The 72,089-nt window shown below is 37.6% G+C and overlaps 1 protein-coding gene across 1 annotated transcript; it reads left to right on the top strand.

Annotated features, from left to right (window-relative positions):
* Positions 1-18,774: 18,774 nt before the first annotated feature.
* C2H16orf87 (chromosome 2 C16orf87 homolog) lies at positions 18,775-51,474 on the top strand. Its single transcript, XM_065920472.1, has 4 exons — positions 18,775-19,113; positions 24,006-24,102; positions 44,079-44,261; positions 50,833-51,474. The coding sequence occupies exons 1-4, from the start codon at positions 19,048-19,050 to the stop codon at positions 50,949-50,951; spliced, it is 465 nt and encodes a 154-aa protein (XP_065776544.1). The 5' UTR covers positions 18,775-19,047; the 3' UTR covers positions 50,952-51,474.
* Positions 51,475-72,089: the final 20,615 nt, after the last annotated feature.

Below are 72,089 nucleotides of genomic sequence, written 5' to 3'. Positions count from 1 at the left end.
AAGCTATGACTAAATGAGCAGTGTATTAAAAAGCAAAGACATTACTTTGCTGACAAAGCTCCTTATAGTCAGAGTTATGGTTTTTCCAGTAGTCATGTACGGATGTGAGAGTTGGACTATAAAGAAGGCTGAGCACTGAAGAATTGATGCTTTCAAACTGTGGTGCTGGAGAGGACTCTTAAGAGTCCCTTGGACAACAAGGAGATCAAACCAGTCAATCCTAAAGGAAAGGAACCCTGAATATTCATTGGAAGGACTGATGCTGAAGCTCCAATATTTGGTCATCTATGAGAAGAGCTGACTGACTGGAAAAGACCCTGATGCTGGGAAAGATTGAAGGTAGGAGGAGAAGGAGACGACAGAGGATGAGATGTTTGTATGGCCTCAGTGGACATGAGTTTGCGCAAACTCCAGGAGATGGTGAAGGTCAGGCAGGCCTGGCGTGCTGCAGTCCATGGGACTGCAATGAGTCGGACATGACCGTGCAACTGAACAACAACAAAAATATTGTATATCCATATAATGAAATATTATTTGACAATAAACGGAGAGGAAGTAATGATATATGCTACAATGTGAATGACTTGAAAATATACCATGTGAAAGAAGTAGTCATGAACGATCACGTACTATAGGATTCCTATCTACATATGCAAATGTATAGACAGAAAATAGATTTACAGCTCAGGACTGGGAAATGGATACAGGGAGAATGTGGAATAACTTTAATGGGTACAGAGTTTTTTTATGGTAGGTGGAACAAAAAAATGTTCTAAAATTAGATTCACAGCACTGTGAATACACTAAAACCCACTGAATTATACTTTATTATAATCTTTGTTCCATTTGTTTTTTCTTAAGGCTTCCCAGTAATTCCATGCGATCTGGCTGATTGTCTTCAGGATTAAATAGTCTTCTTTAAGATAACTGTTAAATCTTGCCCTAAGCAAAGGGCCTCTCAGGTTAATGCAGAGTCTATTAGGATTTATTCTTGTTTGTTTCTTCCATTTTTATTAGATGTAATTGATATACAGCATAAGTTTAACATGTGCAGCAGAAGTATTTGACTCACATACATCATGAAATGACTACCAGAATAAATTTGGTGAATATCCATCATTTCATATAGATACTAAATAAAAGAAAGAAAATTTTTTTTCTTCTGATGAGAATTTTTAGCATTTACTCTCTTAACAACTTTCACATATAACATACAGCAGTGTTAATTATATTTACCATGTTGTACATTACAGGTGGCACTAGTGGTAAAGAACCAGCTTGCCAGTGCAAGAGAAAAAAGAGATGCAGATTTGATCCCTGGATAGGGAAGATCTCCAGGAGGATGGCATGGTGTGGCAACCCACTCCAGTATTTTCGCTTGGAAAATCCCATGGACAGAGGAGCCTGGTGGGCTACAGGCCGTAGAGTCAACGACTCAACACGACTGAAGCAACTAAGGAAGCACATGTGTGCACATTACATCCCTAGTACTTATTTATCTTATAATTGGAAATGCGTACTTTTTGTGTATTTCATCCAATTCCCCCACCCCTCTCTATAAGACTCTGGTAAACACAAATATGGTCTCTTAGTCTTTGAGTTTATTTTTGACATGTAATTGGCCTACAACACAATGTTAGTTCCTGGTATACAACATAGTGATTCAGCACTTGTGTACATTACAAAATGATCACCACAATAAGTCTATTACCATCTGGCACCATACAGCCATATACGTTATTATTGACTGTATTCCCCACACTGTACATTTAATACCTTTGTTTGTTTGTTCAGTCACTCAGTTGTGTCCGACTCTTTGTGACCCCATGGACTGCAGCATGCCAGGCTTCCCTGTTCTTCACCATCTCCTGGAGTTTACTCAAACTCATGTCCATTGAGTCAGTGATGCCATCCAACCACCTCATCCTCTGACGTCCCCTTCTCCTCCTGCCTTCAATCTTTCCCAGCACCAGGGTCTTTTCTAATGAGTCAACTTTTTGCATCAGGTAGCCAAAGTATTGGAGCTTCAGCTTCAGTATCAGTCCTTTCAATGAATATTCAGAGTTGATTTCCTTTAAAATTGACTGGTTTGATCTCCTTGCAGTCCAAGGAACTCTCAAGAGTCTTCTCCAACACCACAGTTTAAAAGCATCAATTCTTTGGTGCTCAGCCTTCTTTATGGTCCAACTCTCACATCGATATTTGACTACTGGAAAAACCATACCTTTGACTATACAGACCTTTATTGGCAACATAATGTCTCTTCTTTTTAATATGCTGTCTAGGCTTGTTATAGCTTTTCTTCTAAGGAGCATCTTTTAATTTCATGGCTGCAGTCACCGTCCACAGTGATTTTGGAGTCCAGGAAAATAACATCTGTCATTGTTTCCATTTTTTCCCCATCTATTTGCCACGAAGTGATGGGACCAGATGCCATGATCTTTGTTTTTTGAATGTTGAGTTTTGGGAAATTCCCTATATTCTGAATATTAATTTCTTGTCAGATACATGATTTGTAAACATTTCACCCCATTTTGTAAGTTGTCTTTTCATTTTCTTTTTTATTTATTTGACTGTGTCGGGTCTTAGTTGCGACAGATGGGATCTTTGTTATATCATGCAGATCTTTTGTTACAGCTCATGGACTCTTAGTTGTGGCTAGAGCAGGTTTAGTTGTTCCAAGGCATGTAGGATCTTAGTTCTCAGACCAGAGATCGAACCCATGTCCCCTGCATTGCAAGGTGCATTCTTAACCACCGGACCACTGGGGAAGTACTTTTCCCTTGTTTATAGTGTCTTTTGATACATAAAATTCTTAAATTTTATGAAGTCCAATTTATCTACTTTTTGTTAATTTGTATTAATTGTGGTAAGGTGTTTCAGATGGTAAAGAATCTGCCTGCAATGCAGGAGACCAGAGTTTGATCCCTGGGTTGGGAAGATCCACTGGAGAAGGGAATGGCTACCCACTCCAGTATTCTTTGCTGGAGAATTCCAAGGACAGAAGAGCCTAATGGGCTACAGTCCATGGAGTCTCAAAGGGTCAGACACAACTGAGCCACTTTCACTGCAATACAAAATATAAGGTTTACCATCTAAACCATTTAAAAATATATAGTTTAGAAGCAGTAAGTATATATACATCTTTGTGCCACTGATCGGTGGAACTAGCTTATCTACCAAATCTGAAACTCTATACCCATTAGTTAACAACTTTCTGTTTTTCCCTCCCCTCAGCCTCTGGTAACCTACCTCTATTTTACTTTCTGTCTCTGTGAATATGATTACTCTATGTACCTCATATAAGGGGAATCATACAGTATTTGTGTTTTTGTGACAGGTTTATTTCACTTAGTACAATGTATTCAGGGTTCATCCATTTTGTAGCATGTGACTTAGTTTATTTCCTTTTTTAGGCTGAATAATGTTGCACTTTGTATTTACCATATTTTGTTTATCCATTCATTGTTTGAATGACATTTGGGTTGCCTTTACTTTTTGACTGTTGTGAATAACGCCACCGTGAATTTAGGTGTACAAATATCTGAGACACTGCTTTCAATTCTTTTCAGTTCCCAGAAGTGGAATTACTGGATCATATGGTAATTCTATTTTTAATTTTTTAAGGAACCAATATACTGTTTTCCATAGTGGCTGCACCATTTTCCTCCCAGCAGTATCCAAGGGCTCCAATTTCTCTGTATCTTTGCCAACTCTTGTTATTTTCCACTATTTTGTTGTTGTTGCTGTTAGCAGCTTTCCTGATGGGTGTGAGGTGATATCTTATTGTGGTTTTGATTTGCATTTCCCTAATGATTAGTAATGTTGAGCATTTTTTCATATGCTTGTTGGCCATGTGTCTATGTTTGTTGGACAAATATTTATTCAGGTCCTTTGCCCATTTTTTTAATCAGGGAATTTTTTTTAATTATAAGAGTTCTTTACATATTCTGAATATTTAACCATTTATTAGATATATGATTTGTAATTATTTCTTCCATTCTATAGGTTGCCTTTTCACTCTATTGATTGTGTCCTTAGCAGTGACATTTTAAATTTTGATGTAGTTCAGTTTATCTATTTTTACTTTTGTTGTCCTTGTAATATTATTTAAAAATTCACTTCAATTCACTGCTAACATAAACTAGCTCCTATATAATCTTGGTGTAGAAAATAAGGCTAACTGTGACTTAAAATCCAGAAGCTTTAAAAGATTTATAAATTTCACTAAATTCAATTCCTGCACGACAAAAATCCCATAAACAAAGCTTGTGGGAAAAATATTCACAATCTATGCCATAAAAATGATAACTTTTTAGATGAGAATACTTCTACAATTTTTTATTAATTTTTATTGGAGTATAGTTGATTTACAATATTGTTTCTGCCATATAACATAGTACATATATATATATATATTTTAGGTTCTTTTTCTATATAGGTCATTACATACTATTGGGTAGAGTTTCCTGTACTTTATAGTCAGTCCTTACTAATTTTTTAATCTATAAATAGGTCTTAAAAATTGAGAGCCAAAATTCTAACAACTGGATATAAAAATGGTAATTAGACACTTTGTTGGTGAAACTGTGGGGGAAATAGGCACTGTCATACATTGCTTGTGAGAATACAAATTGTGCTGACACTTCTGAAGGGAGATTTGGCAATACCTAAAAAAAAAATGCTACGAACAAAGCTAGTGGATGTGATGGAATTCCAGTTGAGCTATTTCAAATCCTGAAAGAGGATACTGTGAAAGTGCTGCACTCAATATGCCAGCAAATTTGGAAAACTCAGCAGTGGCCACAGGACTGGAAAATGTCCGTTTTCATTCCAATCCCAAAGAAAGGCAATCCCAAAGAATGTTCAAACTACTGCACAATTGCACTCATCTCGCACTCTAGTAAGCAATGCTCAAAATTCTCCAAGCCAGGCTTCAGCAAGACATGAACCAAGAACTTCCAGATGTTCAAGCTGGTTGTACAAAAGGCAGAGGAACCAGAGATCAAATTGCCAATATCCGTTGGATCATCGAAAAAGCAAGAGAGTTCCAGAAAAGCATCTCTTCTGCTTTATTGACTATGCCAAAGCCTTTGACTGTGTGGATCACAATAAACCGTGGAAAATTCTGAAAGAGATGGGAATACCAGACCACCTGACCTGCCTCTTGAGAAATCTGTATGCAGGTCCAGAAGCAACAGTTAGAACTGGACATGGACCAACAGACTGGTTCCAAATAGGAAAAGGAGTATGTCAAGGCTGTATATTGTCACCCTGCTTATTTAACTTATTTGCAGAGTACATCATGAGAAACACTGGGCTGGAGAAGCACAAGCTGGAATCAAGATTGCTGGGGGAAATATCAATAACCTCAGATATCCAGATGACACCACCCTTATGGCAGAAAGTGAAGAGGAACTAAAAAGCCTCTTGATGAAAGTGAAAGAGGAGAGTGAAAAAGTTGGCTTACAACTTAACATTCAGAAAACTAAGATCATGGCATCTGCCAGGCTTTCCTGTCCTTCACCAACTCCCAGAGCTTGCTCAAACTCATGTCCATCGAGTCGGTAATGCCATCCAACCATCTCATCCTGTCAACCCCTTCTCTTCCTGCCTTCAACCTTTCCCAGTAGTAAGGTCTTTTCCAATGAGTCAGTTCTTGGCAGTTCTTTCCAGAATACACAGTTAAGTAAAAAAAATCAAGCATAATAGTATTTATAGTATACTACCTTTTATGTAAGAAAGGAGACATAAGACAATACATATATGTAGTTGTTCATTTGTCCAAAATCCATGCCAGTGGGGTCAAACCAGAAAATGCAGTGACTGGTAATCTATAGGGGTGTAAGGAAATAGAGAGACGGGAACTGGGTAGTAGGAATGAGGAAGGAGTGACACTAAATAGGATGGGGAAGAAAAGAACCCAAATAATTATGGAAAATACTATCTTGAGTAGATACAGTAATGTTAAAGACATAAAAGAACCATGGATTAATGCTGTTATCTAGTCAGTAAATGCATTTATCACCTGGATAAGATTAACAATTCTGTGCTTTATGTGTGTACTCAAACCGAACAAATAGGTAAATATGTTTTAGATAAGAACTGGGTTTTTCATAAGGAGAGGAAGAGGCTAAAATGAACTCTTTTGGGTTGGACTGAAATCTGAGCTATCACTATATATGTGTCAGTTAGTATGCATACATATTTTTCCTAAGTGTTCAGTGTGAGGAACTAGAAGTAATGACACCTCAGCAGGAGTGAAGAAACTTAGCATTCAATTTTTAAGTATGAGTCTTCAATGAAAGAAACCAGGGATCTTTAGAGAACAGGTCAATTACAGGACTGAGATGGGATGAAGGTAGCTGGAAAATCTTTAGGTGCGCCAGATAATACAAAAATGTTTTGCCTTTTTTTTTTAAAAGAAAGAAATGGGAGAATATTGCTGAAAGGACACAGGAGCCAAACTAAACGAGTTCCTAATGGCCAAAGCTGGAACAGTTTGAGCAAAAGAAATAATGTTATCATTGAATTAATAAAGTAAATATCCATGAGCCCTACTGATATAAATTTTTAAGTGAGGGGAAAGGGACAGTTCTTCCTTCATAGTAGAACTTCAGTTTAATAACTGTGGAAGAACTGCAGGAAATAGAAAACCAGCATAGCTAAACAGTAATTTTTGTTGCAGACAAGATGAACTGATAGGCAGTAAAATCAGTGAGTGAAAATTTGAGGAAAATAAGTTTTGTAATAGAATCTAAGTATACAATTTTGTATATGTTCACTTTTCTTTGATGATTTTTTATTGTTTATTTTCTCTACAGATGTGAACAATACCACCTCTTTGAAAGTTACAAATACTTTTTAAAATATAAATTTAAACTAGGACATAGTGAAGTCATGGCAAGTAGAAATATCAATTCTGTCTTTGGGGAAGGCTCTGTTAGTGAAAGGCTCTGTTAGTGTTGAATGTTAGTTTGAAAAATTTTGTTCTGGGGATCTGAGTCTGAAAAATGAGCCTTCGGGGAAACCCGAATCTGTTTTAGATGAAGATCAGTTGAGAGTTATGGTAGAAGCTAACCCCCAAACAGCAATTCGAAGTCTTGCAGCAGACCTAGGAGTTTCTGCTACAATAGTTTCTCGACACCTGGCTGCAATAGGAAAGGTAAAAAAAAAATGGACAAGTGGGTAGGTACCACACCAGTTAATGGATGATCATAAACTCAGATGGTTAGAGATATTCTCATCTCTTAAGACTTGAAAGAACAGAGACGTATTTTGGAGAGGATCATAAGCTTTGACAGAAAATGACATTGAAGGTGATCTGGATGATGGATGGATGTTGATGAAGTTTCCGAACATGTGTTCAAACCATCACTGTAATCAAAAAAGGTTCTGGTAATGGTATGGTGGTCTACGAAGACTGTTTCATTACTGCTTTTTAAGCCAGGTATATCTAATGGTAGCATCTTATTGCCAAAAAGTCGAAATTATATATCAAAAGCTTATCTAAGAGTACCCTGTATTGGTTAGCAGACATGAACCTATATTTTTCCATGACATCTGACCACAGAAATCATAAACCACCATAGAGAAGTTAATTGAGCTAAGAAATTTTACCACATTCATCATATTTACCTGACTTTTTCTCAACCGATTACTACCTTTTTGGAACCGATTACTGTCATTTGGAACTCTAAGAAACAAAACTTTCTCCAACTGAGAAGCAGTAATTGGAGGATTTGAATAAATATTAATAATGCTGAATTTTATAAATATAGTATATACCATTTAATATTTGAGCAAACTTACCAGTTGGGGAAAGCAGTTAATGTTAACAGTGCATATTTTGGTTGAGTATAGCATTTTTTTCTCCAAAATATTTAACATTTTCATTTAGCCCATAAAAAGGCAATTATCATGTGGTTCAACTTTATACCTTCCCAGACCCTAGCAGAACATGAATATGGAAAGGAACCTAAGGTGCTGGAAAACTACAAGCTGCCCCTGAGTTTTGGGCTTCTTCACTGGAGGAATGTGGAGCCCAGAGTGTATGTGTATGTGAAAGATGCTTAGGAGTCAGTCATGCAAAGGTCCGAGTAAAGTGGGTTCCAGAGAGATGAGCTGCCTCATCAGAGGCTCTCCGAAAATATTTTTTCACTAAAGAAATGAAAGCATGTTTCTAATACTAAATGCCATGCACACTTGGCTCAGTGATGCTTTTGGATGATAATACTCATTCTGTCACACAGAGCCAGTCCTTTCATTCATACATTTTCCATTCTGATTTTATATGTTTTAAAATATAGGTGGCCTGTCAGAGACCATAGCTAATGGCCTTTTTATGATTTTGTAACTAGGTTGCAGTTACTCTTTGTGACATCCAGGGATTAAGTTGTGATAAAGATACTGGGATGGTCCTCTTCCTGCCTCTTTCCCTGCTGACAGCCTGCTATGTCTAATCCATAAAGGAGAGGAGACTTAAGGAATCTTGAAAGGTAAGAGGTGAGAGGACATCCTGGAATGAATCTTAACCTGGAGGGGAAGAGAGACACTGAAAGGGAGGGAAGGAGAGAAATGGACGGAGAGATGGAATGGAAATTCCCTAAAGTAAAATTGACTATGATCCCAAGGATTAAGGACAATGGGATGTATTACTGCAGAAAGGAAAAAACAGTGTTCTTTCCTTGGGGTAGGTGCAATCCTGCACCATGACACAAGGCTTGGTGAGAAGAGCATAGCATACTTCCAGTCTTAATTTACTCCCTTTGCTGAATGCCCTGGTCTGGAGTCACATGCTCATTGTATTACTACATGTATGGGTTTATCAAGGAATCTACAGTTTCTGTGGACTCTTGCTTACTCCCAGGACAGTGAAGCTTCTGATTTAGCTCAGACTGATGGGGTAAGAGGACTAAGACCAGAAGTGTGGGAAGGACTTTATTTCAAAGGCAGCACAGTTCAGTTCAGTTCAGTCACTCAGTTGTGTCCGACTCTTTGCAACCCCATGGATTTGCAGCACGCCAGTCTTCCCTGTCCATCATCAGCTCCCAGAGCTTGCTCAAACTCATGTCTATCGAGTCAATGAGTCATGTCCAACCATCTCATCCTCTGCCATCCCCTTCTCCTGCCTTCAGTCTTTCCCAGGATCAGGGTTAGGGTGAGGCTAAATGGTAACAGGGTAAGAGGCAGTGGCTTGGCCATTGTGAAAGAAAGTGGTGTTGCAAAGTTACTTACTCTGGATGGTAGTTGTTCTGTGGCCCACCCATACTTCCCTCAGTTCTCAGACCCCCTGTCAGATTCCCAGAGCTGGATGCTGAATTTTGGTCTAAACAATCAGTGGATGTCCTTGCCCAGCCCAGATGAGTGATTCTGGTATAAGTAGGAAAACCAAACAGAAGCAGCGAAGTGTAATGAGACAGAAAAAGGAGCAAATATAGGATGGTGAGCTATCTGAGCCATCTTTCCTATCACCTCCAAGAAGGGATATAGACCCAAGAGACAAAAATGGACCCTGTTGTTTGTGTGGGGACATGGATCCTGTTGTGCCGGAAACTGGTACTACTATTCATGTTTTTTGGTTATGTAAGCCAGTACCCCTTTTTGTTTAAGACATTTTGATTTGGGTTTTTTGTTTGGAAAAAAAAAAAAACAACAAAAACCATTCCTGACCGATAATGCTCCCTGAGCTTTACTTTATTTAACCATATCCTTTGCAGGATTTGGGGAGGAAGAGGAACATAATATAAGAATAGGCACAGAGTAGATGCCCAATAAGTAGTATTTAATACTATGAGAGAAAAGGAAAAAGAAGGTGAAGCAAGGCATGGGACACCTCTGGAGGCCCCTCTGTGTCCAGGGCAGGCCAGTGGGCTGAGTTCGGTGCTCAGCGAAGCCTGGTACATGTCTTGAACGGTCCAGAGCTACCCAGCTGTAAAAGAGGGCTGGCCTCTTGAGTTGCTTTGACCCTGTGGCTTTCCTGCAGTGAGTGCTCCTTGATGCAGTGTGTTATTGGCTTCATGGGAAGAAAAGCAAAGCTCTCTTTTGGGAGAAAGATAGCGTCTTCTTTGTCTATTATTTGATATTTCTTTTTTTTTTTTAAGTCATGGACTGTTCCTTTTTGGAAATCCAGAGAATAGTGTTGTGAACAGAATCAACACAAAATGACTACATTTTCATCATTGTGATGATCATCTCTTTATTGCTTTGGAAAAGTAGGAACTACAGCTTTAAACTTTTAACTTGTTAATTTAGGAGCTATATTAGATTTTCAAGAAAAATGAGAAATTTTAAGGAAATCAAGACCTCCCAAGCAGCCTAGTGTTCTCATTCTCCTTTCCCAGAAAAGAAAGAGAAGCTTTAAAGGGCTCCTTGGTAGAAGCTTTGAGTATCAAAATAAAGGAATAGAAATGGAGGCTGTTACACCCCACTTCTTCTTATCACCACCCCTCCCCGCCACCCCACCCCGAAGCTTGGGTATACAAAGGGGTATAAAGAACAGCTTTGAGGGAATTCCCTGTGGTCCAGTGGCTAAGACTGTGCACTTTCACTGCCGAGGCCCTGGGTTTGATCCCTAGTCAGGAAACTAAGATCCCACAAGCTGAGTAAGCTCAGCCAAAAAAAGAGAAAAAAAAACACACCACACATTTAAATGGCCATTTTGGTTTCTCAAGTGCATAATCCCCATATTAAAATATTATAGTTCCTGCCTGATCTAATTGCTTATTATGAGACTAGAGCATCTACAGTCACTTTAACAGCACACATAAAAGATCTCGAACAAAATTAGAAGTAGCACTGAAAGCCAGTGGAAAGTGGATTCTCCAGCACCCATCTTCAATATGTCAGATTCTCTCTTCCTCTTTCTCTTGGTGCTTCAGCAACAATAGCTTCATTTCACTTCCTTTTCTCTCAGTTAATTTGCCCATGCTGCTCTTTCTGGCTGAATATTTGCTATTCCTCTTTACCTCGTTAACTCTACCTATCATGCACATTTCTTCCTTGATTACTCCAGGAAGTCCTCCTTGATTACTCTACCCTACCATAGGTCAGATCTTCTTGTCAATAGCCTTAAAGCCTCAGAATTGTACCTTCATAATTGTGATCACAGTAGTTATATATTTATTTGTATTATAGTATATGTTTGAGTGAGATTCACAACAGCAGGAATTTTATTTAACTCACAAGACTGTACTCCCATCAAGAGCACAAGGTCCAACATATAGCAGGTAACTAGTAGGTATTAAATGAAAAGTGTCAGGGCCAGCATCATCCACTTTGTAGAAAACCCTTATTTTGTTATCAGTGTAAGAAATATGTTTGACAGCATATAGTTGAAAACCTAATGAACAGTGGTTTAAAAACTAGGTCTTCTATCCTATAATTTATGAAAAATTTCAAAAATATTTAACTTTTACAGTGGACCCCAACTGTATGCCAACAGCCTAGATTGTACCATTAACATTTTACTATACTATATTTGCTTTACCACTTATCTACCCATATAGTCATCTTTTTTAAAGGTATTTCAATGTAAGTTGCAGGTAATAGCACATTTCACCCTAAATACTTCAGCATACATATAATTACTTATAGAGTTCAATATTTGCTTAAAGTTTTTTTTGAGGTAAAATTTAAATTCAATGAAATGGTTAAATTTTAAGTGTATTTTGCAGTTCAGTTTGACAAATGCAAATACTTGTGTAACACAAACCCCTATTAAGATACTGACTATTACCATCAGCCCAGGACGTTTACCTCATTTTATCCCCACTCTTATCCCCCAAGAGGGAAACACTGCTTTGATTTTTTTCCTACCATGTAATAGTTTTGCTGTTTTAGAATTGCATATAAATGGAATTACAGGGTATGTTCTTTTGTGAAAGGCCTCTTGTACTGAGCATAATGCTTTTGAGATTCGTCCATTTTGTTGTATGTATCAGTAATTTGCTCCTTTTAAAAGCTGACTCATATGCCATTAAATGAATATACTACAATTTATCTATTTATGTGCTTGATAGACATGTGTGTGTTTTTTCCCTATTTTGGGTCTAATATGAATAAAACTGTTATGAATATTCTTGTACAAGTCTTTTTGTGGATATATATTTTCATTTCTCCTGAATAAATACTTAGGAATGGAAATATGCATCATAGGCTATGCATGTATTTGGTTTTCCTAGACCTTTTTCTAAAGCAATTACAGTATTTTATCACCCCTTTTGGGGCTTCCCTAGTGACTTAGGGGTAAAGAATCTGCCTGCAATGCAGGAAAAGTGGTTTTGATCCCTGGGTCAGGAAGATCCTCTGGAGAAGGAAATGGCAACTCCAGTATTCCTGCCTGGGAAATCCCATGAACAGGGAAGCCTGGCGGGCTACAACCCATGGGGTCACAGAGTCCGACACAACTTATCAACTGAGCATTTATGCACATAACCCTTTTTCTAACATCTGATGTTACTAGTTTTTCAAATTTTATTTATTCTGTTGAATGACTCTTATTTTGAGCTATTTCCCCCCTTTTACATTATAGAGAATCTAGGGAGGCAGGTCACAACTGGGGTGCTACTCAACAATGAGCAACACAGGCACTTTCTAGTTTTCTTTTCATTCTTCTTAGTGGATTGATGATAATTCCATGCATAGCACCTAGGGTGCGTGTGTGCTAAATTGCTTCAGTTGTGTGCGTCTCATTGTGACCCTATGGACTATAGCCCAACAGGCTCTTCTGTCCATGGGATTCTCCAGGCAAGAATACTGGACTGGGTTGTCATGCCCTCAGCCAGGGGATCTTCCTAGCCCAGGGATTGAACCCACATCTCTTACATCTCCTGCATTGGAAGGCAGGATTTTTTTTGTTTTTTTTTTTACCACTAGCACCACCAGTGGGGCACAGCCTCTAAGATGGCTCCCAATGATCTCTGCATTTTTCTGGGCTGGACTTAGTGACTTGCTTCTAATAGAATACAGCAGAAGTGATGTGATGCCACTACTGAGATTAAGTTATAGTCATCCTAGGAGAAGCCAGTTGCCATGTTTCATGGCAGGTATATCAAGAGCCCATGTGATGAGGGACTGGGGCTTGCCAACAATCAAACGAGTGAGCTTAAAAGTGGATCATGTATGGATGTGAGAGTTGGACTATGAAGAAAGCTGAGCACTGAAGAATTGATGCTTTTGAACTGTGGTGTTGGAGAAGACTCTTGACAGTCCCTTGGACTGTAAGGAGATCCAACCAGTCCATCCTGAAGGAGATCAGTCCTGGGTGTTCATTGGAAGGACTGATGTTGAAGCTGAAACTCCAATACTTTGGCCACTTGATGCGAAGAGCTGACTCATTGGAAAAGACTCTGATGCTGGGAAAGATTGAGGGCAGGAGGAGAAGGGAACCACAGAGGATGAGATGGTTGGATGGTATCACCGTCTCAAAGGACATGAGTTTGGGTTAACTCCAGGAATTGGTGATGGACAGGGAGGCCTGGCATGCTGCAGTTCATGGGGTTGCAAAGAGTCGGACACAACTGAATGACTGAACTGACTGAGAAATGGAGCTCCCCATCGTTGAGCATTCAGATGAGATTGCAGAACCACATCTGCATTCCTGACTCACAGAAACAGATATGTTTTAAGCCACTAATTTTGGGGGTAATTTGTTATGTAACAATATAGAACCAATACCTCATTGTCTCATTGTCATAAGATGGCTGCTTTATCTATAAGGCCTCAAGTTCATGCTCCAGAGAGTAAGAAAAGTGTGAAAGGCAAAGGAAAAAGAGGTTTTTTTGGAAAAGAATTGCTTCATTTTTATTAAGAACTCAGAGCCTTTCCAAAAATCCCACTCAGGGGACTTTGGTTTATATCTTATTGGCCAGCAATAACACCACATGACCCATTCCTACTTAGAAGATGGCTAGAGAGAAGGGGGGACGGATGGATAGACTTTTCATCAGTCAACTGTCAGTGTCTGCCATGTTAAACACTTCAAAAACCCCACAGAGATAAAGACCTCCTCCTTACCCACACAAACCAAGTGCCCTTTTGGGGAAAGTGAAAGTGAAAGTGAAGTTGCTCAGAGATGTCTGACTCTTTGCGACCCGATGGATTGTAGCCTACCAGGCTCCTCTGTCCATGGGATTTTCCAGGAAAGAATACTGGAGTGGGTTGCCATTTCCTTCTATAGGGGATCTTCCCAACCCAGGGATTGAAACCGGGTCTCTCGCATTATAGGCAGGTGCTTTGCTGTCTGAGCCAAAAGGACCTCAGTTCAGTTCAGTTCAGTCGCTCAGTCGTGTCCAACTTCTTGCAACCCCGTGAATCGCAGCATGCCAGGCCTCCCTGTCCATCACCAACTCCCGGAGTTTATTGAAACTCATGTCCATCAAGTCAGTGATGCCATTCAGCCATCTCATCCTCTGTCGTCCGCTTCTCCTCCTGCCCCCAATCCCTCCCAGCATCAGGGTTTTTTTCCAATGAGTCAACTCTTCACATCAAGGAGCCAAAGTATTGGAGTTTCAGCTTCAACATCAGTCCTTCCAATGAACACCCAGGACTGATCTCCTTCAGGATGGACTGTTGCATCTCCTTGCAGTCCAAGGAACTGTCAAGAGTCTTCTCCAACACCACAGTTCAAAAGCATAAATTCTTCGGTGCTCAGCTTTCTTTATAGTCCAACTCTCTTACATGACTAATGGAAAAATCATAGCTTTGACTAGACAGATCTTTGTTGGCAAAGTAATGTCTCTGCTTTTTAATATGCTGTCTAGGTTGGTCATAGCTCTTTTTCCAAGGAGCAAGCATCTTTTAATTTCATGACTGCAGTCATCATCTGCAGTGATCTTGGAGCCCAATAAAATAAAGTCTGACACTGTTTCCACTGTTTCCCCCTCTATTTCCCATGAAGTGATGGGACCAGATGCCATGATCTTTGTTTTCTGACTGTTGAGCTTTAAAGCCAACTTTTTCACTCTCCTCTTTCACTTTCATCAAGAGGCTTTTTAGTTCCTCTTCACTTTCTGCCATAAGGGTGGTGTCATCTGCATATATGAGGTTATTGACATTTCTCCTGGCAATCTTGATTCCAGCTTGTGCTTTTTCCAGCCCAGTGTTTCTCATGATGTACTCTGCAAATAAGTTAAATAAGCAGGGTGACAATATACAGCCTTGACGTACTCCTTTTCCTATTTGGAACCAGTCTGTTGTTCCATGTCCAGTTCTACAGGTTTCTCAGGAGACAGGTCAGATGATCTGATATTCCCATCTCTTTCAGAATTTTCCACAGTTTATTGTGATCCACAAGTCAAGGCCTTTCGCATAGTCAATAAAGCAGAAATAGATGTTTTTCTGGAACTCTCTTGCTTTTTTGATGATCCAGCGGATATTGGCAATTTGATCTCTGGTTCTTCTGCCTTTTGTACAACCAGCTTGAACATCTGGAAGTTCTTGGTTCATGTATTGCTGAAGCCTGACTTGGAGAATTTTGAGCATTACTTTACTAGCGTGTGAGGAGTGCAATTGTGCGGTAGTTTGAGCATTCTTTGGGATTGCCTTTCTTTGGCATTGGAATGAAAACTGACCTTTTCCAGTCCTGTGGCCATTGCTGAGTCTTCCAAATTTGTTGGTATATTGAATGCAGCACTTTCACAGTATCATCTTTCAGGATTTGAAATAGCTCAACTGGAATTCTATCACCTCCACTAGCTTTGTTCGTAGTGATGCTTTCTAAGGTCAACCTGACTTCACATTCCAGGATGTCTGGCTCTAGGTGAGTGATCACACCATCATGATTATCTGGGCCGTGAAGATCTTTTTTGTACAATTCTTCTATGTATTCTTGCCACCTCTTCTTAATATCTTCTGCTTCTGTTAGGTCCATATCATTTCTGTCCTTTACCGAACCTATCTTTCTATGAAATGTTCCCTTGGTATCTCTAATTTTAATGAAGCCATCTCTAGTCTTTCCCATTCTGTTGTTTTCCTCTATTTCTTTGCATTGATCTCTGAGGAAGTCTTTCTCCTTGCTATTCTTTGGAACTCTGCATTCAAATAGGAATATCTTTCCTTTTCTCCTTTGCTTTTCACTTCTCTTCTTTTCACAGCTATTTGTAAGGCCTCCTCAGGCAGCCATTTTGCTATTTTTGCATTTCTTTTTCTTGGGGATAATCTTGATCCCTATCTCCTGTACAGTGTCACAAACCTCCATCCACAGTTCATCAGGCACTCTGTCTATCAGATCTAGTCCCTTAAATCTATTTCTCACTTCCACTGTATAATCATAAGGGATTTGACTTAGGTCATACCTGATTGGTCTAGTGGTTTTCCCTACTTTCTTCAATTTAAGTCTGAATTTGGCAATAAGGAGTTCATGATCTGAGCCACAGTCAGCTCTTGTTTTTGCTGACTGTATAGAGCTTCTCCGTCTTTGGCTGCAAAGAATATATTCAATCTGATTTTGGTGTTGACCATCTGGTGATGATGTCCATGTGTAGAGTCTTGTCTTGTGTTGTTGGAAGAGGGTGTTTGCTATGACCAGTACGTTCTCTTGGCAAAACTCTTTTAGCCTTTGCCCTGCTTCATTCCGTACTCCAAGGCCAAATTTGCCTGTTACTCCAGGTGTTTCTTGACTTCCTACTTTTGCATTCCAGTCCCCTATAATGAAAAGGACATCTTTTTCGGGTGTTAGTTCTAAAAGGTCTTGTAGGTCTTCATAGAACCATTCAACTTCGGCTTCTTCAGCGTTACTGGTTGGATTACTGTGATATTGAATGCTTTGCCTTGGAAACGAACAGAGATCCTTCTGTCGTTTTTGAGATTGCATCCAAGTACTGCATTTCGGACTCTTTTGTTGACTATGATGGCTACTCCATTTCTTCTAAACATTTTCATGTTTAGCCCCTTCATCTATTCAGATATTAGCTAAAATATTACTTCCTCAAAATATGCATTCCCTGACCATTCAAGCAAAAGTCATCTTCCAGTCATCCTCTAAAACAGTACCCTATTTTAATTTCCTACCTAGACTTATTACTAGCTGATATTTTTCCTATATATTCCATATATATTCCATATTCCTATATATTCCATGATGACTATTCCATTTCTCCTAAGGCATTCCTGCCTACAGTAGTGGATATAATGGCCATGAAATTTTCAGAAAACTCCTCAAGGCCAGGATTACTTGGTCTCCAAAGACCTGGGTTCCCAATTCATGCCCTACACTTCTCCAAGGAAAACTGAAGTACCATCTTCCTCTGTTACTTCTATTCCTCTTTTTCTTTGCATTATAAGTTTGAGAGTCATCCTGGAAATATTGATGGCCTCTGCTCTCCACCAACAAAATAGCTCCTTAAGTCTTACTAACAGTATGGCCTTCGTATTTTGAAAATTCCTCTCCTCTATTGTCCATCCTCTCCCCATGCCTCAGGTCTTAATACCTGAGGTGTTTCCTGGTCCAATCATTATCAACTTCAAGTATAATCCTGTTAACTCCCCAAACTAAAACCTCTACTGCCCCACTACACTCAGGAAGAAGCCCACACTACTTCCCATGGTAGCAAAGACCCTGTCTGCACAGCTGGATATGACCCACATTGCCAGTCTTAACACTTTGTCTTGCATTTGGTGTACTCAAAACATCAAGCTACCCCTGATTTCCTTAGGGATTCAATATTGGAGATAACTCTACAAGAAAGCCTTCTAGGAACACCAACTCCTTTGACAATGTGTCAGCTGACCTTCTCAGTAGCTGTGTACAGATCCTTTTCTCTTTTGCCGGCGTGGAGGAGTCAGGGGGTGGTGAGGGGTTGTCCTATGTCATATTAAGTTAACCTAGTAGGCAATTCACATTAATACAATACTATATGGAATATGTCTCCCTCCTTTTCCTGCCCTCCACTTCCTTTTCTAGTCTCTTAATGTTAATGTAACCATAAATATATTTTCATATTATTTGACACAATCTTAAACAAGGTGTAGTGTACTTTGCTTTTCCAATTAATACTATTTTGGAGATCATTATATCACTTCATATAGAACTATCATTCTTTTGAAAAACTGCAATGATAATTTCGATGTATGCATACCTAAATTTGATCAGGCAATTTGCTGGTGGACACCTGGTCTGTTTCTGATTAAGCTGTGCTGCGAAGTGCAACATCTTCACACAAATGCATTTGAGCACAGCTGGAGAATATATTTCAAGTTCTTAGGGAGACTCTCTTTTCAAATTCTTAGGGATGGGATTGCAAGATCAAAGGCGAGGTGAATTTTAAATTTTGATATTGTAGTCAACCGAATTACACCTCCCAACAACTCATTTCCCCTGTATTTGAATGTTAGGCCCTCTACACCTCTAGACTACGTGTTTGAGGACAGGCACCTCCCAGTATTCAAACCTGTCTGGCAGATTTGGCCCTCAATACATATTTGACTTAACGAATTTCATACCTCCCGGTGCAGAGCCTAAGGCTGGCATCTAGCAGACTCATCAGCTGTCTATTATAATTTCTCAATGATTAGACTTGCTAACATTTACTGAAGTCTATCAACCGTCGGTATCTGTGCAAAAAGTCTAACCTCCCACCTGCTTTTTGACTCTCACCTTCTTCCTCCGGGGAAGGGGGCGTGCTCAGCAGCACGACCCGCCCCTTCTGTGCTTTCGTTGGTGGAGCCCGACGCCCGTTATCGTCGAATCCCGGCTAAGCCACGCCTTCACGCCGTTCATCCGGCCGAGAGAGGGCGTGTCCATTGTCCCGTCGGAAAATCCAGGCTGTGTCTTCTCGTGAGAATCGGGACCCACTGGAGGACCGGAGCCGTGTGGGTGGAAGCGTGTTCCGCAGTTCCTTGGAGCCGGCGCACGCCGCGCCCCGCCTCCTCGGCCCGCAGGCTCTGCTCGAGTTCGCGGACGCGCGCGCGCGCACCCGTCAGAGCCTCGGTGTGGCCAGCGGGGACCGCGCGGGCAGAGGCTGGGCTGCTGAGGTACGAGGGGCGGAGCCCGAACCGCCGCCGCCGCCGCCACTGCTGCTGCTGCCGCCGCCGCCGCCTGAGAGAAGCATGTCTGCAACTCGAGCTAAGAAAGTGAAGATGGCCACCAAATCATGCCCCGAGTGCGACCAACAGGTGGGCGCCGGGAGCCGGGCACCGAACACGCGGGCCAGCGGCCGTTGCCCGTGGCCGTTGGCTGTGGAGAGGCCGCCTCGCCGGGGTCCCGGCGGCCGAGCGAGTGGGCCAGCCCTCGGGCTCTGTGGCCACCGCGGGAGCCCCGAACCGGCCCGGCCGAGCCGAGGGGTTGCCGGGGAAGCGCCCGGAGCCGCGGCCCGGCCGGTGTCCACCTGGCGGCGGTCAGACGGACGAATGTCTTGCCCTGTGGCTGGGCTGCGTGAGAGGGGGCGTGGGTTTATTCTGAGCCGACGGGGCGACCTGTCCGGAGCCTCCCCGAGTGGCCTGTCCGGCTCCGGTGACAGCGGCAGGAGTGTAGGGCAGCGGCCCAAGTGGACGAGAACGGTCCCTCAGCCCCCTGCTGCCCCGACGGGAGTGCCTGATGTGCAAACTCCCAAGTCAGGGCTCCTGGCTCCCAAATCCCCCTCCTGCCAGTCAGGGTTGCTTTGTTTCCATTTCAGATGTGTACGGTGGACCCCCCAAACTGTCCCCCCGCCACCTGGGCGGATGCTTAAATGTGACAGTAAGGTCCACAGTGTAATAGTTATAAGTTTTGGCGAAATATGGAGTTTTCTTTCCTCTTAAAATATATTATTTTTGCCGTAAATAATCGTGAATCCTTTCTGTACATTGTTTTAAATGGAATATAATTGAATTACGTCCATTGAAGCCCTTGCTTTCTGGTCTATCCTCACGTTCCCCTACCCGCCGCGGTATCCACTGTTAAAAATTTAGGATTTCTGCTTCCAGATCTTCTAAAGAATATGTATGTGGTTTTATGAATTTTAAATGACTGCTTTCCACACAGAATTAATGGTGTCACAGCTGTAATGTTTTAAATCTCATTTACTCTTTTAGTTTAAGAACGCCTCATTTTTCACCCGTTCCTCTAAAACATTATAATCTAATGAGTTAAAACTCTCAGTTAAAGCATTAGTAAGGGCCCTTGTTTCATGCCAACATGCTGATCTGGGTGTGTGTTTTCCTTTTCCACTGGGAGGATTTTTTCAAAATGACTACCTCTCTCCTCCCCCTTTCTTTTTCTTTCTTTCTTTTTAAAATGAGGAGTAATTTGAAATGGCTGAAGATTCTTTTAATAAGCTGATTATAGAGCATTCTTTAAGGAGCAAACTTAAAGATTGAGCAAATCTTTTAACAGAAAATGTTACATGTTTTATTCAGTGTCTTTATGGGTAATGGTAGATGTACTGATTAGAGGAAGACTGTGCAAGGAAAATTATGGTTTATTGATTTTATGAATTTATTGAATATGCATTTTAAAAGCAGTTTAGCCATGTTTTCCAAACCAAAGTTAAATTTCCATTCTTACCATTGAACTAAATTTGTAAAATTCTGAAAAAATTGGACTTCTTTATTTAAGTCTCCTTGTCGAAGATTATTTCAATATTTAAATCATTTCCATTCGTTCCAATTAATTGTGCAGAAATCTAAGGTTTACATGGTATGTATTATGCATTCCAGTGTCTATAGGGCATCAATTAGTGTGAATCATGACCTTGCAGTACCTGGCATAAAGTAACCTTAACCTGTTTTGAATATCCTGGTTGAAGAAAAAGGAAAGGATTGTAAACTTATAGGAGTCTTTGTATCTGTTCATCAAAACGTGATCAGCATTTTATTTGGAAATACCGTATTTCATTTTGTTTGTTAACACACACAACCCCTCTTCCAGCTCCGGTAACAAAATACTGTAGATTGGGTAGTTCAAACAGCAGTAATTTATTTTGTTATAGTTCTGGAGGCTGGAAGCCCCAAGAGCCTGGCAGAAAAGAGAGCTTTCTGATAGCTTTTCAGAGGACACTAATGCCATCATGAGGGCCCCACCCTCATGAACTCATCTAAACCTAATTATCTCATCTCCAAAAACCATTACATTGAGGAGTTGGGGCTTTAACAGATGAATTTATTGCTGGGATGTTTTTGGCGGGGTGGGGACACAATTCATTGCACAGCAAGCTACAACATAATTTAAAATGTTTATGTTGTCTTTTATTCTCATTACTTAAGATAACTAAGATAACTTAACTGATGACTAATTCAAACTTTTGGTAATTCTTAAAAGCTGTTTGTCTTTTACTAACTCAATCGAAGAACATAATAGATTAATTTTAGCTTTCTAATTATTTGAAAGTACAGATTTCTTATAAATGAGAAAAATTATAACCCCGAAAGCCATTTTAAAAAAACTTAAAAAAAAATACTGCTGTTATTCTAAGTTGCCTGGTTAACATTAAATTACAATTTAGATACAGTTTATAAGCATAAATGTAAAATCTTTAAAGTTTGAGGAAGTTGCCTCAGCTGAGTAGATTTACACATGTTCTGTATGTGTAAGTTTAAAAACAGGTACAGAGATCAGTAAACAAGAAAGACCTAGATTTTCAGTTGCTTTATAACATCCCCTTTTACATGCCTCTATTGAAAATATAGTTCTGAAACATCTAAACCACAATACTTTTCATTTTCAACGGGTTTCACATCCACTAATTCAAATTACTGAGCCATTTTGAGTATAGTAGTAGTCAAGATCCTTTTTATTTTTCTGGTGTCTTTGGTGTATGTTTCTGTTTTTGCGTTTTTGTTTTCTTCTTTATTGGATCAGCTTTTCCCCCCTTTCTGGAAAAAAGTTTTAGAAAATTTTATGTGACCTTTAGCAAATATGTCTGCTATAGGTAACTTTCCCCTTAGCAACAAAGAATATAGATGTATTCTCCATAAAGTGGTTATTTTTTGAGCTTTTTTAAATCAGTGAAACAATATAGGGAGGGCCAGGATTTTGTTTTGTGCAGTTTTTTTTAAAGCTTGTCTTACTTGTAAAACATGTGCAGGCAATCCAAATACCTGTTTTTCAAGGAATAAATTGATTCACAAGCCATCAGTAAGCAAAACTTTGAATTTTTTTCTTCCATTTTAAAATCCTGAAAGTATAGCATTAGAACTTTCATTACTGTTGTTTTTGGCATTGCAACTGAAATTTAAAGGAAGTTTAGATTTTTTTAAAAAATCTAAATTATACAATAATTTAAAGAGACTAATATTACTGAAGTTGGCCACCCTGCTTAATAATTCTTTTTACAAGATCTGTATTGTGGTGGTGGTTAGTTGGCTTTTTTCCAGGGTTGGTGTGAGAGAAAGGAACTTTCCATTTTCTAAAGGCCTTTAGGGTGATTTAGCTCAGGCACCTAAATGTTCTTGCACATAAGATGCTTTCATTAAGGGATGTAAATCAGCCTATTGATTGCGTTAGTCATCCGAAAGCCAAATGTTACATTTCTCATCTAACTGTAGCACTCTGTTATTTCTGGATTGGGTTGATGTATTTTTTGTGTATAAGACACAGAATTAAATTTCATTTTGTTGAGTTTCAGTAGCTGAAAGAAAATGGCTGTTGAGTAGCAAAGGATCTTTTGAATAAGAACATCGTGTTCTGTTGTTTTTTGGGTAGCATTAACTTAAAACAATTTATATTACTGCGTATGCCCTTAATGATGTGTTTAAGTGTAAAGGAAATGAGTCAGTACCTTTGAGCTTGGTTTCTATGAAGATGTGAAATTTTAAAATGACAAAACTTATCTATTTTAGGCATATTTTTCACTAATAAGAAATGTAACATTACATTTTCTGCCATTTTTTGAAAGAATCTCATTATATTCTTGATAAAGGAACCTGTTAGACATACTAGAGTTTATTTTTGATTATTTTGATTATTTTTGTAGGATTCATTGTTATTTTTCATGAATACACAACAGAGTTCTTTCTTTAGTATTTTTACTGCAAAGAAAAGGAATTCTCCCCAAATTATGATTTAGCTTATTTAGATCAAATATTTATATTCTAGAATATGAGGCATTCTGTACATAAATGGATGAAAGCTTTATAATCATAATTAAACTTTTACAGCAAATGGAATTTATCTTACAAACTGGAATTGTAATTACTATTTTGTGAGTACTTTTTGTTGAGATTAATTTCTGGTTCTTAGTGAATGTGTCCCCAGTCCAAGGAACATTAAGGTTAATATTAGTGAAGCAATTGTAGAGGAAAATCTAAAACTTTTTTCAGTAATATTTGACTTAAAAAAAACATTTATATGAAATGGAGAAAGGAGCCTCTTGTAAAAATATTTTATAGATTTAGAAACAGAAGCCTGGAGAATTTAAGTGTTTTATCAAACTTCCTTCCTGGACCTGAGATTGTTAAAATCCTAGATCTCAACTCCTGCTTTGTCCTACATTCTTTGTTGTTTATACTGTACTTTTGCCCCTCAAACTGGTTGTTGTAAACTATTTTGTTTTCCTGTCAGTAGTAATTGGCATCTTACCCTCTCATGTTGGACCCTGGGTTGTTTTCATTTCTTTACCCTCTGAAATGTCTTATAGATCTACCTTTTCTCTATTTCTAATCTCCTTACTCCAGTGGGACCCTCAAAATGTTATGCTGGGATTACGTTAATGACTTCCCAACCATGCCCCCCCAGTTTATTCTATTATCAACTGCTGTTAAACTAATATTTTAGGAAATGATACCTTTTTTCCAATATATTTTCCTTGGCTCTAATCGATCCTATTGTGGTTTTCTGTTGTTCACTTACATCAGCACACTTTTATCGTGTATTTGCTGTAGTCTTCATGTTGTAATGCATTAGTAGAATGTGAAGATGTAGAGGACCCAATACCCATCTCATCATTTATTGTAAGGAGGTGGGGTTTAAATAAACCCATGATTCCTACTTCAGGTAACTGATCATTCAGCTCAAGAAGCTAAATAAACACTAAGAAATTTAACAACAGGAAAGTAGTAATAATAAATTGTGCTTTTTTTTTTGTCTGTAGGTTCCTGTTGCATGTAAATCATGTCCCTGTGGTTACATATTTATTAGCAGAAAACTTTTAAATGCAAAACACCCAGAAAAATCACCATCTTCTACAGGTAATTGTGAGAGTTTACCATATTTTTAGCTTTTCAATGTAGAAACTTAAAATTAGTTTTTGTGAATTTGCTATTCAATTTTTGTTGAATTTAAATAAAATCTATTGAAGTATGTGTTTGGTTTTTATTAGCTATTGAACATAGGTTTTATGACATTAATATGCCATTCATTCTAATTTAAATGTTAATTCACCAATGCTGGTAAAGCTTGTGACAGATTTTCTGTTTGTTGTTTTTGGAGGATGAAGAGCCATTGAAGGGCTTAGGGAGTGACCTAATTTGATTTAAGAAAAATTTTTTTTAATGTTTAATAAAGGTGTAATTGACATTCAATAAATTGCACATATTTGAAGTGTATCTTTGATAAGTTTTGTTTACACTAATCAAACAATTACCACAGTGAAGATAATATGTCCATCATTCCCATAAGTTTTCTAGTTCCTCTCTGTGATCTAGCCATCTTATTTCCCCTTGCCTCAGATAACCACTGGTCTGCTGTTACTGTTTTAGAACTTTGTATTATATAAATGGAATCATATAGTGTGTACTCATTTGCCTGGCTTCTTTCACTGAGCATGATTTAAGATTCAGCCATATTGTTATATATGTCAATAAGAATTCATTCCTTTTTATTGCTTAGTTTTAATAGTATTCTTTGTGTGGATATGCCACAATTTGTTTATCTGCTTACTGCTTGATAGACATTTGGTTTTTCCCCTCATAGTGCTGGTAAAATTTGTAACAACTTTAATTTTTTTTAAACTGGTGGCTGAAAAATATACAACCCGATTTTGATGTGAATATAATTTTTAGACACATTGATTATTCTTTGTTATTCCCTGATATATCTAAAAATTTTTTTTGTTTGAATTTTATCTTCCCATTAATGTAGACAGATTGGGTGTATTCAGTGGATATATTTATTAAAAATGAAATTTTGTCATCTTTGATAAAGTAAAAGAAGTTTGTATGTTTTTGAACCCCAAATAAGAGTATATTGATTACAGATGTATATGTGAGCACCTGCTGTATGCTAGGCACTGTCCTAAGCCTTGGGTCTAAAGTAGTGAATCAATCTACTCTCAAGGCAGGTTCACTGCTGTCATAGATCTTACTACATTCCTGTGGGCAGGAAATAGAGAACAAATAGGGAGATATCAACTTGTAATAAATGCCTTGTAAGGAATTAAAATTGAGTGCTACGGTGTCTGACTGTAAGACTGCTTTTAACTTAGTGATTGGGGGCTTCTCTGTTCAGTTCAGTCCAGTCAGTCAGTTGTGTCTGACTCTCTGTGACCCCATGTGACCCCATGGACTGTAGCACACCAGGCTTCCCTGTCCATCACCAACTCCCAGAGCCCACTCAAACTCATGTTCATCGCGTCAGTGATGCCATCCAACCATCTCATCCTCTGTTGTTCCCTCCTACTCCCACCTTCAGGGTGGGAGGGGTCAGCATCAGGGTCTTTTCCAGTGAGTCGCTTCTTTGCATCAAGTAGACAAAGTATTGGAGTTTCAGCATCAGTCCTTCAAATGAATATTTAGGACTGATTTCCTTTAGGATTGACAGGTTGGATCTCCTTGCTATCCAAGGGACTCTCAAGAGTCTTCTCCAACACCACAGTTCAAAAGCATCAATTCTTCAGTTCTCAGCTTTCTTTATAGTCCAGTTCTCATATCCATACATGACTACTGGAAAAACCATAGCTTTGAGTAGACGAACCTTTGTGGGTAAAGTAATGTCTCTGCTTTTTAATATGCACTCTGGGTTGGTCATGGCTTTTCTTCCAAGAAGCAAGCATCTTTTAATTTCATGGTTGCAGTCACCATCTACAGTGATTTTGGAGCCCCAAAAATAAGGTTTCTCACTGTTCCCATTGTTTCCCCATCTGTTTGTCAGGAAGTGATGGGACCAGATGCCATGATCTTAATTTTCTGAATGTTGAGTTTTAAGCCAACTTTTTCACTCTCCTCTTTCATTTTCATCAAGAGGCTCTCTAGTTCTTCTTTGCTTTCTGCCGTAAGGGTGGTGTCATCTGCATATCTGAGGTTATTGATATTTCTCCCGGCAGACTTGACTCCAGCTTGTGCTTCATCCAGTCCAGCGTTTCTCATGATGTACTCTGCATATAAGTTTAAGCAGAGTGACAATAATAGGGCTTCTCTGAGAGGTGACATTTTAAGCTGAGACTGAATAGGAACACGGCAGCAGGGTAGTAGCCTTGAAGAAGACCATTCTTGACAGAAATTGCAATTGCAAAAATTCTAAGGTTGTTAAAAGTTTGATATATTTTAGGAACAGAAGGGCCTGCATGGTTGCAATGTAGACAGTAAAACCAGGAGAGTGTTTGAGATGAGGCCAGAGGGATAAGCAAGGGCCAGATTATTTAAGGCTTTTAAACTAGAGTAAGATTTTGGTTTTCTTACCATGTGAGAAATTATCTCTGGGAGGTGGAATGAGAGTAGGGGACGGTGGCATGCTTTGATTTGCCTTTTAGAAAGATCATTCTGACTACTATCTAGAGAATAGTTTGTGGGGTTACAAGATGGAAGTGAGCTCTTGAAGTATGTTAACTGAGTAAGGGTGCTGGATTAGACAAAGAATAGTTATAGTAGGAGATGATTCAGGATTAATTATATTTATGTCTGTGGGAGGCCTGTTTATCCTAGGTCTATGGAGAGATGGGTGGAAAATTGTTTATTTTTTTTTAAGATTACTTCCTTCCTTCATTTTTTAAATAATTATATTTATTTTTAGTTGACTTAGTGATTGCTTTAGAATATTGATTTGATTTCTGTCATACAGGAAGATGAATTAACTGTAGGTGTATATATGTTCCCTCCCTCTTGAACCTCCTTCCCTCCCTATCCCACCCCTCTCGGTTGTTACAGAGCCCCAGTTTGAGTTCCCTGAGTCATACAACAAGTTTCCATTGGCTGTCTATTTACATATGTTAGTGTGTATGCTTCCGTGCTACCCTCACTATTCATCTCACCCTCTCCTTCCTCTCCCCTGCTCTTGTCCGTAAGTCTGTTCTCTATGTCTGTGTCTCCATTATTGCCCTGCAAATAGTTTCATCAATACCATCTTTATAGATTTCATATATATGTGTTAATATATGATATTTGTTTTTCTGCTTCTGACTTACTACACTCTGTATAATAGGTTCATCCACCTCATTAGAACTGACTCAGATGCATTCCTGTTTATGGCTGAGAAGTATTCCATTGTATATATGTACCACAGCTTTGTTCATTCATCTGTTGTTGGACATCTCTTGTGTCCTAGCTATTGTAAATAGTGCTACAATGAACATTGAAATACATGTGGGTTTTTTTGGTGTTGATTTCCTCAGGGTATATGCCTAGAAGTGGTAATTGCTTGGTCGTATGGTAGTTTTATTCCTAGTTTTTTAAGGAATCAACATACTGTTTTCAGAAAGTTGTTTTAATTCCATTTCTGCCTCTGAGTTTGCTCCTTTTCAACATGCTAATGGATATACTACTAATTCATTAGTTCTTAAAGACTGTTGCTGGATAGGGTTAAATAGGATTGGGTTATATAGGGTTATATGGAGTCAGTTATATAGGAGAGAGCTTGTTAAAAATTGATTTCTGGTTCTTGCTTCCTAAGAGTTTGATTCAAGGAATGGAAACTCTGGAATGATTCACTCAGTAGATTTGCTGGGAAGGCATGTCAACTCATTTCTGAGTCTCCAAAATGAGTAAAACATGTCCATGCTGTTAGTGGGACAAGTATGTTTATTTTATTTAATTAATTAATTAATTTATTTTTATTTTTTTCGTTTATTTTTATTAGTTGGAGGCTAATTGCTTTACAGTATTGTAGTGGGTTTTGTCATACATTGACATGAATCAGCCATGGAGTTACATGTATTCCCCATCCTGATTCCCCCCTCCCACCTCCCTCTCCACCCGATTCCTCTGGGTCTTCCCAGTGCACCAGGCCCGAGCACTTGTCTTATGCATCCAACCTGAACTGGCAATCTGTTAATATACATGCTGATAATATACATGCTGTTCTCTCGAAACATTCCACCCTCGCCTTCTCCCACAGAGTCCAAAAGTCTGTTCTGTACATCTGTGTCTGTTTTTCTGTTTTGCATATAGGGTTATCATTACCATCTTTCTAAATTCCATATGTATGTGTTAGTATGCTGTAATGTTCTTTATCTTTCTGGCTTACTTCACTCTGTATAATGGGCTCCAGTTTCATCCATCTCATTAGAACTGATTCAAATGAATTCTTTTTCATGGCTGAGTAATATTCCATGGTGTGTATGTACCACAGCTTCCTTATCCATTCGTCTGCTGATGGGCATCTAGGTTGCTTCCATGTCCTGGCTATTATAAACAGTGCTGCGATGAACATCGGGGTGCACGTGTCTCTTTCAGATCTGGATTCCTCAGTGTGTATGCCCAGAAGTGGGATTGCTGGGTCATATGGCAGTTCTATTTCCAGTTTTTTAAGAAATCTCCACACTGTTCTCCATAGTGTTTATTTTATTTTTAGTCAACAAATATTTTTGAGATCCTTCTGTATACCAGTTATTCAGGTGAGAAATGAGGTAAGGTAGAAACGTAATGCAGACAGTGAAAAGGGTCAGATGCTACAAGTGTTAAGAAGTTAGACTCAACTGAAGGAGAGGGAAGGCTTTAGAATGACTCCCAGATTTCTTATTGGGATTAGTGGTTAGAAGGGGACGATAAAAGGAAAGACAGGTTTTGAGGGAAAGATGAAGAAACTAGATTTGGATATAGTTGTGAAATACCATCTATGTAGATTTTTTTTTCCCCCAGTTGGAGATATAATCTGAAGCTCAGGGAGTAGCCTTAGCTAGAGATAAAGGTTTCAAATAATCATGGTTGTTGACATCGTGGGAATGGATGAGCTAGTTTTACAGTCTATAGGGAAGGAAGAGAACTCTGGCAGACTCCAGTCTTTATGGGTAGAAGTAGGTAGGGAGGTCCTGTCAACTAAGAAGAAGTGTCAGCTGTAGGAGAACAGCCAACGGTGGTTTTTACATGAGTCAGGGTGATAAGTGAGAAGCAATTCATTATTATTTTACATTTGGCATTTCCTAAGATTCTGTTGTTTCATAAATTAGAGTAGCCTTGTGGCCTTGAGGTGCAGATGAAACGTTGAAGCTTAGAAATCCTAGGGAGGAGGAGGAAGAAGAACCAGCAAAATAAACAGAAAGAATAGAAAGGACAGAGAAATATCAGGGATAGACTTTGCTATCTAACAGGCAAGTTGGGCCATGAAGTACAAAACAAAGCAGGGCAAAGGCTGACAGAGAACACACTGCTCATACCAAACACCCTCTTCCAACAATAGCAAGAGATGACTCTACACATGGATGTCACCAGATGGTCAATACTGAAATCACATTAATTATATTCTTTGCAGCTGCAGGTGGAGAAGCTCTATAGTCAGCAAAAACAGGACTGGGAGCTGACTGGCTCGATCATGAACTCCTTATTGTCAAATTCAGACTTAAATTGAAGAAAAATAGGGAAAACCACTAGACCATTCAGGTATGACTTAAATCCCTTGTGATTATACAGTGGAAGTGACAAATAGATTCAAGAGATCAGATCTGATAGAGTGCCAGAACTATGACAGAGCTTTGTAACATTGTACAGGAGGTGGTGATCAAAACCATCCTCAAGAAAAAGAAATGGAAAAGGCAAAATGGTCGTCTGAGGACACCTTACAAATAGCTGAGAAAAGAAAAGTGAAAGGCAAAGGAGAAAAGGAAAGATACATGCAGAGTTGCAAAGAATAGCAAGGAGAGATAAGAACACTTTCTTAAGTGAACAATGCAAAGAAATAGAGAAAAGCAGTAGAATGGGAATGACTAGAGATCTCTTCAAAAAAATTAGAGATACCAAGGGAACATTTCATGCAAAGATAGGACACGATAAAGGACAGAAATGGTATGGACCTAACAGAAGCAGAAAATATTAAGAAGAGGTGGCAAGAATACACAGAAGAACTATACAAAAAAGATCTTAATGACCCGGATAACCACGTTGGTGTGATCACTCACTGAGAGCCAGACATCCTGGAGTGTGAATGAAGTCAGGTGGGCCTTAGGAAGCATTAGTACAAACAAAGCTAGTGGAAGTGATGGAATTCCCGCTGAGCTATTTCAGACCCTAAAAGATGATGCTGTGAAAGTGCTGCACTCAATATGCCAGCAAATTTCGAAAACACAGCAGTGGCTACAGGACTAGAAAAAGTTACTTTTCATTCAAGTTCCAAAAAAGGACAATGCCAAAGAATGTTCAGACTACCATACAGTTGCACTCATTTCGCGAGGTAATGCTCAAAATCTTTCAAGCTAGGCTTCAACAGTTCGTGAACTGACAACTTCAGATGTACAAGCTGGATTTAGAAAAGGCAGATGCTTTCCAATTTTGGTGCTGGAGAAGAGAGTTCCTTGGACTGCAGGGAGATCAAACCAGTCAATCCTAAAGGAAATGAACTGTGAATATTCATTTGAAGGACTCATACAGAAGCTCCAATACTTTGACCATCCAATGCAGAGAGCCGACTCATTAGAAGAGACCCTGATGCTCGAAAAGATTGAAGGCAGGAGAAGGGGAGACAGAGGATGAGATGGTTGGATGGCATCACTGACTCAGTGGACATGAGTTTGAGCAAACTTTGGGAGACAGTGAAGGACAGGGAAACCGGGTGTGCTGCAGTCCATGGGGTTGCAAAGAGTTGGACATGACTGAACAACTGAACAACAAGCTATGCTATAGAACCAGAGGAGGAAAGGGTTTTAAGAAGGGCTGTTGTTTAGTCCATAACTTGTGTCCAACTCTGCGACCCCTTGGACTGTATAGCCCACCAGGCTCCTCTGCCTATGGGATTTCACAGGCAAGAATCTTGGAATGGGTTTCCATTTCCTCCTCCAGGGATCAAACCCACATCTCCTTCATTTAACAGGCAGATTCTTTATCACTGAGCCACCAGGGAAGCCCTTAAGGACTAACAGTAATCAGAGCCTGGAAATCAGTTTGGTATAGTACAGACATGAGCTATATGTTGTTACATGGAAGATCTGGCTTCAGATTCAGATTCTAGTTTGGTAAGTGTAACAGATTAATTAACCTCCATGAGCAGCTGCTGTTTACTTGTATATACGTAGATTTATAGTACCAACCTTAGAGGACTGAAGTGTAGGTGAAGTGCATATGAAAATGTCTAATGTAAAGAACTATCACACAATTGCATTCATCTCACATGCTAGTAAAGTAATGCTTAAAATTCTCCAAGCCAGGTTTCAACAATATGTGAACTGTGAACTTCCAGATGTTCAAGCTGGATTTAGAAAAGGCAGAGGAACCAGAGATCAAATTGTCAACATCTGCTGGATCATCGAAAAAGCAAAAGAGTTCCAGAAAAACATCTACTTCTGCTTTATTGACTATGCCAAAGCCTTTGACAGTGTGGATCACAACAAACTGTGGAAATTTCTTCAAGAGATGGGAATACCAGACCACCTGACCTGCCTCTTGAGAAATCCGTATGCAGGTCAGGAAGCAACAGTTAGAAATGGACATGGAACAGCAGACTGGTTCCAAATAGGAAAAGGGGTACATCAAGACTATATTTTGTCACCCTGCTTATTTAACTTATATGTCAAGTATATCATGAGAAATGCTGGGCTGGATGAAGCACAAGCTGGAATCAAGATTGCTGAGAGAAATATCAATAACCTCAGATATGCAGATGATACCACCCTTACGGCAGAGAGCGAAGAAGAACTAAAAAGCCTCTTGATGAAAGAGAAAGAGGAGAGTGAAAAAGTTGGCTTAAAGCTCAACATTCAGAAAACTAAGATCATAGCATCTGGTCCCATCACTTCATGGGAAATAGGTGGGGAAACAGTGGAAACAGTGGCAGACTTTATTTTGGGGGCTCTGAAATCACTGCAGATGGTGACTGCAGCCATGAAATTAAAAGACACTCCTTGGAAGAAAAGTTATGACCAACCTAGACAGCATATTAAAAAGCAGAGACATTAGTTTGCCACCAAAGGTCCATGTAGTCAAAGCTATGGTTTTTCCAGCAGTCATGTATGGATGTGAGAGTTGGACTATATAGAAAGGTGAGTATCGAAGAATTGATGCTTTTGAATTGTGGTGTTGGAGAAGACTCAGAGTCCCTTGGACTGCAAGGAGATCCAACCAGTCCATCCTAAAGGAAATCAGTCCTGAGTGTTCATTGGAAGGACTGACATGGAAGCTGAAGCTCTAATACTTTGTCCACCTGATGGGAAGAACTGACTCATTTGAAAAGACCCTGATGCTGGGAAGGACTGACGGCAGGTGGAGAAGCGGACAACAGAGAATGAGGTGGTTGGATGGCATCACCGACTCAATGGATATGAGTTTGGGTAAACTCTGGGAATTGATGATGGACAGGGAGGCCTGACGTGCTGCAGTCCATGGGGTCGCAAAGAGTAGGACATGACTGAGCAACTGAACTGAACTGAAAGTGAAGTCACTCAGTCGTGTCCAACTCTTTGCAACTCCATGGACTGTAGCCTTCCAGGCTCCTCCCTCCATGGGATTCTCTAGGCAAGAATACTAAAGTGGATTGCCATTTCCTTTTCCAGGGGATCTTCCCAACTCAGGGTTCGAACCCTGGTCTCCCGCATTGTGGGCAGATGCTTTAACCTCTGAGCCACCAGGGAAGCCAACTGAACTGAATGTAAAGAAAGCTAGATATGTTATACGTACATAAATACTAATTTTTATAATTAAATTTCTTAAAAGTAAGATTTGCCTTGGCTAGTCCATTATGTATAGGGAATTGAGATGAGTTTAATTTTTTAAAAAATCTCCCCAGTTTTATCAAGTTTTAATGAATGTTATCAGTAGGATCTAGAACATTTCAGTTTTAATTAGCAGAGAATTTATAGGAGAAATGAAAATGGCTAATATACACCTGTAAAGATAATACTGACAAGCAGTTTTTGGTGAGAATAAGCTCAATTTGTTCCAAATCTTTAAATTTGGTTTTTCACATGGGTGTTCTGGATGGTTTAGTGCATCAAGAGTGCTATTTTGCACTTAATAGCAATGGATATACCTTTTTCCTTTATACATTTTTTGTTTTAAAAACTGTAAAGAAAAAATAAACTCGAAATCTAAATGAGATACTAGTTTATAGAAGACTTCCTCTAAAGGTAAGAAAAAGACTGAAAACAATAAGATATTGGGGTAGCTCAATAATACTTAACTGTTAATTTCTCAGTGAGTACAAGCTTTAGGTTAAGCAACAACCTCCCCATTTTTTACTGGGGGAAGGAACAAAGGGATAGAAATATTAAACATAATTTTTAAATTATTCTCTAAGTTCACAGGGAAGGGCTGATAAGTAAGCAAAATCTACAAATTGCATACTGACTTTTGTTAAGAAAGAAAAATGGAGAAATGATTATCACTAGTACCTTTGAGAAATCCAAAGTCACTCAACATTAATTCAGTAGTAAGTTATCCTTAACTCTGAATTACTTGACAGTGAAGATTTGGTATTGTTATTTCAGAAAAATTGTTCATTACAATTTTATTCCTGACTTTTTAGGTCCACAGCACAGCTGTCATTCTAAAATTTCTTTCCATTGTGCTATAAGGACGATCTCAATTTTTCTTATATAATTTTAAAAAAAACCCATGTGTTTTTATTTCTGGAACTAATTTTCTAAAAATTGTTTTAGACCTGAAAAAATCTTCATGAAAGATACATGGTGGTACATTTCCTATCTTCCATTGGAGAGTACCTTTACTTTGTTGTTGTTGTTCAGTAGCTCCAACTCTTTGCCACACATGGACTGCAGCACACCAGGCCTCCCTGTCTCCCATGATCTCCTGGAGTTTGCCCAAGTTCATGTTCATTGCATCAGTGATGCTGTCCAGCCATCTCATTCTCTGATGCACTCTTCTCCTTCTGCCCTCAATCTTTCCCAATGAGGGAAAGATTTTTTCCCTTGAGGGACTTTTCCAGTGAGTTGTCTGTTCATGTCAGATGGCCAAAATACTGGAGCTTCAGCTTCAGCATCATTCCTTCCAGTGAATATTCAGGATTGATCTCCCTTAAGATTGACTGGTTTGATCTCCTTGCTGTCCAGGAGATTTCCAGGAGTCTTCTCCAGCGCCACAGTTTGAAGGCATCAATTCTTTGGCATTCTGTCTTCTTTACAGTCCAGCTCTGAGAACTTACATGACCACTGGGAAGACCATAGCCTTGACTGTATGGACCTTTGTCAGCTGAGTAATGTCTCTGCTTCTCAACACACTGTATAGGTTTGTCATTGCTTTCCTGCCAAGAAGCAATCATCTTCTGATTTGTACTCACAAATTGCCTTTACTTTGTACTCACACTTAAATGTCATTGTCATTCTTCCTTGTTACTCAGTAAGTCCTTTCCATATGAAGGCTCAAGTCTTCAGCTTAGGGAAATATTCACCTATTTCTTCTCCCCCATTCTGTTTTCTTTCTGGCATGCTTATTGGATAATTGTTGTCAGGATCACCATCCACAGAAAACCTGACTGACACTGGATTGGACAAACAGTTTACTTTTCCTTTAGTGAAGAAAAACGAAGTTGACATTACAGTTGGCCCTCTGCATCTGTGGGTTTCCATGTTTGCAGGTTCAGTCAACCATGGGTTAAAAATATTCAGGGGAAAAAATTCCAAAAAGTTCCAAAAAGCATAACTTGAATTTGCTGTGCCCTGGTATTTACGTAGCATTTATATTGTATTAGTTATTATATCTAGAAATGACAGACTATACAGGTAGATGTGTGTAGATTTTGTGCAAATAATGTACGATTTATATAAGATACTTGAACATCTACAGATTTTGGTATCTGTTGGGGGTTCAAAAACCCTCATTGGTACCAAGGGACCACTGTACAGGACTGTTCAGTGTTGTCCCCAAGGACCTAAGCTCTTCCCTTTCTTGAGAAGATTTGGCTTTCATGCTCATTGTTGTTCAGTCACTAAGTTGTGCCCAACTCTTTGTGATCCCATGGAATACAGCACACCAGACTCCTCTGTCCTCCACTCTTTCCCCGAGTTTGCTCAAATTCCTGTCCATTAAGTTGATGATGCTATCTAACCATCTCATCCTCTACTGCCTCCTCCTCTTTTTTTCTTCAATCTTTCTCAGCATCAAGGTCTTTTCCAGTGAGTCAACTCTCGTCATCAGGTGGTCAAAGTATTGGAACTTCAGTTTTAGCATCAGTCCTTCCAATGAATATTCAGGGTTAATTTCCTTTAGGATTAACTGGTTTGATCTGCTTGTAGTCCAGGGGACTCTTCAAGCACCACAACTCAAAAGCATCAGTTCTTTGACTCTCAACCTTTATGGTCCATCTCTCACATCCGTAACTACTGGGAAAACTGTAGCTTTGACTATATGGGCCTTTGTTGGCAAAGTGATGTCTCTGCTTTTTAATACCCTCTCTAGATTTGTCATAGCTTTCCTTTCAAGGAGCAAGCATCTTTTAATTTCATGGCTGCAGTCACTGCCCACAGTGATTTTGGAGCCCAAGAAAATAAAATATCACTGCTTCCACTTTTCCCCCTTGTATTTGCCATGAAGTGATGGGACTGGATACCATGATCTTAGTTTTTTGGATGTTGTGTTTCAAGCCAACTTCACTCTCCTCTTTCACCCTCATCAAGAAGTTCTTTACTTCCTCTTCATTTTCTGCCACTAGAGTGAAATCATCTACATATCTGAGGTTGTTGATATTTCTCCTGGCAATCTTGATTCCAGTTTATGATTCTTCCAGCTCAACATTTCACATGATGTACTCCGCATATAAGTTAAAAAGCAGGGTGACAGTATACATCCTTGAGTACTCCTTTCCCAATTTGGAACTAGTTAGTTCATGCTCATTGTTACAAAGTAATTGTTGTACATCCAGGCATCCCCTAAGTATTCTAAACAGAAAGAAGAGAGACAGACACAGGCAGGACAAGCAGCCATGTGCTGTGCTTAGTCGCTCAGTCATGTCCGACTCTTTGCGACCTCATGGACTGTAGCCTACCCGGTTTCTCTGTTCATGGGGATTCTCCAGGCAAGAATACTAGAGTGGGTTGCCATGCCCTCCTCCAGGGGATCTTCCCAACCTAGGGATCATACTCCTTAAAAAAAAATAATAAAACTTCATGGAAACCTTATCCAGTTCCACTTATATGTCATTAGTCAGAACTAAGTTTCATGGCCTCTTCACCTGCAGGAGAATCTTGGAATGTGTATATTTTAACTGGGCACATTTCCCTCTTGACTAGAGCAGGATTCTATTCTTAAGGAAGAGGGGGAGGATGAATACTGGGTAGATAATTACAAATTATATTATAGATGAGTATTAGATTTCTTTGATCTTTCCTGTATTTCTCTTTCCTTATTGTCATATATTCTGTCTTCGTTTTGTTCCAGGAAATTTCAGTGTTTTCCTTTTCTCATAATGGACATGCCTGAATTCTGTGTTCAGACATGTCCATTATTTGTCTTTTTAAAAATTTAAAAAAAAAAGTATCTTTTTGGCTGCATTGAGTCTTAGCTGTGGCACATGATCTGCTCTCTATTTGTGATGCGCAGGCTTAGCTGACCTGTGGCATGTGGAATTATAGTTCCTTGACAGGGGATCAAACCTGCATCCCTTACATTGGAAGGTGGATTCTTAACCACTGAACCATCAGGGAAGTCCCTATTTAACTTGTCTTTTGCACTTTGTTATTAGCAGTTCATTTTGTTTTTTAATTTCTTATTTTTCATTGAATCTTATTTTTTCATATCTTTTATTATAAAATTTAGTATTTTAATAATTTTAAATTATATATATTAGTGGCATTGAATACATTCATTATCATGTGCTTAATCATCACCATTATCCTTCTCCAGAACTCTCTTCATCTTCCCAAACTGAAACTCCATACACATGAAACAGTAACTCCCCATTTTCCTACTATCCCCATATCACACCCCAGACTGCCTCTATTCTTCCTGTGCCTGTGAATTTGAATTTGACTACTGTAGTTATCTTCTTACGTGGAATCATACAGTACTTGTCCTTTTGTGTCACATAGCATAAGGTCTTCGAAGTTTATCCATGTTGTAACATGTGTCAGAATTTCCTTCTTGAATAATATTTGATGGTATGTACGTACCACATTTTGTTTATCTCCTAATGCATTGATGGGCACTTGAGTTGCTGTCACCTTTTGGGTATTATGAAAAATACTGCTGTGAACATGTGTGTACAAATACTGCTCAGTGCCCTTCTTTCATTTCTCTTGGATATATGCCTGTATGGGGAAATGCTGGATCATATAGTAATTCTGTTTAATTTTCTGAGGAAGTGTCATGGTGTTTTCACTGTTTTTCTTTACCACCAGCAATGCACAAAGTTTCCAATTTCTCCACATCTTCAGCAACACTTGTTATTTTATGTGCCTTTCCTATTAGCCATCCAGTGGGATTGAAGTGATGTCGTGTTGTGATTTTAATTTGCATTTCCCTTATGATTGGTGATGTTAAACATTTTTTCATGTGTTTATTGGCCACTTGTCTATCTTTGAAGAAATGTTTGTTGAAGTTCTTTGACCTTTTTTTCATTGTTGAATTGTGGAATTCCAGAATTTTTATTCTGGATGTTAATTCCTTACCTGATACATTTTTGCAAATATTTTTTTTCTTTGATTTCATGAATTGCCTTTCTGTTTTGTTGATAGTGTCCTTTTGACATACAGAAGTTTTTAAATTTTAAATGAAATCCAAGTTGTCTAGTTTTTATTTTGTTGCTTGTATTTTTGGTGTCCTATCCAACTATGGTGTTGGAGAAGACTCTTGAGAGTCCCTTGGACTGCAAGGAGATCCAGCCAGTCCATCCTGAAGGAGATCAGTCCTGGGTGATCATTGGAAGGACTGATGCTGAGGCTGAAACTCCAATACTTTGGCCACCTCATGTGAAGAGTTGACTCACTCGAAAAGACCCTGATGCTTGGAGGGATTGGGGGCAGGAGGAGAAGGGGATGACAGAGGATGAGATGGCTGGATGGCATCACCAACTCGATGGGCATGGGTTTGAGTAAACTCCGGGAGTTTGTGATGGACAGGGAGGCCTGGCGTGCTGTGATTCATGGGGTTGCAAAGAGTCGGACACGACTGAGCAGCTGAACTGAACTGATCCAAGAAGTCACTGGCAAATCCACTGTCATGAAGCTTTTCTTGTTTTTCTTTTTTTTTTTTCCCTAAGCCTTTTATGGGTTTAGCGGTTATATTAGGTCTTCAATCCATTTTGAGTTAATTCTTGTAGTTAGTATAAGGGTCCACTTGCATTTTTTTGCCTCCAGATATCCAGTTTTCCCAATTACCATTTGTTGCAAGTTCTTTTTTTTCATGGCTATTGTTCCTGAAAACCATTTGACCATGGACTTATTTCTGGATTTTTTATTCCGTTGATCTGTTTGTCTCTGGTAATGCAGTACCATATTTTTTTGATTACTGCAATTTTGCTAGGGAAAGTTTTGAAATCAAGAAGTGTGGTTCTTTGTTTTGTTTCAAGATTGTCTTTCTATATGGGGTTTTGAGATTCCATATGATCAGGATGGAGTTTTTTGTTTCTGCAAAAGAATGTTAATGATATAATACTCTCTGAAGGTATTATCTGAAATATTTTAAGATGTTTTTGTTTCCTGAAATACCTTTGTTCCTTATGGGTTTTGCTGTTGTTGTTGTCTTTTTTTAGTCTTGACCAGGGATTTAACCTGAGCCTCAGCAGTGAAAGCACAGAATCCTAACCACTAGACCACCAGGAAACTCCCTGTTCCTCATGTTTTATCTTGTTCCTTCTCTCTAACTCTTTTTATTTTCCTCAAATAGCCAGTAATCCTTAATTATCTGTTGATACTTGTAAATGAAGGCTTTGGTTTATCAGTGTAGATAACTTGCATGAATATCGTACACTTAAAAAAATATATTTATTTATTTATTCATTGATTCATTTTTGACTGCACTGGATCTTTGTTGCTGCACATGGCATATGGCTCTTCCAGACCAGGGATTGAACCTGTGTCCCCTGCATTGGCAGGTGGATTCCTAACTACTGAACCACCGGAAAAATCTTCTTGAACTGTCTTGGAGGTCCATTTTGACATCATCTTTTTAGTGTATAATTGGAAGAAGTTTATTTTTAGTGTGTATTTGGAAGAAGGTAATGTTTGAGGTTCTGTATAATTGGAAGAAACAGACTTTTAGATGTCAGTTAGGTAAGCTGGGAGATGCTGTTGGAATCCATGATTGCCAAGATAAGAAAAGCGTCATTCTGAGGCAGAATGTGAAATCCTTTTTAGTGTTTCTTTTTTATAAGGAACTACTTTTTTTTGTTTATTTCTTATTTCTAATGTGTGTGCCTGCTCAGTCGTGTCCAACTCTTTGTGACACTATGGACTGTGGCCCCCCAGGGTCCTCTGTCCATGGGATTCTCCAGGCAAGAATACTGGAGTGGATTGCCATTGCCTCCTCCAGGGGATGTTCCCGACCCAGGGATTGAACCGAAGACTCCAGTGTCTCCTGCGTTGCAGTTGTTTTCTTTACCACTAGCACCACCTGGGAACCCCTTTCATATTTCTATGATATGGAAGTTCAAAGTCCCCTTGAACATTGCTTGGTTCTGAAAAGCTTTATTTCTTTGTGTCAGTTGCTTTGTATACATAGGCCCAACTGTCCCACAGTAGTTCTAGAGTTATTCAGATGATCACTCTGTGGCCTACTCTTCCTTACTATACTTTTTGTCCTATCCTGGGAGTGTCTTTGGGAAGAACAGCTATCCTTTCTATAGAAACCATTTCATAGTCTTATTTTGAATTTTAGTTTCTTCTTTTCTGGTTACTTAATCAGAATCTGTCAGTTTGCCAGCTTGCTGGAATTCTGTAATTTCAGATTGCTAATAGCACTATTTCCTGTTTCAAGCCCTGCTGATTTATTTTCCTTTTTCCTTTTACCCATGTTTATTTGCATTTCAATAGAATTTTTGAGAACATAGTGAGATAAATGCATGTACTCAGTCTAATTTTGTTTATTTAGCACCACTTAAATGTGTAGTTAATGTTCTAGTTTCTGTGAATGAGACAGACAAGTGTCCCAACTTTCATAGAGCTTATACTTTGGTGGGGGAGACATATTGAGCATGTATGTAAATAAAAAACAGACTATAGTAATAGTAGAAGAAGAAAGTAACTTGGGCTTGGAGACTTGGAGTGACCTGTAAATTGACATCTGAAGGAAATTTAGCCTGTCTCATGAAAAGTGTTGGGAAGAGAGCTCTAGGCAGAAGGATTAGCAAATGTAGAGCCTCAAAAGGAGGAAGGAACTTGTTTTAGAGGAAGACATGTCTGGAGAGTAGTGAACAAAATGGCTAGTGGTATGAAATGAGATGGATGAGAGGTGAATGTCAGGTCTTATAGTAGGACTTGTAGTCTTTTGTCAGGAAATTTGACTTTATTTTAAATAAAGTGAGAAGCCTAATGAAAGATTTTAGAAAAGGAACTTATAGAGTCTGGTTTTTTCTTAAAGGTAATTTTGGCAACTGCTTAGGGAATATGTTCGGTTTGGATGTTGCCCACAGAAGTGGGAGAAATGAGGAAATTGTGGATATATTTTGCACAGAGTACCTGTGGACTTTTGTGATGATGGAAGAAACAATCTGAGTCACAAATGACTAGGTTAATTTGGCTTTTGTAACTGTTGGTGCTATTTACTATTATAATGAAGGTTGCAGGAGGGAAAATAAAGAGTTATTTTTGGGGGCACTTTTGAAATGCTTGTGAGTCATACAAGTGAAGCTGTCAGGTAGGCAATCTAGAGCTTTGGGAAGAAGTCACAGCTGAAAGTATGAATTTTAGACCATTAAAACAGCAACAATGTTTTGGGTTCATGGAGTATCTGAGTTCAGGACAGAGTCCTAGGACTTTAATATTAGAGATGAAAAAGAATCTGCAGGGAGGAGAAGACCCCAAAGGAGATAAAAAAGGAATGGTTGGTATGATGGGGAGCCTGGAGAACCTGAAAAATCAGGGAAATTGATTTCAAGGAAAAGAGTGGTCCTCTTGAATTTTTGAGAAATGGTATTTAAGATGATTAAAGAGAGATGTCAGTTAGATTTGCCAACAGAGGTTTTTGTTCTTGATGATCCTTTTCATTGGGTTGGGGACTACACTGGAATGAAGTGATGGATGAATGGGAGGTGAGAAACTAGAGGCAGAAAGTACAGATGCTTCTTTTTTGAGAAGTTGGCTATGAATAAGTTTGCAGAGATGAGTGGGTAGCTGAAGGAACAAACTTAAATTCAGTGCTAAACTCTAAAAGGCCTACTGTAAAAAGCTTTACCAGTTACTATTTCTTTCAACTTTTAATTTTTTTCTTATATTTTATTTAAACTTTTTTTTAATATTTTAAATTATGAAAGTATGATAACACATTTATTGGAGACTTGGAAAATACAGATCAAAGTTACATATAGTTCCACTATGTATTACAATTATTTTTTAAGTAGATAAATTAAGATTTTTTAGGTGGAGTTTCTGCATCAAAGTCTCAAAAATTAATAGAATGAATAAACAGAAAAATAGAAGGATATAGTAGACTAGCCTTATGAGCCAATTCAACATAATTAAGATTTATACAATTTTCACACAACAGCAGGGTACAAATTGTATTGAAGTTCCTATAGACTATACACCAGGAGACCCTGGAACATATCCAGGGACATAAAACGAGGTGCAAAAATTTCATCGTCTAAAAGTATTGAAATCAGACAGAGTCTATTATTCTCTTATAACTGTGGAATTGTGTTAGAAATGAATATTAAGAGATACTTGAAAAGAGCCCACATATTTTCAAGTGCAGTGTGACATTAACCAAGAGAGATCTTTGTCTTACCCATTGAAAGCCTCAAGAAAGTCAAAAGACTGAAAAAACACAGGGTGATTGTGGAGAAGAAAACATTTAAATGAGAAATTAATATAAAAAATAATTTTAAAACCCCATATTTGTGGAAATTAAATGCCCACTTTTAAATGATGGGTGTATCTAAGAAGCCGTAAGAAGAAAAATTAGAAAATATTTGTAAAGAATAAAGATGAAAAGAGAAGTTATCAGAATTCATTGCATGTAGCTGAAACTGGTCAATCCAGTAAATACAATGTGATATCTTGAATTAGGTATGAAAACCAATAGTGGACATGCATAAAATTTTGTGAAATTTGAACAAAATCTATACTTTAGATAATACTGGACTCACATGTTAATTTCCTATTTTTTTAAATAACATCGTATTTTATATTTTCAGAATTGGATTAGAAATTTCAAGCCTCATTTAAAATTGTTTTTTTAAAAAATCACTAAAATAATAAGCTTTCTGCTTTTAGCAGTAATACTAGATGCCATAATAAATGGAATTGTATCAAATCAATTTTATTTTTCAGAAATTCTAAGCATACACTGTCACATCCACATCCATTTCTTCTCTTATATATCATTTTAAAGCAAATCTCATATAATTTCAATTATAAATATTTCTCATTATATGTTTCTGAAAGGTTGACCTTTAAAAGCTGAAACACAGGGCCTTCCTTGATGGTCCAGTGGCTGGGACTCCATGCTCCCAATGCAGGAGGCCTGGGTTCAATCCCTGGCCAGAGATCTAGATCCCACATGCTGCAACTAAGACCTGGCACAGCCAAATAAATAAATTTTTAAAACTTACATGCAATAAAAAATAACACTAATTCTGTAATACCAAATATCCAACTGGTATTGAAATTTTCAGGTTTCTCATAATGGTTTTTAAAAATAGATTCCAAATAAGGTCCTCACATTGTATATGGGTGATACCTCTTTTGACTCTATTATTTTCTTTTTTATTCCTTGCAAATTATTTGTTAAACTAATAACTTTCTTACAGTCTGGAATAATTAAATGTTCTTGCATTATCTGGTGTATGTCTCATTTGAGACCTGGAATTAACTAATTTTCTAAGGATATGGTATTTGGAAATAGCTATTAATATTTTACTTAAATTTATTTTACTTTATAGTAGCCTATTGAGCATACTTAATTTATATAGCCTTTCAATTTTTTCCCTTTAGTGTTTGGGATATGAATTTTCTTATTTGTTTTGCCCCTTTACCACCACTATTTTAGGCATTTGAGGAATTTTCTTTCTTTTAAAGTCAGATATGTATTAAATTTATTATTTGTCTTACCCAAACTTTTAATCTGTTTGGAGTGAGAAGGAGTGGCTCCTTGCATTAATTAAATCACCATGTTGAGTAAAGTTACTCTATTGGATTCTAATTGGGATAAATATGCTCTTAGAATGTCAGAAATGACCTTATCTGTAACTAAAGTGAAAACTGCTTACTTCCCTAGTGTTTTTATGTTTTCCCTAGATACCTTGTTTGTTTTTTTCCGTAACATTAATATAGTATCGCTAAGGTCAGTTTTACTTCTGTGTATTTTATATATTTCAATCTGTGATTTGGGTAGGGGGAAAAAAGGAATGGAATATTTATTTATTTTCCTTTTTAATACTTCACCATTTTTAGCTTAGAAACAGAGAAAGGAAAAAAGCAGAAAGGTTGCCTTGGAATTAAGTGAATTTACAGGGCTGAATAATCAAATAGAGATACTTGTTTTCTAATATTCCTCCTACCTTATATGTTAATATGGATCTGAATTCTGTTGTTTTTTTTTTTCTGCATGGATTTGAAGGGCATATATGTTATGGATGTAATCTTATAAAATATGCAAGGCAGCAAACTCTAGCGCTATTTAGAAAGAAAAAGAAAGCAGTGTGAACATGGGCAGACAGTTCTTGCTTAAGCCGTAAAATATGTCACTTTTATTCATCCATACAGAAAACAAGCATGAGGCCAAGAGGAGGCGAACAGAGAGAGTTAGGCGAGAGAAGATCAATTCTACAGTAAATAAAGATTTAGAAAACAGAAAGAGGTCTCGAAGTAACAGCCATTCAGATCATATCAGACGAGGAAGAGGAAGACCTAAAAGTGCATCTGCCAAAAAACATGAGGAAGAAAGAGGTATGAGTAAATCCAAGCAGTTTTTTCCCCCCCAAGTATTAAAGTTTTCTAAGATCTTAATTAGATAGTAGTGAAGAAACTATTTGGTAGGCATTGAACTCCTGGATTTAAAATTCCAACTTATATTTTAGTTTGTAAAAGCATTTTCTCTCAGGTAGATACTTGTTTTATTTTTTAAAAAATCCATAAATTTAATTCTTATTGGAAAAATAAAGGCTTAAGTTAGGTAAATTCACTTTCTTATAAACTGATGATAGTAAAGTTCAGAGACAATAATTTGTGTATGACATCCTGAATAAGTCTGTTAAAATGGTTATACTTTTTTAAAAGATAAATCTAAGTTCTGTTAAGATTTATTTCAAACTATTATACTGTGAGTTTTAAAAATTTACTATTGAAAGTGTTCTTCAGTATGAATTTTCAATGTTCTTCAGTATCCAAAAGCTAAGGTGAATTCTTCTTGGATAGTAGGTGAATTCTTCTCTGTCTAAAGCATATTCATATTCTCCTTATAGATTTTCTCTTTTCTTTGGATAAGTAGTGTGCCTACCAATAACCATCAACCATGATGTTTTTAACCATCAAGTTAAACTTCAACTTCTTTTTCTTTGATTTTTGTTTATCTTTTAAAAAACCTTTTATTGTGGAAAATTTTTTAAATTACACAAAAGTGAAAAGAATAGCATAATGAACTTCCATATGCCCATAATTTCAAGCCAGTAATTAAATGAAAAAGAGAGTTGCTTTTATAATTATTTTAAAATCTCTTATCAAGTAAATCAACTGTACTTCAATTAAAAATAAATAACAATGTTATTATACATCAAAAAAACCTCTGTTAGAATAATTTCATCTTCAGTGAAATGCGTTTAAAATTTCTTATGTTATTTGTGAGCTACACTTTGCTTTTTCAGGCATTCAGTCTTAAGTATTCAGGTATTCACTCGTAAATATATTTTAGATATTGAGAATTTCTTACCTGTTCACCATTTCTCTGTTTTGTGTGTTTCTATTTGAAAAAAATTACTACTGTTAGTGTAAATAACTTCATCTTTATAGCTTTTATCAAAGTTAAAGATTTCTTAATATCATAGGACTAAAGAATTAAGGTTATTAATGTCTTTGACTATATTCTGTGAAGACTGTGCTTAGATACTCCTTAATCCCTTGGCTAATTTCACTACTTATTCTTTTTTCTTCTATTATACTGATCTTCCAGAGAGTTTGAGTTTTCTTCTCAGTTTGAATATGTTTCTTTAATAATGGGGTGAACAGAAAATATATGCCAAAGACTGTTTCAAAAGGGAAACTAGGTAAAGGAAAGTCTAACAGAGAAAAAAGAGAAAAGGAAAATACTGCTTGGCCCAGAAAACAACATTCTTTACAGTTGAAGTAAAGGGAACATAATCCAAAGAATGGAAAAGGAATGCCTCTGGTGGTGGGTCAGAGGAGATGAGAAAATAGATAATGACAGTCTTTTCTCTGGGGAAATGAAGACTCTGTAGTTGTTCTGGTACTCACTGTGCAGGTTTGAATCTTTTATTTTATGTTAACTTGAAAACAGAAGCATTTATTTGGCTAAATTCTTTTTTCAGATATTTTTAGTTTGTTATAGAAAAGTTTTAAGAATGCTGTTTCTAGAATAAGATATACTTTTACTACAAACAAGGAAGACCTCAAAGCAATTTTTGTATAATAAAATGGAATCTTTTAATGTAGGTCAGGAACAGGGGCAGTCAGCAAGCTTTTTATGTAAAGAGCCAGATAATATTTTAGGCTTTCTGGGCTATAAAGTCTCTGTCAAAGCCACTCTGCTCTGTCATTGTGTCTGGAAAGCAGCCATAGAAAATATGTAAATGAATGGGCATGGCTGTGTTCCAGTAAGACTATAAAAACAGGTTGCAGACTAGATTTTGCTCTTGGGCTGTACTTACAGTCCCTGAAGGCACACCATGTTTTCTAAATATAATACTGGTGGGAAATGTGAGCATTTAAAATGTCTATATATTTTAGAATAGACTTCTTTGATATGCTTCTTATTGTTTAGTAGTCACTTAAATTCAGTATTTTTCCCTGCTCATAGGATGCTTAAAGAATTTGAAGCAAGCTTTACCTTTATTTTAATAAGGAAAACCTTACAATGTGTCTAAAAGCACATTTTTAATTGACTTTATTTTGTATATTTTGAAAAAAATAGAAGAATGAAAGGAAATCTTTTTAGACATCTAGGTAACAACATTATCATAAAAGCCAATCATTAAACTTAACTTTTGGTTTGTTTAAAATAAGTCTTCATTTTATATGTGGGGGTATGATTATTTTAGATATTAGTAATGTAACAGTGACATTTTCACTGATTAAAATTTATTAGCCAATTTTGAATATCTTATTAATGAACATAGAGAATTAAGGTAGACTTCAAGTTAAAGATGGTAGATTGAATAAACACATCTAGCTCTGTGCTCGCCCCAAACCCTAGTAAAGTAGGAAAGGGACTCTGTTTTTTCAAGGGCAAAGTTCCACAAGGAGAGGGAATAGGAGAAGCCGCAAAATTCTGGAAAGTAATAACTTCTTTAGTAGATCCAAGAAACCTAAATTGTAAGCGCCTTTGAGAAAAGCTAAGAAAGAAACCTTTTTTTGTTTTACATCTTCCTTAAGGTCAGCAATTTTTTGCTTGAGTTATGTCTGGAAGTGTAGAGGTGATTTGAAAGTCTTTTTTAATACCTTGCTAGGGCTTTTTATCCTTTAATAAAAGATAAGGCAAAAGAGAGTTTCTGGTTTCAGAAATACCAAGCATCATTGAGGGCAGGGCTATCAAATTAAAATGAGGAAAGTTAGGTAAAAATTAGAGATGGTAAATATTGAGTTCTCCAGTCAGGCTTTCATAAAGGAAAAAAAAAAAAGTAACTTGGATGAGTTTTTGCAGGGTGAAAAGAAAATGAAAACTTCCATTAATATTCTTTGTAAGAAAAGTTACAGTAGTAATGAAACAAAAAGGAATTTCCTTTTTCTTAAAAGGAAATTGAAGATGTCAAAAAATTACCTGGGAAATGAACTTTAAAGTGAGAATCTTATATATATATGTGTGTGTGTGTATATATATATATATAAAATATGATATATATATAAAATATATGATATATATATAAAAATGAGAATCATATATGTGTGTATGTGTATAGATATGTCTATATGATTTGCAAAAATGTCAAACTTTAACAGAAATCTGACAGACAAAATTGAAGAAGTGTACCAGAATGTATAGCAATAGGAAAAGAGATTAAAAATAGAATAGAAAACATAAGAAATTTAGAGGACCAGTTTGAGGTCAACATATGTAAATAATTGATGTTGCAGAAAAAGAACATAGAAGATGAAGGAGAAGGAAGCCGTCAATGAAATAATTCGAGTAATTTTCCCAAACCTGAAGGACACTGAATTTCTGTATTGAAATACCTCACCAAATTAAGTGGATGATTAAAACAAGATATTATGCAAAATTATATCATCATAAATTATCTCCCTTTGGTTAAAAGGAAAATCCTTCAAGTGTTCAAAGGAGATAATCAAAATGGTACAGTGAAATACTCTCCAGCAAGGAACAAACTACTTGTGTATGAACAACATCAACGAACTTCAAAAGCATGTTGAATGAAAGAAGCTAGACACAAAACAGTACTTACTGTACAGTGCCATTTATATGATGTTCAAGAACAGGCAAAATGAATCTATGGTGGTGGAATAATATTTCTGGTAGGGTGGGGAGGGGTTGACTGGAGAGGAAAATGAGAAATTTTCATATCTTGATTGTGGTGTGGGTTATCCAGTTGTATACTTAAGATCATATATTTCATTTTATGTAAATTAGCAATAACTTAAAAAAGAACTATAAAAAGTGTTATAGAATTTTCTTAGCAGTGGCACCAGTATTTGGAATATAGTATTTTGCCTTTAAATACTAAGAGGAAATCTTCAGGTCTTTAACTTAATCACACTAGTAACTAGTGTGAAGAAAGACTCAAGACACTTTCTAATATTTAGGATCTCAAAAAATTTGCTACCCATACTCCCTTTCTCAGGAAGCTACTGCAAGATACATGGCATCAAAATGAAGAAGTAAACCAAGAATGTATCCTGAACTTAGAACACAGGGTCCAACTCAAGAGAGAGATGAGAAGAATCTCCAGCATGATGTTGACGAGAGAGCTCAACGTGATAATTGTGCAGTAGGCCTAGAAAGCAACCATGTCAGATTGAAGTATAGCAGAAGACTTTCTTAAATAATTTCTTCAAGAAGATAAAATTGATATATGTAAACATTCTGAAAGATTTATCCAACTAGAAGAGAATTTGGGTTCAGTTAGTAATGAAAACTAAGCAAATGAAGAAAGAGAATCTTTTCAGGGAAAACAATGTACAGGAAAAGTGAAATAATTTATGTAATGAATAATGTAAGCACAATATCGATCTCATCAAAATGATGATATAACTATAATGGGAAGATATGATTTTAAGAGTATGATGGCAAGAGGCAAAAAACAATAAATCCTAATTTTTCACAGTGGAAAGTCAGTTTATAATGCCTGAAACCAGAAGTCCAAGATGTTGCATCAGATAAATGCTGTTAAAGTGCTGCAGTCAATAGGCTAGCAAATTGGAAAACTCAGCAGTAGCCACAGGACTGGAAAAGATCAGTTTTCATTCCAGTCTCAAAGAAAGGCAATGCCAAAGTATGTTCAAACTACCGCACAATTGCACTCATTTCATATGCTAGCAAGGTAATGCTCAAAATCCTCCAAGCTGTGCTTCAATAGTATGTGAACCAAGAACTTCCAGATGTTCATGCTGAATTGTAGAAAAAGCAAGGTAATTCCAGAAAAATACCTACTTCTGCTTCATTGACTACGCTAAAGTCTTTGACTGTGTAGATCACAGCAGACTGTGAAAAATTCTTAAAGAGATGGAAATACCAGACCACCTTACCTGCCTCCTGGGAAACCTGTATGCAGGTCAAGAAGCAACAATTAGAACTGGACTTGGAACAACGAATTGGTTCAAAATTAGGTAAGGAGTGCGTCAAGGCTGTAAATTGTCATCCTGCTTATTTAACATATGCAGAGTACATCATGTGAAATGCTAGGCTGGATGATTCATAAGCTGGAATCAATAACCTAAGATATGCAAATGACAGCACCCTCATGGCAGAAAGCGAAGAGGAACTAAAGAGCCTCTTGATGAAGGTGAAAGAGGAGAGTGAAAAATCTGGCTTAAAACTCAACATTCAAAAACTAAGATCTTGGCACATAGATGGGGAAACAATGGAAACAGTGACAGAGTTTATTTTCTTGGGCTCCAAAATCACTGCAGATGGTGACTGCAGCCATGAAATTAAAAGATGCTTGCTCCTTAGAAGAAAAACTATCACAAACCTAGGCAGCGTATTAAAAAGCAGAGACATTACTTTGCCAACAAAGGTCCGTATAGTCAAAGCTATGGTTTTTCCAGTAGTCATTTTCAGATATGAGAGTTGGACCATAAAGAAGACTGAACACCAAAAAATTGATGTTTTCAAACTGTGGTGTTGGAGAAGACTCTTTCGAATCCCTTGGCCAGCAAGGAGATCAAACCAGTCAACTAAAGGAAATCAACCCTGAATATTCATTGGAAGGACTGATGCTGAAGCTGAAATTCTTAATATTTTCCTGACGTGAAGAGCTGACTAATTAGAAAAGACTGATGCTCGGAAAGATTGAAGGCAGAAGGAGAAAGGGACAACAGAGGATGAGATGGTTGGATGGCATCACTGACTCAATGGACATAAGTTTGACCAAGCTCTGGGAGATGGTAAAGGACAGGGAAGCCTGGCATGCTTCAGTCCATGGGGTCACAAATAGTCAAACACGACTGAGTGACTGAACAACAAAAGCAAACTGTATACTTGATTAACTGATTAAAAATCAAAGCATAGTGAAAAATCCAAACAAAAGTAGAATCACAGTAGAACCTGAAAAAGTAATCTGTAACCCACAAAGATGATAATCATGATTTTAGCTGGCTTGAGATAATAGGTGGTTCTTCTTTTCTGTATTTAAAAAAAAAATTCTACCATGAACTTGGATTACATTTGTAATCAGATGGGGTAAAGTAGAAATAAATGTTGGTTATTCTTATTTTCTGTAGCAGGGCTAAGGTGAAGAATTTATTATATTCATAAAGGCACCATTGATATTCAGAAGGGACCATATTTAGGGTGAGGAAATTTTTTGATTGAAACAGTGAACTCATGCTACTGAGAAGAAAGAAATATATTTTGAGATTCTTACAGAAATATTAGACTGTATAGAAATATATATCCAGTCTCTATTTAGTCTTAGAATTAAGTTCATGCATTTTAGTAACTCCTTTGTCTAATTTTAATATTTCAGTTTAGTAACATGATACTTTATACCATTTAGTATGCATCATAGTATTATGTATAGTATTTATTATCATTTAAAAAATAGTGAAAACTCTAAAAGATTACTGAATCTACTGCCTTTATGTTAAAAGCTTTCCCTTTTTCTTTTAACAGAGAAACAGGAAAAGGAAATTGACATCTATGCTAACCTCTCTGATGAAAAGGCTTTCGTGTTTTCAGTCGCCTTGGCAGAAATAAATAGAAAAATTATTAATCAAAGACTTATTCTCTGATATTTGTCTGCAAAATGTGTTGAAACTTTCTTCAGGATTACATCAGCAAATTCTCAAAACAGTTGTGGACTCTCAGGAGCATTCTGATTGCATCAATAAGGGCCATTGATTGTTTTTTTCCTTATCATTTAGCCTGTGCCACACTTTGGGAGTGAAGCTATAGGCTTGGGCTGTTTTGGGATTTCCTTGTTTACCAAGGAGTATTGTCAGTGTTTGTGTTTGGGATATATTGTATTTACTCCAAAAAGAAAAAAAAAAAAAAAAAAGGAAACAAACTGGTTGGCTGTTAAAGAATTAAAGGATAGGGTTGGGAGTGGAAGTATGAAAACCAGAGAAATAAAATGATAGTTTTCAGGTTTGCCGCCAGAGATGCAATATTTTAAATACTTTGAGAAAGAGTGACTTTTAAAAATATATATTTCAGATTTGAGCACTAACATTGCATATTTACAGTTCATTTAATAAATTGGCAATTGATATTTTATTGAATGGGGAATTAATATAAACTAAGTTTTGTCTTAAATTGATTTTTTTTTGCCTTTTATTTTTATGACTTAAGGTATGGGTTATATTTAGAAGCTACTTTCTAGACAGTTTGGAAGTTTGGGTGCTATATGAAGAAAAACATTTAAGGATATATCATACTTCAGATATAAACACTTTGTTTTCTTGAATGTAATTTATTTATTGGTTAAAAAAAATTTTTTGCTCTCGAGATGGTGCCTGTTAACCTAAACATAGAATATATTTATTACATGCAAAATATTTCTTAGATAGCCACTTTTAAGCAGTAATGTTCTTTCTGAATGGATGTTCATTTATACATCCTGAAAATTATTTAAGTTGTTACTTAACCTCACTCTGGAGGAAAAAGAAAATAAACCTTAATATTGAAACTAATAGATTAAATAGTGTGCTATAAGCTTTTTGTTATAGTGAAATTTGTGAACTATATTTAAATTATTAATTTCCTAGTGTTAATGATAACTGTAGTTGATTTGTTTCATACTTAATGCTTTTGCATTTTTGTATATCAATTTTGTGCTTAACACATTCAAACTTGGTAATGACTTTCCTTATTTTAAGTTGGTTGTGGCCTCTCCCACCTCCCCGCCACTCCCCAAATCTGTTTGGAAATTCTAAAGCCTTATTAGGGAAAGTAGCAGCAGTTAGACTCGCCCTTGCTTAAGGGAGAATTTTCCTTACAATTTCAATGACAGCATTGTCAGCTTCAGGCTGTTTCTCCCATTACTGCTCAAAGGAAAAGAGGTTTACAATTTTTTTTTCTTTATTTAAATGGTAGCCAGCAGAGGGAGCTTAAGAGGTACTCTAGGTAGGATATAGGATTTTTCCTAAGAATCCCTTTTGCCTCAATCTCCATATTTACCTGCAAGTACTACTACATTTATCTTTTATGCATTTTAAAACCCTGGTAATAAAGTTTATTCCCAGGAATGTTAATGTGACTTTTATCTATGAAATAAAATAAGAAACTTTTCATTTTGAGATAAAAAGTTAAATGATTAATATCTTAAAATGCTTATGAACTTATATAGGCATACCTCCAAGATATTGTGGGTGCAAATCCAGACCCCTCCAAAAAAGCAAATATTGTGATAAAGCAAGTCACATGAATTTTTTGGTTTCCCAGTGCATGTAAATGTTATGTATATATTGTGTGATACTATAATTTATTGTGTATAATAGTATTATGTCTTTAAATATATATATATATGTACACCTTAATTTAAAAAAATACTTAATTGCTAAAAAGTGCTAACCATCATCTGAACCTTCAGAGAGTCATAGTCTTTGCTGGTGGAGGATCTTAGCTTGATGTTGATGACTGTTGACTGATCCGGGTGAAGTCTGAGGTGGTCGTGGCAATTTCTTAAAATAAGACAGTAATGAAGTCTGCCTCATTGACTGCCTCTTCCTTTCATGAACAATTTCTCTGTAGCATGTGATGCTGTTTGAAAGAAGTAGAACTTCTTTCAAAATTGGAGTCAGTCCTCTCACCCTTATTACCCTGCTTTGCTAACTGAGTTTCTGTATATTCTGAATTCTGTGCTGCCATTTCAACAGTCTTCACAGCATCTTCACTAGGGGTAGAGTTCATGTCAAGAAACCACATTCTTTATTCATTTATACAGAGCAGCTCTTCATATGTTAAAATTAGATCATGAGGTTGGAGCAATTCAGTAACATCTTTAGGCTCCACTTACAATTTTAGTTCTCTTGCTGTTTCCATCACACCTTTGGTTACTTCCTCCACTGAAGTCATGAACCATCCATGAGGGTTGGAATCAGCTCCTTCCAAACTCCGACGTATGTTGATATTTTGACTTCTAACCATGATTCACAATGTTCTTAATGGCTTCTAGGATGGTGAATCCTTTCTAGAAGGTATTCAATTTATCCAGACCTATCAGAGCACTCACTGCCTATGGCAGCTATGGCCTTATGAGATATATTTCTTAAATAGTAAGTCTTGAAAGTTGAAATTACTCTTTGATCCATGACCTACAGAATGGATATTATGTTAGCAGACATGAAAATAATATTAATCTTGCTTGTACATCACCATCAGAGCTCTTTGGTGACAAAGGTGCATTGTCAATGAGCATTAATATTTTGAAAGGAATCTTATTCTGAGGAGTAGGTCTTGATAGTGAGCTTTAAATAGTAAATCATGTTGTAAACAGATGTGCTGTCATCCAGGCTTTTTTTTTTTCCATTTGTAGAGCACAGACAGAGGAAGTTTAGCATAATTTTAAAGGGTCCGGTACATCAAGGCTGTATATTGTCACCCCGCTTATTTAACTTCTATGCAGAGTACATCATGAGAAACGCTGGGCTGGAAGAAGCACAAGCTGGAATCAAGATTGCCGGAAGAAATATCGATAACCTCAGATATGCAGATGACACCACTCTTATGGCAGAAAGTGAAGAGGAACTAAAAAGCCTCTTGATGAAAGAGAAAGAGGAGAGTGAAAAAGTTGGCTTAAAGCTCAACATTCAGAAGACTAAGATTATGGCTTCTGGTCCCATCGTTTCATGGGAAATAGATGGGGAAACAGTGGAAACAGTATCAGACTTTATTTTTGGGGGCTTCAAAATCACTGCAGATGGTGATTGCAGGCATGAAATTGAAAGACGCTTACTCCTTGGAAGGAAAGTTATGACCAACCTAGATAGCATATAAAAAGCAGAGACATTACTTTGCCAACAAAGGTCCATCTAGTCAAAGGCTATGGTTTTTCCATTGGTCATGTATGGATGTGAGAGTTGGACTGTGAAGAAAGTTGAGTGCGAAGAATTGATGCTTTTGAACTGTGGTGTTGGAGAAGACTCTTGAGAGTCCCTTGGACTTCAAGGAGATCCAACCAGTCCATCCTAAAGATCAGTCCTGGGTGTTCATTGAAGGACTGATGATGAAGCTGAAACTCCAATACTTTGGCCACCTCATGTGAAGAGTTGACTCATTGGAAAAGTCCCTCATGCTGGGAGGGATTGGGGGCAGGAGGAGTGGGGACAACAGGATGAGATGGTTGGATGGCATCACCAACTCGATGGACATGAGTTTGAGTAAACTCCAGGAGTTGGTGATGGACAGGGAGGCCTGGCATGCTGCAGTTCATGGGGTCGCAAAGAGTCGGACACAACTGAGCAACTAAACTGAACTGAACTGAAAGGTTTTCAGAATGGTAATGAGCTTTGGTTTCAACTTTTAAGTCACCTATTGCAGTAACCCCTAAAAGAGAGTCAGCCTGTCCTTTGAAGCGTTGATAGCAGTCATTGACATCTCTCTACCATGAAACTCCTAGGTGGCAGCTTCCAATATAGGCTTTTCATCTACATTGAAAATTTATTGTTTTGGTGTAGCCACCTTCATTATTTATCTTAACCTAGGTCTTCTGGATAACTTGTTAACAGCTTCTACATCAGCATATGCTGCTTCACCTTGCATTTTTATGTTATAGAGACAGCTTCCTTCCATAAGCCCCATGAACCAACCTCTGCTACCTTCAAGCTTTCTTCTGCAGCTCCCTCACTTCTTGGCCTTCACAGAATTGAAAAGAGTTAGGCCCTTCCACTGGATTATGTTTTGGCTAAATGTGGCTGGTTTGATCTTCTGTCCATATGAAAGATCTTCATATTGGCCATAAGGCAGTTTCCCTTTTCATTTATGTGTTCACTGGAATAGCACTTTTAATTTCCTTTAAGAAATTTTCCTTTGCACTCACAACTTTGCTAACTGGTGCAAGAGGCCTAGCTTTCAGCCTATCTTGACTTTTGACATGTTTTCCTCACCAGGCTTAATTATGTCTAATTTTTGATATAAAATGAGAGACCTGTGACTTCTTTTGAACCGTTAGTGTCCTTTTAGAGATATTAACTGACCTAATCTTAATATTGTGTCTTGGAGGCCAGGGGAAAGGCGGGAAGATGGAATGATTGACTGGTGGAGTGATCAGAATACATTTTTATTAAGGTTGTCTTATGTTGTCAAAGTTCATGGCACCCCAAAACAATTACAGTAGTAACATCAAAGATCACTGATTGCAGGTCACCATAACAAATATGAAAATGAGAAAATTCAAAATGTGAGAATTACCAAAATTGACACAGACGCAAAGTGAGCAAATGATGGGAAAATGGCACCTATAGACTTGGTTGATGTAGGGTTGCCACAAGCCTTCGATTTGGTTTCAAAAAAGGCAGTATCTGCAAAGCTCAGTAAACTGAAGTATGCCTGTGCTTATTTAGGTACCCAGAAAAAGCAAGAAGCTTATGGAGTATGTATCTCTAAGCTGAAGACCCTTAGAGGAAATTCATGTTAAAGTAGTCATTGGAAGGACTTCCCTGATGGTCCAGTGGTTAAGACTCACTTTCTACTCCAGGGGGTGTGGGTTCAATCCCTGGTCAGGGAACTAAGATCCCGCATGCTGTGCTGCATAGCCAACATAAATCTTTAAAAACAAAAATTAGTCATTGGAAACAGGAAGGGAGGAGGTGGGTAACTAGGCTGGAATTTGCCACATAGAAAAGTAATTATTTCAAATGTTCAAATATTAAATCATTGGCTTATTTAAAAAGTTCTTTCGAAGGGCAAATCTTAGGCTTCTCTTGTTATGTAACCTATTTAACCAATTTCTCTAAAAGTCATATTTGTTGATATTATGTATATAAGATAACATTATAAAGATAAATTTGTCTAGGCACATTGTAGTGGTCTCAAAACAGTATTTTGTCACTAGTGTTAAAAAAACCTTTCTTGTCAGCAGATGTCCTAAAAGCATAATTATAGTAATTTTAATTAACGCAAAATTTGTCCTGCTCTAGTATTTATAAATGATATGATTATTCAAAATGCCCTAAAATGATTCCATGATTAGGTCTGTTGAAGGTATATTCCTTCTTAAATGTGAGCAAGATCAAATAAAAGTTATTTGAGTGTTGTTAGGCAAACCTATACAAACTTGTATGGTTACCTTCCTAGCCAGTCCCATACTGTTCCAAAATGTTTCAGGGGGCACGTGAATGCTTGAGAATTTGTATGTTTGGTGGTGGTTTTTATTTAAGTATGCTGCTGCTGCTGCTGAGTCATTTCAGTCATGTCTGACTCTGTGTGACCCCAGAGATGGCAGCCCACCAGGCTCCCCCGTCCCTGGGATTCTCCAGGCAAGAACACTGGAGTGGGTTGCCATTTCCTTCTCCAATGTGTGAAAGTGAAGCTGCTCAGTTTTGTCCGACTCTTAGCGACCCCATGGACTGCAGCCTACCAGGCTCCTCCCATGGGGTTTTCCAGGCAAGAGTACTGGGGTGCGTTGCCATTGCCTTCTCCATTTAAGTATGAACATTTCTTATATGTTTATGGGCAAGTTTAAACTATCTAAAAGGGAAATACTACAGATGACTTCTGTGGCAATCAGTAGAAATGATCACACAGCTTGAGACAATTTATATCATGATGAAATAAAAATTTTAATTACACATGACTTTGAAATTTAGCCAAAGTAAATTCACATGTCTTTAAATTTCAGAAATACTTTAAAAATAATGGTAGGTATCCCATGATATCTATTCAGTTCAATTCAGTTGCTCAGTCATGGAATTTTTCAAAAGATTCCAAGATAATTCTGATATGCATCTGTATTTTAAAAAGTGATACAGGTTTTTCTATTAAATGCTAGTTTTGGTGGTATAGAATTCTGTAAGTTTTCTGTTGACAGTCATGATACAATGATACAACGGTCAGTTCAATCACTCAGTCATGTCCAACTCTTTGTGAACCCATGGACTGCAGCACGCCAAGCTTCCCTGTCCATCATTAACTCCCAGAGCTTGCTAAAACTCATGTCCATTGAGTCAGTGATGCCATCCAACCATCTCATCCTCTGTCATCCACTTCTGCCTTCAGTCTTTCATGGCATCAGGGTCTTCTCCAATGGGTCAGTTCTTCACATCAGGTGGCCAAAATATTGGATCTTCAGCATCAGTCCTTCCAATGACTATTCAGGACTAATTTCCTTTAGGATTGACTGGTTTGATCTCCTTGCTGTCCAAGGGACTCTCAAGAGTCTTCTCCAACACCACAGTTTGAAAGTTCTTTGGTGCTCAGCTTTCTATGGTCCAACACTCACATCCATACATGACTACCTGAAGAACCATAGCTTTGACTAGACAGACTTTTGTCGGTAAAGTAATGTCTCTGCTTTTTCATATGCTGTCTAGGTTCATCATAGCTTTTCTTCCAAGGAGCAAGCGTCTTTGAATTTCATGGCTACAGTCACCATCTGCCATGATTTTGGAGCCCAACAAAATAAAGTTTGTCACTGTTTCCATTGTTTCCTCATCGATTTGCCATGAAGTGATGGGACCAGATGCCATGATGTTAGTTTTTGAATGTTGAGTTTTTAGTCAGGTTTTTCACTCTCCTCTTTCACTTTCATCAGAAGTTCTTTAGTTCCTCTTCGCTTTTTGCATAAGGATGGTGTCATCAGCATATCTGGGGTTATTGGTATTTCTCCCGGAAATCTTGATTCCAGCTTGTGCTTCAGCCAGCCTGGGATTTTGCATGATGTACTCTGAATATAAGTTTAATAAGCAAAGTGACAATATACAGCCTTGACACACTCCTTTCCCAATTTGGAACCAGTCCGTTGTTCCATGTCCGGTTCTAACTGTTGCTTCTTGACCTGCAATAGAGATTTCTCATGAGACAGGTAAGGTGGCCTAGTATTCCCATCTCTTTAAAGTTTTCCATGGTTTGTTGTGATCTACACAGTCAAAGGTTTTGGCATATTCAATAAAGCAGAAGTAAATGTTTTTATGAACTCTCTTAATTTTTCTATAATCCAACAGATGTTGGCAATTTGATCTCTGGTTCCTCTGCCTTTCTAAAACCAGCTTGAACATCTGGAAGTTCTTAGTTCATGTACTGTTGAAGCCTCACTTGGAAATTTTTGAACATTACCTTGAGATGAGTTTAATTGTGCAGTAGTTTGAATATTCTTTGGCATTGCCTTTCTTTTAGATTGGAATGAAAACTGACCTTTTCCAGTCCTGTGACCACTGCTGAGTTTTCCAAATTTGTTGGCATATTGAGGGCAGCAGTTTTAACAGCATCATTTTTTAGGATCTAAAATAGCTCAGCTGGGATTACATCACCTCCACTAGCTTTGTAGTGATGCTTCCTAAGGCCCCCTTGACTTCAGACTCCACGATGTCTCACTCTAGGAGAATGATCACACCATCGTGGTTATCTGGGTCATTCAGGTCTTTTTTGTGTAGTTCTTCTGTGTTTCTTGACATTTATGTTTCTTGATAAAAGTACTTAGAAGTGATTTTCCTGAGAGAAGAATTATAATAGAGAAGTAACTTTCTAAACCTTAGTAGTTATACTTGCTTTTCTAATTCTGAATGTAGAAAAGTCTTAGCAATATATTTAACTTTTACTTTCCTCTCAAGTTGCATCTTTATCCTTTGAAGAAATTGAGCTCTTTACGTACTTCATAATAAAGCATTAATCAAATTTGTTCGATTCTGCATACAAAATACGCTCAAGATACAGATAGTCACTCTCATTGCAAATTTAATGCGTTCTTCCCTAAAAATTTGTCTATTATTTTTTTAACTTCCTTTAAAATTATTATATTCCTTTAAAATTATATTATTAATATATATTATAATATATATTATATATATTTTGGTACTTCCATGGCAGTTCAGTGGTTAAGACTGCAGCTTCTACTTCAGACAGCTCCAGTTCGATACCTGATTGAGGAAGTAAGATCCCACATGCCATGCAGCATGGCTAAAAAAAAGAAAAAATGTAAAAAGAAAAGAAAGATCGCTATTTCCAGTCTACCTTCTGGTTTTGGTTTGATGCCTTATTTTCTTGAAATCTCACTAGCATTTTCTATCTTTTTAGCCTTTAGAACATTTTTTTAAAATAAATGAATCTCATTACGATTAAAACTTTGTGCGTAGCTGTTTTTTTCCCCCTTAATACTGTTATCTACTTTGTTTTTATTTGGAGATATATGTAGTATCTATATGCCTGTCGTTGTTGTTCAGTTGCTACGTTGGGTTCGATTCTTTGTGACCCCATGACTGCAGCACACCAAGCTTCTCTATTCTTCCTTATCTCCCGGAGTTTGCTCAAACTCATGTCCATTGAGTCAGTGATGCCATCCAACCATCTCATCTGTTGCCCCCTTCACCTCCTACCTTCAATCTTTCCCAGCATCAGAGTCTTCCAGTGAGTTTACTCTTCCCATCAGGTGGCCAAAGTATTGGAGTTTCAGTTTCAGCACTAGTCCTTCCAATGAATATTCAGGGTTGATTTCCTTTAGAATTGACTGGTTTGATCTCTTTGCAGTCCAAGGGGCTCTCAGGAATCTTTTCCAGCACCACAGTTAGAAAGCATCAATTTTTCAGCAGTCAGCCTTCTTTATGGTCCAACTTTCACATCTATACATGATTACTGGAAAAACCATAGCTTTGACTATACAGACCTTTGTTATCGAAGTGATGTCTCTGCTTTTTAATACACTATCTAGGTTTGTCATAGCTATTCTTACAAGGAGCAAGTGTCTTTTACTTCGTGGCTGCAGTCACCATTGCTAGTGATTTTGGAGCCCAAGAAAATGAAATCTAACTGTGTTTAGTTTGTTCTTTTTCTAGTTCCTTGAAGTGCAAAGGGAGGTGGTTTATTTGAGATCTTCCTGGTGTCTTAATATAGGCTTTTATCTCTATAATCTTCTGTATTAGAACTGCTTTTGTAGCATTTCATTGGTTTGATATGTTGTGCTTTTGTGTGTGCTCAGTCATGTCTGACTCTTTGTGACCATGTGGACTGTGGCCCGCCAGGCTCCTTTGTGCATGGGATTCTCCAGACAAGAATACTGGGGTAGGTTGCCATTTCCTCCTCCAGGGGATATTCCTGACCCAGGGATTGACCTTGTGTCTCCTGCAACTCCTGCATTGGCTGGCAGGTTCTTTACTAGTGAACCATCTGGAGAGCACCTGCTGTGCTTTAGTTTTCACTTTTTTTCATATTACTTGATTTTCCTTATTATTTCTTCTTTGATCCATTGACTGTTCGGGAGCATGTTGTTTAATCTCCACATATTTGTGGATTTTCAGCTTTTCTCTGTTACTTCCAGCTTTACACAATTGTCAAAAAAGATACTTAGCACGATTTTAGTCATCTTAAATTGATTAAGTTTTGTTTTATGTTCTATTATGTGACCCACTCTGGAGAATGCTGAATTTGTGCTTGAGAATAATGTGTATTCTGCTGTACTGAGTGGAATACTTTACATTTGTTAGATCTATTTGCTCTAACGTATGATCAAGTTAATTTACTTGTTGATTTTTCTGTCTAGATGATGTATCCATTATTTAAAGTGAGATATTGAAGTCCCCCTAGTATTGTTGTCTGTTTCTCCCTTTAGATCTGATAGTATTTGCTTAACATATATTTAAGATTTCTGATGTTGAGTGCATATATATTTATAATTGTTGTATCATCTCAATGAATTGACCTGCTTATCATCATATAATGACCATCTTTGTCTCTTGTTACCATTTTTGACCTAAAACTTATTTTGCCTGATGTTAGTATAGCTGCTTCTTTTTTCTTTTGGCTTTCCATTTGCATAGAATACATTTTGCCATCCCTTAACTTTGAATCTATGTGTATTCGTAGAGTTGAGATGAATCTTTTATAAGCAGCATATTGTTGGCTTTTGCCTCTTAATCTATCCAGCCTCTGTATACCTTTTGATTGGAGAATTCAATCCACTGACATTTAGAGTAATTGATACTTGCTAATAGCATCTTACTGTTTTCTAGCTATTTTGTAATTTCATTTTTTTCCCTCCTCTCTAGCTGACTTCTTTTAAGTTGATGTTTTTCTGTAGTAGTAGTATGCTTTCACTTCCTTTTCTGTGTCTTTTGTGTGTATTTTGTAGACTTTTGCTTTGTGGTTACCATGAGGTTTCCATAAAACATGAAATAGACTTAACAGTTTATGTTATGCTTATAACAATTAAACTTACATCATGTGTAATTATATCTCATATAAAATATTCTTTTACTCCTTTTTTTGTGTTTTTGATGTCACCATTTACATTTTTTTATTGTATATCTATTAGCAAATTGTTACAGACATAGTTATTTTTAATGCTTTTGTCCTTTAACCTTTATTCTAGAGTTAAGTAGTTAGCACATCAACAAATTACAGTATTGGGGTATTCTGAATCTGATTATTTCCTTACCTTTACCAATGTGTTTTGAATTTTCATGTTACTAATAAGCATCCTTTTTCAGCTTGAGGGACTATTTTAGCATTTCTTGTAAGGCAGTCTTAGTAGTAGCAGTGTAGTGTTAGTTGTTCAGTCATATCCGACTTTTTGTGACCCCATAGAGTGTAGCCTGCTAAGCTCTTCTGTCTATGAACTTCTCCAGGCAAGAATACTGGAGGGGGTTGCCATTTCCTTCTCCAGGGGACCTTCCCAACCCAGGGATCAAACTTGGGTCTCCTGCATTACAGGCAGATTCTTTATCATCTGGACCACCAGGGAAGCCCAAAGCAAATTTAGTGGTGATGAAGTCCCTCTACTTTTGTTTATTAGGGGAAGCTGTAATCTTGCCTTCAGTTCTGAAGGACAGTTTTGCTGGGCTAAGTATTCTTGGTTGGTAGTTTATTTCTTTCAGGACTTTGAATATATTATCTCATTCTTTCTTGGGCTGCAAGGTCTGTGCTGAGGCATCCACTGATCGCTTTATGGGAATTCCCTTGTATGAGAGATTTTTTTTCCTTGCTTCTTCTTCTTTTTTTTTTTTAAATCACACTGTGTGGTATGCAGTATCTTAGTTCCCCAGCAGGACTGAGCCTTTACCCCCTGCAGTGGATGCATGGAGGCTTAACCACCCGACTGCCAGGAAGTCCTCTCTTGCTTCTTTTAAAATTCTCTCTTTACCTTTAGTTTTAGACACTTTTATTACTATGTGTCTTAGAGAAAAACATTTTGGATTGATATTTTGAGTTGACCAATTTGCTTCATGAACTTTGATGGCCAAATCTGTCCTCATATATGAGGATTTCTCAGCCATTATTTATTAAAATAAGGTTTCTACTCCTTTCTCCCCTATCATACATTATTTCTTTTGATAGTGTTCCATAACATCTGTAGGCTTTGTACATTCTTTTTCATTCTTTTTTCTCTTCTATTGTAAAATTTCAGTCTGTCCTTTAGACCATGGATTTGCTCTTCTGCTTGTTCAAGTCTGCTCTTGAAGCTTTCTAGTCAATACTATATTTTAGTCTTTGTATTCTCCAGCTCCAGATTTTCTGTTTGGTTCTTTTTTTAATGTTTTCTTGAGTTTCTTATTTTGTTTTTTGTATTATTTTCCTGATAGCATTATGCTTTTCATCTGTGTTCTCTTGTACCTTTCTGAGTATTCACAGAATAATTATTTTGAATTCTTTGTCAGGCAGTTCCTGGATATTCATTTATTTGGAGCTAGATACTGGAAGTTTATTGTATTTCTTTGGTGGAAACATATTTTTCTTGACTCTCTGTGATCCCTGTAGTATATTGTATCAGTATTTGCACGTTTGAAAAAGCAGTCACTTCCTCCAGGCTTTACACTGATTTTTTTGCAGGCAGCCTTCTACCTGCTGATAGGGACCCATACTGGTTATGTTGCTCTGGTCTAGTGATGCAGCGCACCATGTGTAAAAGTGCATTTGACACTGGGTCCAATGATATATGATGTCTCTTTGGCACAAGGACATTGGGGTCCACAATATTGACAACTGTGTGGACTTTGACAAGCTTTGCAGAAATTCCACTTGGCTTCAAGATCTTTTGGGCTAAGTGCACCTCCAAGACTGGTAGCAGGGCAGAAAGTGGTGGTTGGAGCCAGCAAAATGCACAAGCTTGGCTGCAGGGACCAGCTGCATGTCCCTGTGTAGTGGGAGAGGTCACTTGCAGATAAACTCTTAGTGAAGGGGACTAGAGCAGATAGCAAGGGCTAAGTCTCACTGGCATTTTTCATACTGTTTTTATGCCAGTACCATACTGTTTTGACTACTATAGCCTTAAAGTACACCTTAAAATTATGAAATGTGATGCTTCCAGCTTTGTCTTTCACAGCATTTATTTGGACATTCAAGGACTTATGCGTTTCCATATAAGTTTTAGGAGTCTTTCATTTGCTTTTTTTACTTATGCAAATTTCTAAAAAATGCTGTTGGAATCTTGATAGGAATTGCATTGAATCTATAGATGGCATTTTAACAGTATTAATTCTTCAATAGATGTCAGGTGAGTGTATGCTCCTCGGTTTTTGCCTTGTCACAACAAAGATTTGGCGTGACGGACGTTAAAGCCCCCTAGTCGTGTCACAGCTCTCGGGTCTTAGACAGACAGTGTTATAACTCTTAGGTCTCGAATGGACCATGTTATAGCTCTTAGACAAATCAGTGTTACAGCTCAGTGTTACAGCTCTATTTTATTTGGAAGATAGCAGGAAAATCCATTTTCGAGGTGTGAGGGCACGTTGATCCAAACACGCGAAGAGAAGAGCGCCCCATCGCGTGGGAGGGAGAGAGAGAGCCCTTTGGCTCATCTTTTTATGTTTTTTTCTTCCCCCTGGGCATGTCCTATGCAAATTGGGCTTAGTCAGGAGCGCTGTTCTACCTGGAGTCCTCACTCTGGTCCTCGGACCTTCCTTTGACCTTCCTCTGTTCTATTTTCGCGGGCTTTTCCCTTCCTTGTCTTTTAGCTACCGCCATTTTGGACTCCTTTTCCCTATTCTAACTACGTAACAGAATCTTAATAGGAATTGCATTGAATCTATAGATGGCATTTTAACAGTGTTAATTCTTCACATCCATGAACATTGGCTACCTATTCATTTATCTGTGTTCTTCCATTTCTTTCATCAAAGTATTGTAGTTTTCAGAGTAGAGCTCTTTCACCTCCTTGGTTAAATTTATTCCTATATATTTAATTATTTTTGATGCTACTGTAAATGAGATTGACATCTTTTTTCCTTTTTCAGAAATAGTGTATAGTATATAGAAATGCTGTTACTTTTGTATGCTAATTTTATGTCCTGCATCTTTACTGAATTCATTGATTGGCTCTAATGGCTTTTTAGTTGCATCTTTAAGATTTTTTGCTTCCCTGGTGGCTCAGATGGTAAAGTGTCTGCCTGCAATGCAGGAGACCTAGGTTCAATCCCTGGGCCGGGAAGATCCCCTGGAGAAGGAAATGGCAACCCCCTCTAGTACTCTTGCCTGGAAAATTCCATGCACTGAGGAGCCTGGTAGGCTACAGTCCATGGGGTCTCAAAGTGTCAGACACGACTGAGCAACTTCACTTTTAAGATTTTCTATATGTATGATCATGTCATCTGCAAGCAAAGGCAGTTTTACTTTTTCCTTTCCAGTTCTGATGGAAATGGAAACCCTCTCCTGTATTCTTGCCTGTAGAATTCCATGGACAGAAGAGCCTGGTGGGCTACAGGCCATAGGATTGCAAGACTTGGACACGACTTAGTATAAACCACCTAAACCACCAGTCCAATTCTAAAACCTTTTATTTCTTTTTCTCCCACCTGATTTTTCTAACTAGAACTTCCAGTACTGTATTGAATGGAGTGCTAAGATTGGGCATGTTCTCTTCTTTCTGCTTTTAGAGGAAAAGCTTCTAACTTCTCACCAGTGAGTGTAATGTTAGCTGTGGGATTATGATATATGGCCTTTATTATGTTGAAAGTTTCTTCTGACTAAATTGTTAAGAGGTTTTTTTTTAATCATGAATGGATGTGGGATTTTGTTAGATGCTTTATCTGTGGAGATGATAATTCTTTTCTTTCATTCTATTCATGTAATATATCACATTGATTGATTTATACACATTGAACCATCCATGCATCATAGGGATGAATCCCACTTTACTATGGTGGTGAATGACCCTTTTAAGTTGCTGCTGAATTCAGTTTGTTAGCACTTTATTGAGAAATTTTACACCTATACTATATTCAGGATATTGGTTTGTAGTTTTCTAGCAATGTCCCTTTCTGGCTTTTGGTATCAGGATAATGCTGGCCTTGTAAAATGAGCTTGAGAATGTTCCTCCTCGTTAATTTTGCTTGTTTTTAGCTTTAATATGACATCTATTGGCTTTATTTTTTTTTTATCTTGTCTCAGTTTAGTTTTTCATCCAGTTTTATGGAGATACAATTGACACACAACACTATAAGTTTAAGGTGTATAGCACAATGATTTGTCTTACATTCATCATGAAGTGATTAGCACAGTAAGTTTAATAAACATCCATCATCTCATATAGATACAAAATTAAAGAAATAGAAAAAATATTTTTCTTTATGATGAGAACTCTTAGGATTTACTCTCTTAACAACTTTCACATAATATATAGCAATGTTAATTGTATTTATTGTATCATGCATTACATCCCTAGTACTTATTTATCTTATAACTGGAAGTTTTTACCTTTTGACCATCTTCATCCAATCACCACCCCCCTCCCCGACCTGTAATCACAAATCTGATCTCTTTTTCCATGAATATTTTTGTTTTTGAAGTATAATTGACCTATGACACTGTGTTAGTTCCTGTTATACAACATAGTGATTTGCTATTTCTACGTATATCAAAATGGTCACCACAATAAACTCTGGTTGTGATTTGTCACCATATAAAGATATTACATAGTTTCTGACTTCTCCCCACACTACACATTTAATACTTGTGACTCATTTATTTTGCAGCTGGAAGCTTGTACCCCTTATCTCCTTCATCTCTTTCTTTTCTCCCCTCACTCTACCCCAGCCCCCAGCAACCATCTATTTGTTCTCTCTATCTATAACACTGTTTCTGTCTTGTTATATTTATTCATTTTTTTCTTTAGACTTCACATATAAGTGAAATCATGCAATATTTCTCTCTTACTTCACTTAACATAATACTCCATAGGTCCATCCATGTTGTCACAAGTGGCAAGTGACTTATTTGGGACCTTTCTTGCATCTTAATATAGACATTGATTGTTATGAATTTCCCTCATAGCACTGCTTTTGCTGCATCCCATAAGTGCTGGTATGTTTAGTTTCCACTTTCATTTGTCTCAAGAAACTTTTTAATTTCACCTTTAGTTTCTTCTTTTATCCCTTGGTTGTTCAGGAGAGTGTTGTGTAATTTCTGTGTGTTTATTAATTTTCCCATTTTCCTCTTGTTATTGATGTCCAATTTAACATCATTGTGGTCAAAGAAGATACTTGGTATGAGTTCAGCCTTCTTGAATTTACTAAGGCTTATTCTGCAGCCTAACATACAGTCTTTCCTAGGAAATTTCCATGTGCACTTTAGAAGAATGTGTTTTCTCTTGTTGGATAGAATATTCTATATGTGTCTATTAGGTTCATTTGTTCATAGTGTTGTTCAAGTCTGCTGTTTCCTTACTGGTTTTCAGAATTGTTGAGGGTGGGGTATTAAAATCTTCAACTATTATTATAATACTTTTACTTCTTTATTTTAGCTCTGTTAGTTTTTTCTTAAAGATTTATTTTTATTCTTTTGGCTGTGGTGGGTCTTCATTGCTGAATATGGGCTTTCTCTGGTTGCCACATAGCTCTGGTTTTTTGCTTTTTATATTTAGGTGCTCCAATTTTGGTTGCATAAATACTTTAAATTGTTATAAATTCTTGATGGAATAACCCCATTATTATGTAATGACCTTCTTTGTCTCCTTTTAAAACTAAAGTCTATTTTTTCTGATATAAGTGTAACTAGCCCTGTTTTTTTTTTTTTTTTAAGGGAAAAAAAAAAGATTTTTAGGTATATTATCTTCTGATTGGAGAATTTAATCCATTTATTTTTAAAGTAATTATTGAAAAGTAAGGACTTCGTTGACTTTTCTTAATTGACATTTTAAAAATTGTTTTCTGGTTGCTTAATTAATTAAGATTAATTATTGTTAAGATTAATTTTTCCTTGTTCTTTATCCTGCCCTCTTTTTTCATGTTTTGATATCTTTTGTATTAGTATATTTTGACTTCTTTATCACGTTCCTTTGTGTAATTGTTACAGGTTTTTCTCCTTGTGGTTACCATGAGGTTTACATAAAATATCTTAAAATTATAACATCCTATTTTCAACTGATAACTTAATTTCAGTATAATCTCTAAACTTTGCACTTTTTCTTCTCCCCTTCACATTCTTATTTATTGCTGTTAATTTACACATTATTCTATTGTGTAACTGATAACAATAATTATTGTAGTTATGGTTCTTTTTAATATATTCAGTTTTTTAACTTCTAAACTTAAGTTTTAAGTGAACTATGAACCATCATAACCAAATTACAGAACCTAAATTTGTACATTTGCCATTCATTTTACACTACCTTTGAATGATGTTATTTATTGTCCTGTACTTCCACTCATAGAATTCCCTTTAGCATATCTTGTAAGGTAGGTCTAGTGGTAACTCTCTCACTTTTGTTTGTCCAAGGAAGTCTTTATCCCTCCTTTATTTCTGAAGGACAGCTTCACTGGGTATAGTGTTCTTGGTTGACAGTTTTTTCTTTCAATATTTTGAGTGTGTTGTCCCACTCTCTGTTGGCCTGAAATGTTTCTGTTGAGAAATCTGCCTTTAGTCTTATGTGGGTTCCCCTGTATATAATTTCTCTCTTTTCATTTGTTGTTTTAAAAATTATTTCTTTATCTTTCACTTTTGACAACTTTAATTATAATATATCTTGCTGTGGCCCTTTTCAAGTTCAACCTGTCTTTTAGCCTCATGGATCTGGACATCCATGTATCTCCCTAGGATTGAGAAATTTTCAGTCGTTTTGGTTTAAATATGCTTTCTGTCATTTTTCTCTTTGTCTTCTTCTGGAATTCCCATAATGTGAAATTTTTTGTTTTCTTTTTTTTTTTAATTGTGTACCATAAGTCTGTAGACTTTCTTCACTCCATTTCATTCTTTTTCTTTCTTTGACTGGATAATTTCTAGGGTCCTATCTTCCAGGTCACTGATTCTCTTTCCTGCATGGTTGAGTCTGCTTTTGAAACTCTCTAATGAACTCTTCATTTCTGTTAGTATAGTCTTCTGCGCTGGGATTTCTGTGTGATCTGTCATTTTGGTTGTTTTTGTTGCCTTGTCAAACTTTTCTATTTGTTTGTGCATTGTTTTCCTAATTTCTTTTAGGTGTTTGCCTGTGTTTTTTTTTGTAGTTTACTAAATTTTAAGAGGATTATTCTGAATTCTTTGACAGCTTGTAGATCTCTCTTTACATCAGTTATTTTTGGTGTTGTTTCTTTTGGTGGTGTCATATTTAGTTTTTCATGATCCTTGATTCCTTGTGTTTGTGTCTGCACAGTTGAGTACTTAGATTTCTCTTACAGTCTTATCAATTTGCTTTGTAAGAGACAGATTTTCCCCAGTCAACTCTGTTTAGGTTTCTGGGCTTGTCTGCTGATAGTGTCCTTGGGCACGAGGAGCCTATTGTTCTGGTCTGTTTTTCCGAGAGGTAACTGTTTGAGTTCTGAGGTTGGGAATGGGGGGATGTGCCACTGCAGGAGAGCAGTTGGGTAAAAGTGCCGGGTTGACTCCCTACCCTGAGTCTAGCCTATGGGAGGGGCTCTATAGTTGCCTGGATTCTCTGATCAGGCTCACTGGACAGTCAGGACTAGGTACTACATTCAGTGGTAGAGAGGGCTATGAATTAGCTTTTCTGACCTGGCGGGGCAGTAGGATGGGACCCAGGCCTGTGTGGTTTGTTGTTTGAGACCCTGAATCAGGTGAGAGGCCGCACTGAATTCTCTGGTCAGATGAGGCTCCTGGTTTTGCCCTGCAGATGGAGAAATCTATAGGCTGTGCCTCTGTTCAAGTGCTACTGTAAGCAGGGCTGTTGGATAGGCTGTGAAGCTTCCCATCTGTTCAGATTCCCAGATCAGGCATGTTTGAGACTGTATTCAGCTGTGAGCAGGGCTACGAATGTTTCCCTCTCCAGGCACAGTGGCAGAAACAGCTCTGGAAAAGCTGGTAAAGCTCTTTATTGCTCTGCCTGCCCTTCTGTTGACTTGAGCACCACTGGGCCACACAGCTTGCATGTGTTTTTGCCAGTCTTTCTAATCACATAGGGCCAGGAGGGTAAGAGGGCTTTAATGTGGGGTTTTATATAAATGTGAGTTGTGATTAATGCATCACATTCCATAGTTTGAGTAAAATATTCTTATGTAGCAAATACACAGTCACATAGAATCTCATTTTCTGTAGGTATTTGAATGATGCTGTTTTGCATATCTCCTGCCACATCATGTCATGGTCTACCAGTGTCCTTTTTACTACTGAAGATAGAGTCATTAGTGCCATTAATAAGATTAGAGAACCAATTCCAGAAAATCTAGAATCAATTTCAAAAACCCATCCTTAAGATTCTGCTTCTCTTGAATCACTTCTGGTATCAAAATCTATATCAGTCTGGGTTCAACTAGAGAAGCAGAAACAGAAGTATATGTATATTAAGAGATTTATTGGAAATAATTGGCTTACATGATTGAAGGGGCTGGCTAGACAAGCCTGAAATCCACAGGACAGGCAATCATGAAGGGCAGGTTGGAACTCTCAGGCATGGGATAAAACTGCTGTCCATAAGTGGAATTTATTTGGGGAAGCAAGGTATGTAGCATAGTACCTGAAAGGTGTTCAGAACTAACACTAGTAATTATTACATGGAAGAAGTTAGAGTAGAGAAGCAAAAGCAGACTTTTAGAGCCATGGAATTGATCTTTTTACCAGTCTGCTTTCGTTATACCTGGTATTGATATATTCCTTTTTAAGCAGAGAAAAGAACATCTAATGTATAAATATCCCAACCCCTGTCCTTATTGTGGTGGTCAAGGAAAGCTTGGGTTGTAACTAGGATTATCTTCTATTAGGTCTTTGGCACTGTACCTTGCTGAGTTCTTTGACAGCTCAGTAATGTGTAGAATGGTGTAACCTCATAAAATCAGGGACTCAATTCTTGACTACAGATTTCAGGCACTGATATTAAAGCCCCAGGGATATAGGAGGTAGTTGAGGATTGACTTTTTTTCTTCCTTTCTCATCTCTCTAAGACAACAGTATGATGATTGGAACAGACTTGAATCCCAATGGGAAAAATCTGTCATATCCTTGGATGGTAATGTCCTTGCTTATATCTTAACTTTCATTCAGCCTTCCATCCTAGTGATAATCCAATTTGTTTGGGCATTATCTCTATCAATTGACTGTACTCTTTATGTAATCCACATGTTTCTGGTGAGGGTGGAGGTTTAGTTGCTAAGTTGTGTCTGATTCTTACAATCCCATGGGCTGTAGCCCACCAGGTTCCTCTGTCCATGGGATTTACCAGGCAAAAATACTGGAGTATTTCCTTCTCCAGGGGATTTTCCTGACCCAGAGATTGAACCTGCATCTCCTGCATTGCAGGTGGATTTTTTTACTGCTGAGCCCCCAGGGAAGCCCCTGCACTTTTCAAAGTCTTCTCTAAATCTTCTACTAGGGATATAATCTCTTGGTTTGTCCCTCACTCAACTCTCCACATTTTTTGTAGTTAACAGTGACTGTTCACTTGATAGACCCCTCATTTGGCTATAATATGCCCTCCACATATATCTTGGTCTGTAAATTTTCTAGATATCACTACTGCAAGGAACTGACGAGGCAACTAACTTGCCCAAGGTCGTTCTTATTGGTCATGTGAACTTGAACAAGTTACTTAGCCTTTCTGAACCTCTGAGGTGGACATTAAAATTGTACCTAATTCATACAATTGTTAGAGGATTAAATGAGTTTATGTAAAGGACTTGGTGCCTGACTGGTTTTAGGTGTTTAGAGGTAGTGTGATTATGTCATTGCTACTATTATTGACTGTTTCAGCTTTAAAACTTGCACTTGCTTATTTCTTCATTGACACTAACCTTTTGACGACTAAGCCCTTTCTCTGTGTCGTCATCTTTTTTTTCTCAGGAGCCCTAATCCTTTGACTGCCTGAAGAATGGAGAGTTCCTATGATTTTATTGTGCCATGCCGTCCGTTTTGGGGGTGGGGGCCTGAAGGGATGGCGTGCCAAACTGTTTATAACCAAAAGGCCAATAAAAGTGTCTTCCCAAATGAAATGTTGAACTTCTTAAATCTCAGATATCAACTGTGAGGCACACCCTTATTTTATGTAATGCTAAAGAAGTAAACCAATTAACCTCTAGAATTTTTTATCTTATGCTTGATCAAAAGTTATTTTGATGCAGGTCTGTGAGAGGACACAAGAGGCTGCCTGGTCCCTGGAGAGACCCCTCCACCAGGAGGACCCATGCAACTCATGGGCCTTTTCAGGCCCAGGTGCAGCCTCTGAGGGAAACTGGGCCTGTGGCATGGGCCCATGTTCAAGGGCTGGGAAAGTGTGCCATGACAGGTGACCTGCTGATCAGGGAGTCTTAATTAAGTGACACGGGGAGCTACACTGTGTGGGTAGAAGCCATCAACAGGACCCAGAGGGCAACTGGCTGGCCTGAGATTGGCGAGTTGGAAATCCCAGGTAT

This window comes from Muntiacus reevesi, chromosome 2 (assembly GCF_963930625.1).
Source record: "Muntiacus reevesi chromosome 2, mMunRee1.1, whole genome shotgun sequence".
In the NCBI taxonomy this organism is placed as follows: Eukaryota; Metazoa; Chordata; class Mammalia; order Artiodactyla; family Cervidae; genus Muntiacus; species Muntiacus reevesi.
The sequence above is the reverse complement of the archived record's forward strand: the minus strand, read 5'-3'. Positions and strand labels throughout refer to the sequence as shown.

Coding starts and splice junctions, on each gene's coding strand:
- C2H16orf87 (XM_065920472.1), top strand. CDS start 19,048: ATGTCTGCAACTCGAGCTAAGAAAGTGAAGATGGCCACCAAATCATGC. Junction 19,114..24,005: donor GCCCCGAGTGCGACCAACAG/GTGGGCGCCGGG, acceptor TTTTGTCTGTAG/GTTCCTGTTGCATGTAAATC. Junction 44,262..50,832: donor AAAACATGAGGAAGAAAGAG/GTATGAGTAAAT, acceptor TTCTTTTAACAG/AGAAACAGGAAAAGGAAATT.